General features: G+C 39.6%; 1 protein-coding gene and 1 long non-coding RNA gene across 3 annotated transcripts; both read left to right on the top strand.

Annotated features, from left to right (window-relative positions):
* Positions 1–15,138: 15,138 nt before the first annotated feature.
* Positions 15,139–18,489, top strand: LOC122053639. Its single transcript, XR_006132277.1, has 5 exons — positions 15,139–15,442; positions 15,606–15,649; positions 17,504–17,614; positions 17,692–17,864; positions 18,190–18,489. It is a non-coding gene; the product is annotated as an uncharacterized LOC122053639 (long non-coding RNA).
* A 21,207-nt stretch (positions 18,490–39,696) lies between these two features.
* Positions 39,697–45,117, top strand: LOC122051634 (putative disease resistance RPP13-like protein 1). 2 transcript variants are annotated; one of them, XM_042612852.1, is made up of 5 exons: positions 39,697–39,782; positions 41,502–41,560; positions 41,666–44,642; positions 44,745–44,791; positions 44,868–45,117. In XM_042612852.1, the coding sequence occupies exons 3-4, from the start codon at positions 41,835–41,837 to the stop codon at positions 44,751–44,753; spliced, it is 2,817 nt and encodes a 938-aa protein (XP_042468786.1). In that variant the 5' UTR covers positions 39,697–39,782; positions 41,502–41,560; positions 41,666–41,834; the 3' UTR covers positions 44,754–44,791; positions 44,868–45,117. The 2 variants fall into 2 exon arrangements, with proteins under 2 accessions (XP_042468786.1, XP_042468785.1); XM_042612851.1 differs by having other exon boundaries at positions 39,700–39,782; positions 41,502–44,642.
* The last annotated feature ends 26,972 nt before the right edge of the window (positions 45,118–72,089 follow it).

Genomic DNA, 72,089 nt, shown 5'->3' with positions numbered 1-72,089 from the left:
TCCCATATGACGGGAGCGACATCAATATTCTTGATAGAGTTAGACCACGAAGTGCATGGCCATGCCCAAGTGAGTCAACATGAGATGTTGAGCTCATTTGATCGAGTGAGTCTACTTGGAGTTCAAGATTTAGATTGATTAGAGGATGACACGGTCTATGCCTCACATTGATCAATCTAGATGTCTAAGATAGAAGGACAATGTCACATATTGTGAGGAGTCACAATTAGTAGTCACAGGGTGATGTTGGATCTCAACATTTCTTGTAACTTGGGTAGCAATGATGTATTGCTAGATGCCGCTCATTGCTTATGTTTCTAAAGGAGTTTAGAAACATTGCCAACGTTACAAGAACCTATTGGGTCACACACAAAGAACAAGTGGATGGAGATTAGGTTCATATGATGAACAAATTGGATTAGGTTCATATGATGCACCAAAGATTGGATTCAAATTAGACTTATTGAGTTAGACTCAATTAGATTCAATTGTTGAATGAGTCTAATTTAAATTTGATTCATTGAGTCAATTTATATTAATGAATTGAGATTCATTAAATTAAAATTGACTTGAATCAAAAAAGGTTGGATTTAACTCAACAAGAAAGACAATTGGTCAAGTTTGACTTGACCAAGTAGAAGTTGAAACATCAAGTTTGACTTGATGTATTGCCACATCATAAGGATGACTCATCCTTGCCACATCACCTCCACCTCATGAGACATGCCACCTCATGGGGGTTACACCTTCCTCTTGGCTTTAATGTGGTCGGCCACATTAATGGGGAGGTTACATTGTGTGGCCGGCCACACACTAATGAGGAGAGGTTTTTTCATTTGGGGTATTGATTGTGTGGTAATTGTATCTTCTTCTTCCTTGCTTCTTCCCTCTCTTGGCTAGTTGTTGCCGTGACTTTGATGGTGGAAGAAGGTGGGTGAGTGAGTTAATCCAAGAAGTCCAAGAAGAAAGGTAATATTTTTAGAGGAGTGTATTGTATTCTCTTCTTTGCTTTCCTTTCTTCTTCCATTCCCATCCGAGAGCCCTAGAGAGAGTGCTAGCACACTTGGGGTCTTTCTTCTCCATTCTTGAGTGCTAGAGAGTACTCCTTGTTCGTGTGGATATCACTAGAGAAGTATCTATCTTGATACTTTAGAGATCCGACACGTACCTTGGACAAGCGGGATTTTGCGAGGGCACGCATCGAAGGTAAAATGTTTTCTTTGTAGATCTACTGTAGATCAAAGTATTAAAACTCGTACTCGTGTTTTCCGAAAATTTTCCTTGCACGGATCTACGGCTTTGGGTGATTCGGGGTTTCCGCGACGCGAAAAGCGGTTTTCGCGGCCCGAAAACCCAACAGATATTAAATAATTTATTGAAGATGAGGTCTCTTTTACTTACTTTGGTGTCGGACGTTCCTTTGTGAAGCTCAATGAGCTTCTCCCACAGCTCCTTGGCACTGTTGAAGGGGCCGACCCGGTTAAGTTCTTCTTTTGATAGGCCACACTGGAGGGTGCAGATCGCCTTGGCATTAGCTTCCACCTTCTTAATCAGAGATGCGTCCCAGTCCTCTTATGATAGTGGCTTGTCGGCGCTATCAGTTGGTAGTTGGAGTCCGGTTTTGACGATTATCCAGACTTCAAAATGAGTCTGGAGATATGCCTCCATCCGACCCTTCCAGTACCCGAAGTCGTCTCCGGTGAATAGCGGGGGGCGAGCTGTACTGTAGCCTTCTTGAAGGGCTATTTTAGATCAACTATGAAGAAAATAAACAACAAGAAAATTCCAGGACTTGGTCCTGGATTAGTAGTGCGGGAAGAAAAAAATAAAACACGAACTCAGGTAGTGTTGCACCAACCTCGAGCAAGAAATCTAATTACGAAAAATAAATTGGAAAATGGTAAGAGTACCGATTCCAATCGACTCCTAAAACCAAAAAAAATGCCGCGAAAGATGCTTGATTGGTGGTTGCACTAGATCAAAGCTACCCCGCTTTGATACCAATTGTTGGATCGAAAGCGCTAGAGGGGGTGAATAGTGCTCATGACTTTCACAATCAATTTCAGAATCATAAAAGTAAATGCAGCTGAAAAGAAATAATACAAACACAAAAGACACGAGAAGTTACTTTGTTCGGAGCCTATCTCGACTCCTACTCGAAGGCCCGCGGTCGTTGACCGCTTTCAGTGGGCAACAACTATATAGTGCAAATCTTTACAAGTAGATGAGTACAAGTATGAGCTTAAAAAGAAAGATTATACCGACAAAATACAATATATTAAGAGTGGTCGCTGATTGTCGGAGCAGGGCGTTGTTGAAGCGTACGGAGCAGCACACTAGAGCACAAGAGATCTTCTGTTCGAGAGTTGTGTCTAAGTTGCACCTCGAGGCATCCTTTTATATCTTTGCAAAGTCTGATCCAAATCCCCAAGCTTCGGGATCAAGTTTGACCCGACACGGATCGGTCGACCGATCCCAAGGTTCGATCGACCGATCAGGCGATCCCTCCTATCTGATCCGCCTGATCTTCTCGCTCCGCTTCGATTCGGTCAAAATCCATCCGAGGTTCGGTCGACCGATAAAAGGTCCGGTCGACTGATAAGCTCTTCTGACTCAGCTCAGTCAGCCTGATCCAGTCGACACCCAACCTAGGTTCGGTCGACCGATCCCCTGGTCGAGCTCGGTCCAACCTCTGGAGATCTGATCTGCTGGCTTGGAGGTTCGGTCGACCGATCCCAAGGTTCGGTCGACCGATCCCGGTCACTTCTAACTCTGCACAAAATGTTAGTCTCCTGCAACACAAAGTTAGAACATAATAGATAATATATAAGCAAATAAACTGACAGCCTTCAGACTGTCCGGGTCTGACTTCAGATTTTCGACTGGAAACCCTAGGTCGACCCGACGCCTACTGTTCCCTCTATAGGGAACGCGTCCTCACCTACTCCACTCAGGAGATTTACCTGTTGCCAGTGCGATCCTCCAGATCGACTGGACTTTTGCTTGGCGCTTGTTGCCTCCGGACTTTCTGCTGGACGCCCGCTTCCCGACCTGTCCAGTCTTCCACCTGGTTCGCGACACCAGGACTTTCCACCTAGGGTTACCACCCCCTAGGACTTTTTCCTGAAGCACTCGACCTGCCAAGACTTTCCGTATAGGGTTACCACTCCCTATGACTTAGGGTTACCACCTTCTAGGGTTTTCCCTTGCCTAACCGCAGCTAGGACTTTCCTGAGACACTCAATCATACACATTAGATAACAATTAAACTTAACTTTGAATCCCTTTGTCATTATCAAAACTTGAGTTTGATCGTCGAATGCTTCCCACACCAACACCTAATACTCTTGGTTCATCATATGAACCTAATTTCCATCTAATTGCCCTTTGTGTGTGACCCTATAGGTTATTGTAATGTTGGCAATGCTCCTAAACCCATTTAGAAGCATAAGTGATGAGCGGTATCTAGCAACACATCATTACTACCCAAGTTGCAAGAATGTTGAGATCCAACATCACCTTTGTGACTACTAATTGTTACTCTCACAATATGTGACAATGTCCTTCTATCCTTGACATCTAGATTGATCAATTGAGGCATAGACCGTATCATCCTCTAATCAATCTATGTCTTGAACTCCAAGTAGACTCACTCTAAACAAATGAGCTCAATATCTCATATTGACTCATTTGGGCATGACCATGCACTTAGTGGTCTCACTCTATCAAGAATCATGATGTCACTCCTGTCATATAGGAGGGATAGATCCCATGTACATCACTCACATCCCTCCGCATAATTTGTTACATACCTAATAATCGCCTTTATAGTCCACCCAGTTATGGGTGACGTTTGACGAAGCTAAAGTATGCAACTCTTTATGTAGGGAACCATGGTGACTTCAGGTCCAAGGACTGATAGTCATACTAATTGTCACATGAGAAAGTATATGACACTCATATAACGATCCATGATACTTTCTCATGGCGGGTCATTCAGTATACATTCTCCAATGTATACCCATGTGTCAACTTGATATCTCTATATTCATAACTTGTGAGATCAAGTCATCGAGTTGACATACATGCTAATCTCATCACATTAACATTGTCCCTGAATGTTAATACTTGACTAAGAATGATTAAGAGTAGTGTTATCTATATCATCTCACTATCAATTCAACCAATTGATTGAAATAGATAAGAACCTTCTACTCAAGGACGTTATTATACTTAGTTATTTGGCACCAATACAAGTAAGTATAATAACTATAAAGAAATGTCTTTATTAATATATAGGAATATGATACATCGAGTCCATACAACAATCATCATATGATTAGCTCTAGGGCTCTAACTAACAATCTCCCACTAGCACTAGTGACAATCAGTGTAAGCTCTAAGGCCCAATTACCTAGTGTGACCATCATGCTTTCTCTGTGCCAAAGCCTTGGTCAAGGGATCAGCGACGTTAGCCTCTGTGGGTACTCTGCAAATCTTCACATCTCTATCAATGATCTCTCGAATGAGATGGAAGCGCCGTAGTATATGTTTGGTCTGCTGGTGTGAGCGAGGTTCGTTAGCCTGTGCAATTGCTCCATTGTTGTCACAATAGAGCTCTATAGGATCGGCTATGCTAGGAACCACCCCAAGCTCAGTAATGAACTTGCGGATCCAAATTACCTCCTTTGCTGCTTCTGATGCAGCAATATACTTGGCCTCTATTGTAGAATCAGCAACTGTGTCCTGCTTCGAACTCTTCCAGCTCACAACACCACCATTCAAGCAAAACACGAACCCAGATTGCGATCTATAATCATCTTGATCAGTTTGGAAGCTGGCATCACTGTAACCCTTTATAGCTAGCTCACTCTCGCCTCCAAATATCAAGAAATATTCTTTAGTCCTTCTCAAGTATTTAAGAATATTCTTGACCGCTATCCAATGACGTTCACCTGGATCTGACTGGTATTTGGTTGTTATGCTCAAAGCATATGAAACATCAGGATGAGTACATAGCATGGCGTACATGATAGATCCTATAGCTGAAACATAAGGGATCTTATCCACGCGGTCTCTCTCCTCTCTAGAAGAGGGACTTTGAGTCTTCGAAAGACTCACACAATGTGACATCGACAGAAATCCTTTCTTGGAATTCTGCATGGCAAACCGTAGTAATTTCTTGTCAATATATGTACTTTGACTTAGTCCAAGCAATCTCTTAGATCTATCTCTATAAATCTTTATGCCTAGAATACAGGCTTTTTCACCTAAGTCCTTCATTGAGAAATAATTCCCTAGCCAAGTCTTTATAGACTGCAGCAAATGGATGTCATTCCCAATGAGTAGTATGTCATCTACATACAATACAAAGAATACAACTGTGTTCCCAACAACCTTCTTGTAGACACAGGGTTCATCTTCATTCTTGATGAAACCAAACTATTTGATCGCATCATCGAATCGAAGATTCCAGCCCCGAGAAGCTTGCTTTAGTCCATAAATGGACTTATGCAGCTTGCATACTCTGCCAGTATGCAGTGGATCTACAAAATACTCAGGTTGTGTTATGTACACATTCTCGAGCAAGTTTCCATTCAGAAACGTGGTTTTCGCATCCATCTGCCAGATCTCATAATCGTGGTATGCTGCAATAGCAAGCATAATCCGGATGGACTTAAACATCGCTACTGGAGAAAAGGTTTCATCATAGTCAATACCATGAATTTGCTTGAAACCTTTAGCTACCAAGCAACCCTTATAGGTAATATGTCCATCCATGTCAGTCTTTCTCTTAAAGACCCACTTACACCCAATGGGTTTGACGCCTTCAGGTGGATCAACCAAAGTCCATACTTGGTTGGTGTACATGGATTCCATCTCAGATCTCATGGCCTCTAACCATGACTCAGAATCTAGTCTCATCACAACTTCCTGATAAGAGGTAGGCTCATTCTCAACGAGCATAATATCGACATGGCCAGGCAAGAGAAATGAGTATCTCTTAGGCTGACGACGTATCCTGTCAGATCTGCGAAGAGGTAGGTCTACTTGAACTGGTTGTTGTTCCTCAACTCCTTGTGGAACAATCTCATCATCCACAACATTTTGTGGTTCCAGTTCAAATTCCATCAAGGCTTCAGTGCTATGGTCCATATCTTGAACTTCTTCAAGATTGAACGTACTCCCACTAGTTTTTCTAGAAACTGTTGGAGGATCGGTGGCCGGCTTGAAGGGGGGTTGGATAGACGGCGCCTCCAAGTCACTCGCTTTCTACGTATTCGTTAGTGCGCAAGCGGAAATACAAATACTAAAGCAATGAATACGAAAGCTAAAGAAGGAAAAGAACTAGCAAACCAATACACGTCGATTTAACGTGGTTCGGAGATGATGCTCCTACTCCACGGCTGTCCGTAAGGTGGACGATCCCGATCCTTCGGTGGATTAGCCCCCGGAAACTCTGGCTATCTCAAGTCGCTCCTTGTAGGTGGAGAAACCTCACCACAACACACCAAGACCTCTTGGATTCCACAAACACTTGAGCACTTGTAGACTAATAATTAGACCTTAACCAAGTCTAATTTCGTCGCCTTGACCGGCCATACCAAGCTCCTTCTTATAGAGCTTGTGGAAATCAGCCTTGCTGATTTGCCCGTTACCAGTCGACTGGTCCATGCACCAGTCGACTGGTGCCAGCCCAACGGCACTCCAACGGCTATCTATTAGTCGACTGGTCCCATGACCAGTCGACTGATCCCAGCCATTTCGGGCACAGAATGCTTCTGTGCTCACCACCAGTCAACTGGTCCCAGTACCAGTCGACTGGTACAACCCTAAACTTAGGGTTTCCCATCCCGAGTACATTTCACTCGCACTCGGACCCTCACGACTCACTTGACTCTTCTTTGCAGCCTTGACCTCTTGCCTTCAAGCCTACTTCCTTTGGCTCTCGTCCCTCGGATACATCCAAGCCCGCGGCTCATCCCAATGCCATCCTTCGTGTATGCCTCGAAGTCGCTTCCCTCGGCCCTTGTCCTTGCTACCTTGTCCACGGTCCCTCGGATGCTCCATCCTTCACCGGACCCGAAGCCGTCAACCTGAGTCACATGTGTCACCTGCAGTCCTGCACAACTCAAGTACACATATCAAATAACAAGGGTAAACCTAACTCAAACCCTTTGCCCAAACACCAAAACACATGGTCCCGCGGACCATTGGGATTGCTCCGACAGAAACAAAGTCCCTTTCTAGAAATACCCCGGTCTTAGCCACAAACACTTTGTGTTGACTGGAAATGTAGAAGTAATATCCCTTCGTTTCCTTGGGATATCCTATAAAATAACACTTATCGGATTTAGGTCCCAGTTTGTCTGAGACTTGACGTCGAACGTAAGCCTCACAACCCCAAATCCTCATAAAAGACACTTGGACATCTCTCCCAGTCCATATCCTATATGGTGTCTTTATCATAGCCTAGGATGAAACACGATTAAGTGTGAAGGCTACTGTATCTAGAGCATATCCCAAAAGGATATAGGAAGATCTGTATAACTCATTATAGACCGAACCATATCTAATAGGGTATGATTCCTCCTTTCGGATACACCATTCCACTATGGTGTTCCAGGAGGAGTGAGTTGGGACAGAATCTCACACTCAGCTAGATAGTCACGAGACTCATGGCTAAGGTATTCACCACCTCGATCTGATCGAAGTATTTTAATACACTTGCCTAGCTGGTTTTGTACTTCATTCTTGAATTCTTTAAACTTTTCAAAGGATTGTGATTTATGTGTCATGAGATACACATAACTATATCTACTGAAGTCATCAGTAAATGTAATGAAGCACCTATAACCACCTCTGGCAGCGACATTGAAAGGGCCACATACATCACTATGTATAAGTCCTAACAAGTCAGTCGCTCTTTCGTTGTGTCCACTAAAGGGAGTCTTGGTCATCTTGCCCAGTAGGCATGACTCGCATTTCTCATATGATTCAAAATCAAATGAGTTCAGCAAACCATCTTTATGGAGCTGGGATAATCGATTCTCATTTATATGACCTAAGCGACAATGCCAGAGATAGGTTTGGTTCATTTCATTTGATTTGAACTTTTTGGTACTTATGTTATAGATGGGGTTCTCTAAGTCTAGAATGTAGAGTCCATTTTTTAGAGGTGCACTACAATAGAACATATCGTTTAAATAAACGAAACAACATTTGTTCTTTATTATAAACGAAAAGTCTTTCTTGTCTAAAAAAGAAACTGAAATGATGTTTTTTGTGAGAGAAGGCATATAACAACATTCATCTAATTCTACTACAAGCCCAAAGGGCAGAGATAGATAGTAAGTTCCTACAGCAACAGCAGCAACCCGTGCTCCATTGCCTACTCGTAGGTCCACCTCGCCCTTCGTCAATGCCCTGCTATTTCTCAGCACATGTACATTAGTACAAATGTGAAAAGCACATCCAGTATCTAATACTCACGATGAAGAAATAGAGATATTGACTTCTATAACTTGTATACCTGAAGTAGAAATCTTATTTCTCTTCTTCTTAAGATCTTCCAGGTATCCTTTGCAGTTCTTCTTCCAGTGCCCGGTCTGACCGCAGTGAAAGCAGGTAGTATCCTTGGCAACCCCTCCTTTAGGTTTCATTACCTTGCATTTACCCTTGGCTTACCCTTGATATAGTTGATGAAGATGTTCAACCATATTATAAGCAGTCATCAACTCGTGTTGCTTCTGAAGCTTAGAGTTCATGGTTGCGAGCATGAGGCATGACACATCTAATGCATCATCATGATGCTTCTTATAAGCATCTCGGTCTGCTCGTGTGGCAGTGGTAGGAGGTGCCTTCGGAATGGGTTGCTCCAGGACGTACAGTTTTCTTTCTGGTGTGAGAACGATTCTTAGATTCTTGTACTAGTCAAGGAAATTAACTCCATTGAGCTTGTCCTTGTCAAGGACAGAACGTAGGGAGAAGGTGTTCGTGTTTGTCGACATGACAATCTACAACATAAATAATGCAGAAAGTAAATATCATATTCCATTTATCATTTAATTAGGTCTTTAACTAAATGATGTTCCCACTGAATTATAGAGCCTTTATAGAATCAAGTCATGAATGTGGTTAAACCACACTACTAGATTCTTGCCAATTAGCTATAATCCTTGCGGGATAAGATCCACATCATACTACGCCTTGAGTTAGCTTTGGCTAAATCACTCAAGACTTAGTATGATCGGTAGATAACGAATTATCAATTACATCTCTATGCAACTCTTGTTTATAGGATCAAAAATCTCATTTATATTAAAACTTGAGTTAGCTTTGGCTAAATCACCCAAGATTTAGTATAAATGTGATTTTTATCCTATCGTCCAACCGTTGGAAAAATGTCTATAGTTTTACCCGATCCAATTGAGTTAACTAGTTATGCTCAATCTAATTGAGTTTGTACTCACCCAAGCTTTGATAGGCGGGACCAAGGTTGTCCCTCCGCACCCTACCAAGATAATATGTGTTGCACTGCTTTGGCAGATTCAACAACAACAAATGATCGAGGTAGTGATGGGTATCAAAACTTGGTAGGCATATCGAGTTGATTTGATTAAGATCTAATCTAATCGTGGATTCGTATCTTATATGCATCAAGGCACTAATTATCCTACATTATCATGCATCACATACACAAGCAATGATAGATAACTAATTATTTTGTGATGAGATCATGGCCCTACTACGATCTTTTCAAGCTAATGAAAAGATCGGATGGTCAACCTAGGATCAACGACTTCTTCAAGCGCCTCCCTTTGACCGCCATGTGTTGAAATCACCCTCCTCGTAACTTCTTCTTGAGTGGGCCTTCCACCGCTTCATTTTGCACATTACAAATGTGAAACTCGAGTTACATTCAAGTCTAAATTCTATTTACAACAAGAATATAAAAGAAAAGGTACAACGCGTAGGTCGCATATTAATACAACACGCACAACACAAAAATTGCGCGCAGGGCATATTATGAATTACAACACATTTTAACCAATCATATTGGGGTTTTGGGTCATGACCATCACAAAATCACATATAATTCTAAATTATGTATTTTATATAAATTTCTATAATTTTACTACTGATTTTATCGATTTTATGAGTCACAACTTCTCGGCGGTCCCGTTTAGCGGTTTTCAGGCGCGATCGAGGGACAATGCCCATTGCGGGGTTAGGAGCAGCGCCCCTTCTCGTGAAATAAATATCGCAAGTGTCCCATCTTGATCTAACAGCGCCTTAAGCCGCTGTTCCAAAATAATTCGGGCGAGACCTTGCCGTTTCGGAAGGTTTTTCTCGGTAGTCGAAGCCTACAAGTGTCCAAGCACTTGTTGCTTCTCTTCTACAAGAAAAATACTCACAAAATCTATAAAAATAGCAAACTTACATAAACTTACAGAAACTTTGTTGCTCTTCTCTACGAGTGACATAAGCTGAGAATGCTCGCAATTCTGAGGATTCTGTCAGTGCTAACTGGTCCCATAGTTCTGACAACAGAATAAAAATCTTGGATCCCCATATCTTGCTATCGAAGTGCACGTATATCTACTTCTAATTGATATTGTTTAGCAAAGTTAGATTGCGTGTATAATCTTACCAGATGATCCCAAACCTCTTTGGTTGTCTCGTACTTGGCTAACTGAGCACCAATGGAGTGTGAAATAGAATTATTGACTCATGTAATAATTTTCACATTATCGATCTCTCAAACATCCAACAACTTTACATAATCATCAATATTAATGTTCGTAGGTTGAACTCGCACACCTGAAACATATCCCCACATAAATTTTCCTTGCAAAAATTTTTTCATAACATATCCCCAATACGAATAATTCTTTCCATCCAATATGTTTTTAACATTGGTTGTGACTAACCTACAAAATCCTAAGAAGTTAATAGATGCTTATATGTAACCACTGATTGCAGAGCTGAAACAATTATGGGATGAATGTTTTCCTATATACGATGTTCATACTAATGAGATGTTTGTAATGAAGACAACTCTTACTTGGACTGTAAATGACTTTCAGACTTATGGTATGCTATCGGGTTGGAGTACCATTGGAATCTTAGAATGCCCAATATATATGGAGAGATCAAAGTTAATTAGATTGAAACACAGGAAGAAGTCGAGTTATTTTGATTGTTATAGATAATTTTTACCACTAAATCATAATTTCATAAAGAATAAAGATAGATTCATTAATAATAGAATTGAAAGAATACCTCTGCCATTGAGATTAATAGGTGAACAGATTTTGTTTATAGTGTTTAACTTTCCATCTGTTATTGAAGAGCTACATGGTACAATATATGAATATGAAAGTACATATAAATGAGCTAAATGGAGTATATGTTGAGAATTACCATATTGGTTTAGTCATTTGATTCATCATAATCTCAATGTAATGCATATTGAGAAGAATACTTTTGATAATTTAATAAATACAGTAATGGATATCAACGGAAAAATCAAAGATAATTTGAATGTAAGAAAAGATATGTGACTTCTTTGTAAAAGACTCACTCTTGATATCGATGATAGTAGTAGAGGACCAAAGCCAAAGACAATTTATATATTAAATAAAAATAAGAGATGTATTATTTTTAAATGGTTAAAATTATTGAAATTTTCAGATGGTTATGTCTCTAATCTCGAAAGATGTGTCAATATGAAGGAATGTCAATTGATTGGTTCGAAAAGTTATAACTGTTATATAATCATGCAAAGACTCATTCCAATTGCTTTTAAGGATCTCTTAGCAAACTTTGTATGGGGTGTCATTATGGAGTGAAGCATTTTCCTACATAATATTTGCTCAATAGTTTTGAGACATTCATACATGAAGACGTTAGAGAGAGGCATGCCAATAATTTTGTGTAATTTGAAAATGATATTTCCACCCTTATTTTTTGATTACATGGAACATCTTTTGGTTCACTTGCTATACGAGGCCAAATATAGAAACCTTTCCATTTTTTATGAATGTATCTGTAAGTATCGTGGGAGATTTGTGATGGGATCAACCAAATTAAGTTAGGTCGTGTTGTGTTTGATCCTTGTATCAAAGTGTGTAGGAACTTAGGAACACAAAGAAGTCGAGCGGAAGATACAGCTACCGAGAAGGATGACATGGGAAGCGAATTACTGGCTCGGTGCATCTGAGGGACGAGGCACATTAGAAAAGTACACCGGCGGACGGGAATGACACACGCAGCACATCCGAAGGACAAGAAGCCAGAGCGCAAGACTGTTCGAGGAGAAGGTCGGAGTTGGGTTCGAGTGAGCTCAACTCTGGATGGTAAGAGAATCACCCAAGCGATCGGAGCAGCAGTCGAACAAGTCAACACGAAGTTAACTTGTCCAAGCGCCCAGACTAGGGGTGTAATCGAGCTAAGTCGAGCCAAACTCTTGAATATTTGAGTTTGGCTTACTTATAATCGAGCCGAGCTCGAGCTTTATTTAACAAATATTCATGGCTCACGAGCTTATTCGAGCTTTTATCAAGCATAAACGAGCTTAATAAATATAAATTATAAATTTAAATATTCATTAAAAATTAAATTATATATTTAAAGAAAATTAGAATATTCTTATTAAAATTTATAATTTTATTCTAATAAATAAATTTAATATATTTGTCTATATGTTTCATATGTAGAGTATAAAAATCTATAAATTCAATATCAAAATTATTATTTTTTTATTTAAAAGTTGATTCATGAGCTTAACGAACATGTTTACGAGCTAACGAGCTGAATATTGTGAAGCTTGAGCTTGGTTTATTTATCTTAACGAGCCTCATTAAACGAGCTCAATCGAGCTTTTATCGAATCGAACTTCAAATAGCTCATAAACGACTTGGTTCATTTACACCCCTAGCCCTCGGACCAGTCCAAGCCACCAGACCAATCCAAGCCCCCATACCAGCTTGGGCCAACAGAGGCTTCCTTTCGGAGATGTTGCAATGGAGATAGAATTTGGATCCATGTCAGTAACGTTCTAGGCTCCCAGACCGGTCCAGGTGTCCGGGCATGGATAGGAGACTTATCACGAAGCCATTGTGGAGTCGTTGCAGAGCGGATAAATGCCATAGTAGAGGTGCCCGGACTTGGTCTAAGTGCTCGGAACCCGCCACATCATCAATAGCTATATTTTGACCAGTGAGCTATAAATAGAGCCCTGATCCTCTTCATTCAACACGACACTAGTTTACGAACTATGTACTTTCAATTCTTTCATTATGCTTTGTAATTCTACGCTATTATCGTTTGTAAGAGGCTACTCCGCCTTCATCGAAGAAGAACTTTTAGTGAGCTGATATTTGTCTTAGATTAATAACCTCCCTAGTTGTAAATAAATAAAAGTTCTGTGTCTCTTCTTTATTTTATATCATGTTTAACTATTACTTGTTCAACTAACTTGTGTTTGTCTTTGTTGACAAAAATAGCAAAAGAAATTGTTACTTGTGACTTGTAGGGCTATTCACTCCCCTAGTCGGCCATCAAGGGACCTTTAATATCCATTTGAAAGGTAACATTTTCACCTTCGATACTTCGACAATCTGAATGCATTAAAAGTTCTTGATTTTATTATATATTAATATCTAATATAATTTATTTTATTATCATCAGATATCTATATCATTTGAAGAAAAAAGTGAAAAATAAACTACTTGTTGAATCCTCTATTGTTAATGTATACATTATGAAGTTGTAACTTTTACATCATATTATTTTGTGCCTCAAGTGTGTGTATATATATATATATATATATAAGAAGAAGAATTTGTACCATGATTCAAATAATATTTAAGTAAACAATCTAAATTTGGTTTACACATATGCATACTTTTACCAATTGGCTTATTTGACTTTAGGTTCATGATAATCAAATTCACCTTGAACAAGATTTGTTAATGCTTTTGTCATGAGGTCCAAAAGTATTGGTTCGTACTTGGCCAACATATTTTATAAATGGATAAAATTTTCATACTCAAGAATATGAAATGGAGAAGACTATAATTGAATAATAGGGTCTGTGTTCATTCATCCAATGATGAAGGTGAAAGAATTGATTTTTATGATTTGCTGGATGAAATTATAGAGGTAGAATATCCTAAATGCAAGTTATTCTATTCATGTGTTGTTAGTTTGACCCTATTAAAGGGAGAAAGGTGCATCCACAATATATTTTGGTTGAAATAAATCATAAGAGATTGTATAAAAGATATGCACCATTTGTGTTGGCACAACAAGTGATTCAAGTATTCTATGCTTCATATCCTAGATTGGAACGTGACAAAATTAATTTGTAAAATGAAAGCTTGGGAAAAAAATTAAAGAATGTTTGGAAGACAGTGCATATCAACAAAAGGAAATTGTAAATATATTTAATTGAGGAATATGATTCCAATATTATGAGATCCAATAAGAGTATTGATAAACGTGGATTCAAGTAAAATTTATGAGAATGACCATGATGATGAGTAAGAGGAGGAGGTGGATGACGATATTACAACAAATATGATTTTTCATAATGTATCATCAATAACATACAATTAAGATACATCATTAATAATAATTTTTATAACACGCTTAATTAAATATGCTATGGATAGTATTATCCTTATACAAATAACGGCTTCTAAAAAATTGTATGCTATTAAAACTTAAATATTAATAGTGTATTTTTTTTGTGCGTTGTTAAAAGTATGCACAAATTTTAAGGATGACAATTTTAACAGCACGCAAAATGTACTTTCAAAAATATTACAATTAAAATTTTGACAGCGTGCTTTTTTTCATGCACCGTTCCACGCCGAATCCTACCCCGTCACCCTATTGAAAATCTTGAGAGAGATTCTCTAGTCCATAAATTATGGATCAAATGATCCATTAAATGAGGATTTTTAATTTGAATAGATTCTATTTTAAATAAATAGGTCCATTCAAATCAATAATCCTCGTCCATCTGATTCACAATTTACGGACCAAAAACCTTCGCCACTAAAACCTCCATCGCCGAAACCTTTGTCACTTGAAAACCTCCATCGCTGATACCTTCACCACCCCGCACAGGCCCTCTAGCCCTCTCTTCCCTCTTTTTGGCGCTCTCACACTTCGCAATCCCTGACCCCAGCTGTAACTCTAGTTTTGACTCGCCCCACGGGCTCTTCGTCGCCCACAAGCATCTCATCGTGACCACCTCTGCCGCTGGCCCCACCGCATCTTAGTTCCCATTCGGTCCTTTGCCGTCACATGATCTCCCCTCTCTCTTCCGCTCGAATCTCATCGTCGTTGAGTCTACTGTCGATCCTATGTGTGCAAAGAATGGTTTGATTTTTTGAGACCTTCTGAAGCCCTATGCATGCAGAGAAAGGTTTGATATTTTTTTCTATTTAACTTGTGTTTGTTTACTTGGTGTTTTTCTTCAAAAGGTTGTTGAGGAGAGTGATTCTGTTGAAACTCTATGTATGAAGTAGTTATTCAAATCTACCTGTATGTGAAATTTTTTAATGATTTCTAATATCCAACAATTTCAGCTTAATGCAGATAAAAGTCCTTTCAGTGAACATATGCAAATCAGGTATTTTCTTCTCTTCTTCTTCTTCTTCTTTTTTTGATATCTTCCACATTGCCTTCACTATTAATTGTTTTAGAAGATTGGGGTATACCTTTTCCAGTTAAATATGGGCATTACTTAATTGAAATATAAGAAAATAAATTGCACTTTTTTTGTGCTTAAAGGAGAAATTTATATTTTTTTTTGACATTAGTCTACAGATTACTTATTATTTCTTTTATAGTTAGCTTTATTTGTTCACCATTTTTCATATCTACAGTTTCATTTCTCTAATATTTCCCATCCTCTCTAAATGTATCTTCTTAACTACTTTACAAATCAAAAGATGTGGTGAAATGTCACGCAAACTAAGATTCATGAAAGATCAAATGGCAAAGGTTGGAATTGTGCATTCAGAAATTCCAACACAAATCCATATCGATTTTGATGAATTGGAGGTGACATTGTTGTTCAAGTGCTATTTGCATGTTGGCATATGCTTGTGATATATAAATGTTCTTGTACTGAACTTTAGCATTTATGGAAGATAAAACTAGGAGAGATTGAAGCTGAGCTAATTGAAGTTAATTCAAACAATGAAAAACTACAAAGAGCTTATAATGAACTAGTTGAGTACATGTTAGTTCTCAAAAAGGTATAATTTGTATATTGATTGCACAGTTCTAAGTAAATTTTGTAATTGTCATTTTGGTTTTGTTCATTGTAATAATATGAATTTTATCCTATTGCTTTTATTAATCCTGCATTCAAGTGTTTACCTACTATTCAGCATAATCATAATTATAAAGAAGTCTTTATCTTATGAAGACATTGGTGTGCCTTCTAAATCATGGAGCATGATGCTAAGTTGACTTATTGATGCAGCAAGCCTATTAGTTAAGGACTCGATTAACTATAGTAATTGCATCAATAGTACCATTACTGGATTGTTCTAAAATTTAGTCTTAAAATCTTAATTGGATAGATAACCTTTCAAGTTTGAGCTCATAAAGAATAAGATGACTTGGTAATCATGTAATACTTCAGATTGAATTTCAGTTATCATCAAACATTTTCTTTTCTAGAAATAATAATTGTTCAAGTGGTTCTTGAGTTCTTTTTTTAGATTGGACATGTAACTATAGAGGTGTGTGATAAGGACAATTAGTCAAACATAATTGTACATTGCAAATTAAAAGATGTTGGGTTGCCATATTTTGTCAAGGAAGGTTTGAGGCGTTCTCATTTTTGTTTTTTTTTTTTTTGTAGATTTTAGAATGTTCTTGTTAGTTAATATGCACATAAGACCTTTAGGAACTCCTATGCTTACTTTCATGAATAAAATGAAGATGCGACATCAACCTCTTTGTTTGGTATATGGTGCTTGAAGTTTGAAAATAAACTTTTCACATCCTATGTACTTGATAGCAGTCAAAGTCTTTCATTTTATATATATATATATATATAAAGAGAGAGAGAGAGTTGTTAGACTGCACATCTTTACCTGCACACTCATAGCGACCCTCACAAATTCGGGCACCCGGAGTCATCCCCGGACACCCCGATTCACTTTTGGGGATCTGGGCACCCGGAGGTGACTTCGGGCGCTCGGACCTATGAGGGTCGCCTATAAATGTGCAGGCTAACATTTTCACACACACACACATATAACTTTTGATTCTGCATTTGATAGTGTTTCTTTCTAATGATTTTTTAAGTTTCTCAGTCATGAAGCCCACCACTTAAAATGTGGTAGAGGCTATAATCTCAAGTGTAATAAATTATGGGGACTGCAACCACAAAACCATCCCATATTTGTGCTTATGTTTTTGATAACTTTATCAATCATGCATTATGAACTTTCTTCCTTGTTTTCAGGTTGGAGAATTTTTTCACTCGAAGCAGAGTAGTGCTACTGCTCAGCAGAGAGAAAATGAGTCACACCAAAACACTGATGGTTCTCTTGATAGTCCTTTGCTATTGGAACAAGTATTGCAACCATCATGTTCCTTCTATTTGTTGTTTTATCTGAATTTTCAATAACATTCTTGGTATCATTGTTCAAGAAATGTTGACAGAGCCATCATAGCAATTAAAACTTGGATTTGTTAGTGGACTTGTGCCCAAGGAGAAGGCAATCTCTTTTGAAAGAATTTTGTTTCGGGCTACTAGGGGCAACATGTATCTTAGTCAAGCTACTATTGATCAACCTCTGATTGACCCAATTTTAGGAGAAAAGGTGCATTTCTACTCACAGAGATTATGTGCGATTAGTTAGCAGTGATTTTCTGAATCAATCTTGAATTGTATAGAAAGGCCATTTTTTTTATAGATTCATTTGTATGTAAAACTTCCTCGATTCCTTTTAATTAGTCTTCTTGTTCATTTAGCTTTCTTTATTTTTTTTTCAAGGCGAAACTATTATCTTTTTTATGCATTACTTCATTTCTCTAAGTGTTCAACTTTTTGTAGTGTACTTTGGCTCCACTAAATGCTTTTGTTACTTTTGGATCATATAAGTCTACAATTGTTTCTATTAGTAGTTGTCATTTTGCTTGTTGTAGGTTCCTCTTGGTGCAATCCAAACATTGAAGAAGTGCGCTATTCATGTATTCATAGGACATAATATCAAAAACTATCAAGATAAAGAGAGACAGTGCAGATTTTCCTTAGCATGTGATAAATTTAAGTAGAGGGTAGAAAATCATGTGGCAAACTTTTTTAGTTAACTGCGAGAGTAGGTTCCTTTTCAGTTATTTCTAATGTTGTATTAACTTTGAATGGGAAAGACTTATCACTAGTGTTTCATTTGTAAAATTGACTCAAATGTTTATTATATGAATAAAAATTATGATGTCTAAAAATTATGACTCAAATGTGATTTTGTATTCATATTTTAATTCCTTTTCGACAAATTTTTATTTCTATTTTATGTGATGAATGAATTGTGATGATGTCTAAATTGTAAATTTGGATTATATATTTTAAATAAATATTAATAATAATCATATGATGTAGATACTTATATACGGTTAATATTACATTTTAACTGCAACACGTAGGATGTGCTACAAATGCTCTTAACCGCAATGCACATCGTGCGCTGCAAATGCTCTTAAGTGCAACTTGCACCGTGCGCTGCAAATGCTCTTAACTGTAGGGCACACCGTGCGCTGCAAATGCCCTTAACCGCAGTGTGTGATGCGCACCGCGAATGTTCTTAGCCACAACACATTGTGTGTGCTACGAATGCTCTTGACTACAGCATGCGGTGCACGGTGTCAATGTCTGATAATTTTTAACAGCTTACAGTTGTGCAGTGTATGATGCACACTATAGATAGCATAATTATGCGCTACAAAAAGTCATATTTGTTGTAGTGCGAGGCTGAGGATGAGAATGACCATAACAATGAGGACTTTGATTTTTAATTATGGATAAATTTTGTTATCTTAATATAACAAAAATTATGATATTTTATTTTCATATATGGTATTGCCTTTTTATGATTAAATTTAGTTTTAATTTACAAATTTAAAAAATTTGTAGCTCAATTAGTTATTGTATACTGTCTTATTCTTAAATTTATATATTTTATTTGTTGATACTTTGTATTTTTTTCTATAGGTCATTTGAGGTGACATTTTGTCATCACAGGTTTTACGCACTATCTCATCTCTTAGCAAAAAATGGTTAATTTTTCATGTTCTTCATTATGCATCAAATTTGTATTTATATTATGCTATTATTGAATTTTCAGAACATCTTTCAATAGGGTAATCGTAGACGGAGTTCTTATGGTAAATCTGATTGAACACCTAACACTATACCCCCCCCCCCCCCCCCCCCCATCAGGCAGAACCTTCCCATTCATCTTCGCTAGTACCTTCGTTGCTCCAGTTGTCAATACCCATGCAAGTTTCTTCTAGACACTCGTTTGCTGAGGTGCAGGACATTCGAGAGCCTATAGTCCCTTGCAGAGATTCGTAAGTATAAAAAAATATTTTATTTTATCAACTATTGTAATTATTTAACATTTTTATTTGCAATTTTATGATATGTTTGAGAATTTTGTATGTGTTATTCACAAGATTAATAAAATCGTAAATAACAATTGGTGAGAGGAGTCAATGACTTATACAAGTACTCTAGCACCAATAAAAGAGTTCCGATGGAGTGAGTTTAGGGTATAAATTATTTATTTTATATATCAAATACAAGTAAATAGATAATCGATTATTTTTTTTCTATTGCATCAGTCATTTACTTAGGACTCTAGTGATGAATTGGAAATAAGGAGGTTTTTCGAAAAAAAATGTTGCGATCACATACAGTATGTATTGAATCATGCTAAGACTACGGGAAAAAGCTACCTTGTATCACTAAGAAAAATTAGACTAGGATCTCCAATTTTTGGGCAACCGAGGAGAGCAAACAAAGGAGTCAATAGAACAGATGTCACGCCCCAGAGGAGTCCCCGTCCGAAGAAATTTCGGCAGCATCTCCCCTATACGGCGGACAATCTGAAACTTTCTACATATCTCCATACCTCAGCCACATGCGGCTGGAATAATAACAATAAATATAACACAACCACACAAACATCCACGCAGTTATATATAATCAAACAAAGCAGTAATACTCTGACTCGAAAACCACCCTACTCAACTACACTCGTAAAACTCAAATCCGACGAAACTCACCTCTTATGCCGACCCGGCAGGCATGTAGTAGAATAAGACCAAATAAAATCCATCGACATCACAATAATAAATACAACGTCCAAGTATCAAACAAATCAAGTCTAAACATAGACAAACGAGAAGAAAACTCAAAAGTCAATCAATCCTCAAGGTCTGCAAGGGATCTAGCACTACGTGCAGTGGGGACTAGCGACTGGAACTCCCTCCGGACAGCATCAACCTGAAAATAACAACAATAGAGGCGGGGTGAGTCCAACACTCAGCAGGTACAATTGATATGTAAAGTAAAGAAATAACACCTAACACTAATCATGCGTACAGTCTCCTGATATAAGAAAGATAAAAATATGCATCTGAAGTAAACAGGAGAGGAACTGTACTAACCAGGACCTGAGTATAAGGACAAACAGTCTGAGTGGTATAGGAAACATGTATGCATGTCAAACATAGGTATCCAAACAATATGCAGCATATAAATGCAGCAAGCACAAACACAAGCAATAAATGCATCATGCATATGATGCCAATGATACGTCCTGGTCACCCCTGACGCCAGTCGATCATCTCACACACAATAGTGAGGCCGAGTGGGTAGGGCTGTGACAACCGTGCACTCTGTCGTCACTACTCCTGATGAGTGACCGAGTGGACGGGATGCTGTCGGAGTACACCTATCCTCCTACCCCAAATCATAAATGGGGGAGCGCAATGCTCTCATCTCCCGGTACACGATGACGGGGAGGAATCCCTGCCGGATAACACGTTGTGTCCCACTACCCATGAGCGGACCAACGGTGCCTAAGAGAGTCCCTGCTGCAACACACTCAGCCTGAATCGACCACTAACCCATGAGTGGTTGTGTGTGCAGATCCATGTAACTGGCGATGTGCTCAACAATAATGGAGCGGACTATCGCACAGCATGCAATCATGCAAATGGTACATGGCACTAACCACAAAATATCCTGACCTAATCCACATGTATATAAAAGTGCATCATAGGTCAACGAATCAAAACAATCCAAAGGTACACAGAAGGTATAAAAAAAACCTAGGTCCTGAACATGGTGAAGCATGGTATATCACTACCCCCTATAAGCATGTATAAACAGGTAAAATATACATGAGATGCAAACCAATCAATCAATCAAGCATGAACCAAGATTTGGGTAGTGATTAACCGAAACAGATAAAAAACACAATTAATGCAACATGTTAATTTCATTACTAAGCATATCAAAGACAAAAAGTCAAAAGTACCCGCCTCCGAAAATAGAAAGGTCCAATCCGGTCCGAACACTACGTCGAGATACCCATCTCGCGTCAAGGTCCTGTGTCACCAATATAAACATAATTTATTTAGCTAACTCCAATGTATAGCTAAATAAAATCCTTAAGGCTAAACTAGGATAAAACCCAAATCCACTCAAGCCACATATCACGATTAAATAGAATTAGGGTACCCTAACAAGTCCACAACTAGAATGAAATCTAGTACATATACAAAATTACCTCTACAACTTGTCCAAATCTGGTCGGAAACGTTGCTACTGTAAATCAACAGTCGGAGCAAGGTTAAATTGCCAATCTCCCAAACCGATAAACCTAAATCACAATTCCAACACCTTCATTAATCAAATTAAACCCAAATTCAGTAAAAATTATATCATCTACACCTTACCTGAATTCACAGCAGGAATCACTGATCCACTGAAGGTTTGTTACTGCCAACAAGGGTTGCTTGCTGCTGGAAACCTTAAATTACACTACCGAATCACTGCTGGAATAACTTGTTGTTACCTCATCCGAACAACCTTACTCTGAAGAGGAGATGGAGCTTAGGCACGGGAGAACACCGGCAGTGGTACTCGGGTGCCGGCGAGATGGAGGGCTAGGGCACGGTGTGATCTCTGCGCGTCGACGTCCAGTGGCTACTGATCACTGCGATGGGGCCGAGAGCAAAGGTGTCCGGCGGTGGCTCGTCGGACCAGAGGAGAAGAGAGGGAGTCTCGGTGACCAGCTGTGGTGGCGGCGCGAGGTGGCTAAGGCAGAGGCGTCGGTGTGCGGCTCGGGAGGAAAAGGAGAGATGTCGGCGTCGGGTAGAGGAAGACCTCTGCTCGGCTGTGCCTGAGTGCCAGCGAGGAGACGCCGGCGATGAGGGGCGCACAGTGGCGTCGAGATCGCGGTGTGCGGCGGGGACGAATGACTGTCGGAGGTGCGGCGGTGAGATTGAGGCGTCGGTGGCGCACGGCTAGGGCACAGCAAGAGGAAGTGAGAAGAAACGAGAAGAAGAAGAGAGGGAACCGCTCGGCGCCGGTTAGGGCTCAAGAGAAGGCGCGGGTGAGGTTTAGGGCAAGGGTCGGCTCGCGAGGGAGAGGGGTTTTCGGCGAGGGAGATAAAGAAAAAGAATTTAAAAAGGAAAAGGAAAAATCAACTTTTCCTCACTTAAATGGGGTAGCCTAAACAGGCTTTTCCGGACCCCGTTTTTGTCCATGTTAACTCGTCCATACGAGCTCCGAAAAATTTCCGAAAAATCTCCAAAAATTCCGGAAAATTCCCTTATTAATATTCGCCTATTTTCCGGTATTTTACATTCTCCCCCACTAATAAAAATTTGGTCCCCAAATTTCGTTATCTACCATCAGCAAGTACTAACAACATATATAAAGTATATAAATGCTGAACGGTAAATTAAATCACATACCTTAAGTGAAAAGATGGGGATATCAAGCTCGGATAATATCCTCGAGCTCCCAAGTAGCCTTCTCGTCCGAATGATACTACCATCTAACCTTAACAAGCCGGATAGTCTTGTTCCACAACTGACTCTCCTTCCGGTCTAAAATCCGTATCGGAATCTCCCCATAAGTGAAGTTAGGCTGTACTGAAACTGAGATATCTGTCAGCACATGTGTCGATTCGGGTACGTATCTCCTCAGCATAGATATGTGGAATACATCGTGCACTCCTGCCAAGGACGGTGGTAGTGCCAACCGGTAAGCTACCGCTCCAATCCTTTCCGAGATCTAGAAAGGTCCAATGTATCGTGGAACTAGCTTACCTCTGAAGCCAAATCTCTTCACCCCTTTCGCGGGTGAAACTCGCAGAAATTCATGGTCGCAAATAGAGAACTCTAAGAGTCTCCGACTCCGGTCAACATAACTCTTCTGGCAGTCTTATACCTCTGCCATCCTTTGTCTAATAGTACGGACCAACTCTGCCTCATGCTAGACTCTATGAGGTCCCAACAACTGGCCTTCCCAACCTCATCCAGAGGGTGGGTGTCCGACAAGGCCTACCATACAACACTTCAACGGTGGCATTTGGATAGTCGAATGCAAACCGTTGTTGTAGGCGAACTCTACCAATGGCAAATGGTTCTCCCAACTGCTTCCAAAATCCAATACACATGACCTCAGCATGTCCTCTAGAGTCTGAATGGTCCGCTTTGACTATCCATCTGTCTGAGGATGGAAAACTATACTAAACAGAGCTGCGTGCCCAAGGCCTACTGCAGACTCTGTCAAAAACGAGACATGAACCGGGGTCTCTATCCGAAATAATAGTCAACAGAATACCACGTGATCTGATAATCTCCCGGCAAAACAGATCTACCAATCGATCCAGGAAATCAGTCTTCCGGATCACTAACGAGTACGCGGATTTGGTTAATTGATCAACGATTACCCAAATCACGTCATGGCCTCGTCGTGTCCTCGGCAAACCTACCACAAAGTCCATAGTAATGTGTTCTCATTTCCACTCAGGATTAGGAATCTGCTGAAGTAAGCCGGCAGGTCTCTTGTGCTCGGCCTTCATTTGCTGACAGACAAGACATCTAGCTACAAAATCCGCGATGTCTTCCTTCATATCGTTCCACCAATAGAAACACCTCAAATCTTGGTACACACGGGTACCGCCTGGGTTGACAGCAAATCATGAGCGATGAGCCTCCGGAAGTAACTCCTATAAGACCGAATGAGACTGAAGTACGCATAATCTGCCCCGAAAGTGTATAACACCCTCCTCGTCTCGTGTGAACTCGGTCTGCTACCCGGAAGCTATCTGACTGCAAATAAACTGCAAATACTGATCAGCAGCCTAGGGCTCTCGCATCCTCGTCCTGATCGAGGACTGAGCAACCATGGTAACCAGAATACCCTGCTCTGTCCATCACTGCTCCTCAAGACTCATTTCGGAGAATTCCTAAATCAAGTCTGTTACCACAACGCGGTGGCAAGCTAAAATCCCTCTTGACTTCCTACTGAGTGCATCGGCAACCATATTAGCTTTCCCAAAGTGGTAGATAATGAAACAATCGTAATCCTTCGAGAACTCCATCCATCTCCTCTCTCAGAGATTGAGTTCCTTCCGAGTGAACAGATACTTGAGACTCTTATGGTCAATGAGAATCTCAAATGTAACGCCATATAAATAATGACGCCAAATCTTCATGGCTAAAATAATGGCGACTTGCTCCAGATCATGTACAGGGTAGTTCTTCTCATGCTCCTTCAATCGACGAGAATCATAGGAGACTACCATATCGTGCTGCATCAAAACAGCGCTCAAAACCCTGAATAGATGCGTCGGTGTAGAGGACATATCCGTCCTCTCCAGAAGGTAAAACCAAAATCGGAATCGACACTAATCTCCGCTTCAGCTCCTGGAAGCTGATCTCATAATTCTCAGTCCAAGTGAACTTCACGCCTTTCCTGGTCAGGCGTGTAAGTAACATAGCAATCCGTGAGAAACCCTCAACGTATCTCCGGAAATATCGAGCCAAACAAAGGAAGTTGCGAGTCTCTTCTATAGACTCCGTCTACTCCCAACGGTAACAACCTCGTCCTCCTGTGGAACCACGGTATACTCCTACTGGTAACCGTGTGTCTCAAACATCTCACAGAAGACAACCAAAATACGCACTACTGATCTTCACATCTAGACGTTTCCACCGAAACATCTCTGGAACTATGCAAAGCTGATGTGCGTGACTCACCGTAACTCCGAAATAGATCATAACATCATCAACAAAGACAATGGAAACCGATCCAAACATCCTGGGAATACCAAAATCATCAAGTCTCTGAAAACATCTAAGGCTTCCCAAACCCTAGTGGTAAAATCATGACCCATAATGTCTGTATCACAGACATTTCTAACCATAAGATCCCTGACAATAAGTCTGAAATATAATCACCAACAATACAAATCACCAAGAATAGATCCACCCGTGTGAGAGCAACGCTCCATCAGAAACACCACATATGTGGGAGCAACGCTCTACCACAAGAAATCCTCAATATGTCGGAATAACACTCCACTACAATAATCCATAACATGTATCTGCAATTAATATGGGAGCAATGCTCCGCTACAAGCAATCTGAAATATGTATATGTGGGAGCTCCGCTCCACCACAAACGATCCATAAGTGTCCAAGGCACCTAACTATCCAACTAGAGGTTGCACGAGATCACTCAACCACATATCACTGTAGGCAGCCAAAGGTATAAACAACCTAGTAAACAAATCAAATCCATAGTCAACTCTATCATCATCCTAGTGGGTTGATCACCCACTAATAGAAGAATTAGTTGACAGGGTTATACAACCAATAACATAATGTAAACACTCAGCATTCTACATTCAACATAGGTAGAATCATCATGATGCTACCAACAATACACCTGGCACACTTGCTCACACAACATATGTATAATCGATATAATCCTCCAATTTGTACACACCAAACACACTCATAGCACAGGTATAAATCAGTGTGATACCTCCAACAATACCTATCGAACCCGTGTGCATATATCAACATAGGTATAATCGACAATACACCTCAAACAACCTCACATGGCATATATACACCTTATGCCAAGAGTATAATCAACGTAATACTTCCAACAAATCATAATCGGCACAAGTATACTCTCAAAACAATCATATAATAAACAAGATACCTCAAATATTACACCCAACACATCCGCACATATCATAACTCAGATTAGATCGATAAGATACATCCAATAAAACACTCAAACATATGTGCACATTCCACAACATAGTTTTTAATTGACAAATACCTCCAATAAACAATCAGACATGTATGTCTAACCACTCAGGTATAATCTACTAGAAACCCACAATAATCATATGTATAAAGGTGTACGACCCAAAAGATAAAGTCAGAATTCAAGAACATCAAGACACTCTCATTTTTTTTTTATCCTCAAAAATATCAGTCCACATAATATCAGATGAATAAGTCTCTACTCCCCATGAGAGCAAATTAATATTCCAAACATCAAATCATTATTTATCCACATAGTCCAATATCAGAGGAAGCATATATCATTTTTTTTTTATATCATCCTGTTAACTATCCATAACCAACCAGGTTTATTAAAATCTCATAGGCACATTCAACCGTAAAACTCTCCAGCACCCAATTTATAATCTGATCACCAACCATAATCATCAAACCTGTGAATATCATAAATGACACTCACTATGTCACCATCAATGACAACCCAAATATAAATCATCAAAATAGTTATCCACTAATAGATCATCAAACAACCACATAACATTTACTCTCATAAATTATTAAAAATCAACATATCACAATATCTGATCTCACAATATCCCTCAACCTCGAACCTTTCTCAACAATGATCAAACATGATAACTCTCCAATGCCCAATTTTCATCGTATCGGATACCCTATTATCCAAAAGATACGAGTATAAAAAACTCTACTGGCTAAGTCCACAGGAATATATAGGTATCATCCATTACCCAACTAACAATAGCAGAGGCTGATATGTGCCTCCATCTTCTAATAGTAGTAACAGAAGCTAAAACTACTGATGGTATGATATGAAAAATCACCAGAAACTATAATCCTTGATCTCTATTAGGGTCGACCAAGATCAGTGGCTAACCCATCACATGTAATATGGCTACAACAACCAGACAGGTAATAAAGATAAAGTGCTAATAGATGTCCTAACTATCATAAAATAAACATCATACCTATTTGCCGTCTAGAGATGTTCCATCGTTGTCCAGTCCCCAACTTCTGACCTCAAAATTCCGAACGAGAAAATCGCCGGAAATCCATATAAATCCGAAACGGAAGTCCGAAACATAACCATAACGGAAATCCGTACAAACCGAAATAGACATCCAAAAATCCAGAACACCAAAAGCAGGTATCCATAACCTGCTCTGATACCAATAAATTGGTATCAGATAAATCTCGAAAATCCATAATACAAAAATCCAACAAAAATCGCCAAACTTGGCGCTCTGATACCAAGTAAATAAATTGGTATCAGGTTATCCCAAACATCCAACATACGAAAACAAAAGATCGTATACCTATGCTCTGATACCACTAAATTGTCACGCCCCAGAGGAGTCCCCGTCCGAAGAAATTTCGGCAACATCTCCCCTGTACGGCGGACAATCTGAAACTTTCTACATATCTCCATACCTCAGCCACATGCGGCTGGAATAATAACAATAAATATAACACAACCACACAAACATCCATGCAGTTATATATAATCAAACAAAGCAATAATACTCTGACTCGAAAACCACCCTACTCAACTACACTCGTAAAACTCAAATCCGACGAAACTCACCTCTTATGCCGACTCGGCAGGCATGTAGTAGAATAAGACCAAATAAAATCCATCGACATCACAATAATAAATACAACGTCCAAGTATCAAACAAATCAAGTCTAAACATAGACAAACGAGAAGAAAACTCAAAAGTCAATCAATCCTCGAGGTCTGCAAGGGATCTAGCACTACGTGCAGTGGGGACTAGCGACTGGAACTCCCTTCGGACAGCATCAACCTGAAAATAATAACAATGGAGGCGGGGTGAGTCCAACACTCAGCAGGTACAATTGATATGCAAAGTAAAGAAATAACACCTAACACTAATCATGCGTACAGTCTCCTGATATAAGAAAGATAAAAATATGCATCTGAAGTAAACAGGAGAGGAACTGTACTAACCAGGACCTGAGTATAAGGATAAACAGTCTGAGTGGTATAGGAAACCTGTATGCATGTCAAACATAGGTATCCAAACAATATGCAGCATATAAATGCAGCAAGCACAAACACAAGCAATAAATGCATCATGCATATGATGCCAATGATGCGTCCTGGTCACCCCTGACGCCAGTCGATCATCTCACACACAATAGTGAGGCCGAGTGGGTAGGGCTGTGACAACCGTGCACTCTGTCGTCACTACTCCTGATGAGTGACCGAGTGGATGGGATGCTGTCGGAGTACACCTATCCTCCTACCCCAAATCATAAATGGGGGAGCGCAATACTCTCATCTCCCGGTACACGATGACGGGGAGGAATCCCTGCCGGATAACACGTTGTGTCCCACTACCCATGAGCGGACCAACGGTGCCTAACAGAGTCCCTGCTGCAACACACTCAGCCTGAATCGACTACTAACCCATGAGTGGTGGTGTGTGCAGATCCATGTAACTGGCGATGTGCTCAACAATAATGGAGCGGACTATCGCACAGCATACAATCATGCAAATTGTGCATGGCACTAACCACAAAATATCCTGACCTAATCCACATGTATATAAAAGTGCATCATAGGTCAACGAATCAAAACAATCCAAAGGTACACAGAAGGTATAAAAAAAACCTAGGTCCTGAACATGGTGAAGCATGGTATATCACTACCCCCTATAAGCATGTATAAACAGGTAAAATATACATGAGATGCAAACCAATCAATCAATCAAGCATGAACCAAGATTTGGGTAGTGATTAACCGAAACAGATAAAAAACACAATTAATGCAACATGTTAATTTCATTACTAAGCATATCAAAGACAAAAAGTCAAAAGTACCCGCCTCCGAAAATAGAAAGGTCCAATCCGGTCCGAACACGACGTCGAGATACCCGTCTCGCATCAAGGTCCTGTGTCACCAATATAAACATAATTTATTTAGCTAACTCCAATGTATAGCTAAATAAAATCCTTAAGGCTAAACTAGGATAAAACCCAAATCCACTCAAGCCACATATCACGATTAAATAGAATTAGGGTACCCTAACAAGTCCACAACTAGAATGAAATCTAGTACATATACAAAATTATCTCTACAACTTGTCCAAATCTGGTTGGAAACGTTGCTACTGTAAATCAACAGTTGGAGCAAGGTTAAATTGCCAATCTCCCAAACCGATAAACCTAAATCACAATTCCAACACCTTCATTAATCAAATTAAACCCAAATTCAGTAAAAATTATATCATCTACACCTTACCTGAATTCACAGCAGGAATCACTGATCCACTGAAGGTTTGTTACTGCCAACAAGGGTTGCTTGCTGCTGGAAACCTTAAATTACACTGCCGAATCACTGCTGGAATCACTTGTTGTTACCTCATCCGAACAACCTTACTCTGAAGAGGAGATGGAGCTTAGGCACGGGAGAACACCGGCAGTGGTACTCGGGTGCCGGCGAGATGGAGGGCTAGGGCACGGTGTGATCTCTGCGCGTCGACGTCCAGTGGCTACTGATCACTGCGATGGGGCCGAGAGCAAAGGTGTCCGGCGGTGGCTCGTCGGACCAGAGGAGAAGAGAGGGAGTCTCGGTGACCAGCTGTGGTGGCGGCGCGAGGTGGCTAAGGCAGAGGCGTCCATGTGCGGCTCGGGAGGAAAAGGAGAGATGTCGGCGTCGGGTAGAGGAAGACCTCTACTCGGATGTGCCTGAGTGCCAGCGAGGAGACGCCGGCGATGAGGGGCGCACAGTGGCGTCGAGATCGCGGTATGCGGCGGGGACGAATGACTGTCGGAGGCGCGGCGGTGAGATTGAGGCGTCGGCGGCGCACGGCTAGGGCACAGCAAGAGGAAGTGAGAAGAAACGAGAAGAAGAAGAGAGGGAACCGCTCGGCGCCGGTTAGGGCTCAGGAGATGGCGCGGGTGAGGTTTAGGGCAAGGGTCGGCTCGCGAGGGAGAGGGGTTTTCGGCGAGGGAGATAAAGAAAAAGAATTTAAAAAGGAAAAGGAAAAATCAACTTTTCCTCACTTAAATGGGCTAGCCTAAATAGGCTTTTCCGGACCCCGTTTTTGTCCCTGTTAACTCGTCCATACGAGCTCCGAAAAATTCCCGAAAAATCTCCAAAAATTCCGAAAAATTCCCTTATTAATATTCGCCTATTTTCCGGTATTTTACAACAGAACAAATCAATCTTATAATTCTGAAGACTCGTTTGCAACATATACGGGGGGGGGGGGGGCTCTATCAATATCGATGAGTATAGATACAGATGGGTAATGGAGAAGGAGTATGCATCATAGATACACTTTCACCCGTTGAGATCACCCAAGCGATCGAAGAAGGCGCTAGAGCAATCAGCGAAGCTAACTGATCTGGACAACCGGACCAGGTCCGAGCGCCCGAACCGTCCGAGCGCCCGAACCGTCCGGGCGCCCGAACCACTTTGGGGTTAGCCGGGGTGCCTCGACTTGTCGACGTTGTGGATCAACATCTACAAGGGTTCAAGCGCCCGAAGCTGGTCCGGGCGCCCAGAGCGGGATAAAACTTTATCCCAAGTCCGCTGCGTAGCTGTTTGCTAGAAGATGAGATTTGCTATGCTGGGGTCATTTTCAACCAGTGGACTTTAAATAGAGCTCTGATCCTCTTCGTTTGACACAACACATTTTGTACTTCGAGTTTCTATCTTTTATTTCTGAGCTTCATTTTTGTGTACGAGGCTTATTCGCTTCCGACATTTTGTTTGAGAAGGAGATCTTCATAGTAAGCTGACTTTCCTTGGAGTATCAATCCTCTGATTTCCAACCAAGTAAAATTATTATCTCGTACTCTTTTTTAATTTTGTTATATTAAATGTGTAATTATTTACAATCGATAGTTTGAGAAAGGTATATTTGTTGTTTTTATTGTGCAGGGCAATTTACCCCTCTTGCCAGTCGCACCAGGACTTACATATTGGTAATTTAATAATTCTCCCACTAATTTTTGACTATTTCATTATTTCTAACCGTACTTTTTTTATACCAAGGAAATGGAGGAGTTTGCATTCATAGATACTTTCACCTGCACATTTACAAAAAATATAAGACTTGGAGCGGGGATAGAGATAAATTTATTAAGACTTTGTATTTATCTGGGATCTTAATTTATAACTTGGATTTTATTAATTATATATCTATTCTAAATTTATATTATATGCGTCTATATTATATCTAATTAAGAGTATATGCGTGGTCAATTATTGTTATTGTAAATTTATTTTAATTTGTATCATTACAACACAAGATAAATATGATGAGTTAGAGCTAGCATAGAGAACTTCAGGTGCTAGTGATAATAATGAAGGATCTGAGCATCTGTTGGTAATAATTTAGATTTATGGCTAGAGGCAAGTAGAGTACTGAAAGGGAGAAGGATATTAGGAATGAATTCTTTGAGCATAACCCAAAGAGTTGCTCTTTTTCGTCGTAGATTTGAGATCATGAAATTTTGCGATGAATTAGTTTTCATTGCAAATTTGCAATGAATTTTGCGATAAAAAAATATTTGTTGCAAATTTTGTGACAAATATACGTTATTTTTGTTAGGACCAAAAGTAGCTAGAGGGGGGGGTGAATAGCTCGTCGCGTTCTCTCGATGCTTGGCGTTGCTTGGCGTTGCTTGTTTCTTCAAGAATATGCAGCGGAAAATACAGAAACAAATGCAACAACGCTAACACGGTTGGTTTACTTGGTATCCACCTCACAAGAGGTGACTAGTCCAAGGATCCACACCACGCACGCACCCTCCACTATGAAAGCACTCCTTTTCGGTAACTACCGAGGGCGGAGAAGCCCTACAAGACTCTCAGTACAAGAAGAAAGGAAAGGGAAACAAAATACAAGCGCAAAGCTTACAATGAGTACAGAAAACCCTAACCCTAGCTTCTCTTCTTGCCTTTGATCCGCCTCTTGACTTGGAGAGCTTCCAAGATCCTTCAAGAACTGGCGATCTGAGCTTTGTGAGCGCTGTGGAGGAGTAGGCGAGAGCTCTGGAGTGAATCGGTGAAGTTCTTACCGCAGCCATCGAACGCATGCAGCTATAAACGACGCCAATGGTCGGATCCCGATCGATTCGAATGTTCCCAATCGATCGGGGAGGCTTTGGATCGATCCACGGATCGATCCGGCGCTTATCGAAATGCGCTGGATCGATCCACGGATCGATCCGGCGCTTATCGCGCGCGACTGCGTCCCAATCGATCCAGCGATCGATTGGGACATCTGATCGATCCACGGATCGATCCGTGGATCTCTCAGATCGATCCGTCGATCGATCCAGAGATCTGAATCGATCCACGGATCGATCCGACGTGGTTTTGTCCAAAACCAAGTCCCAAACATCCCTAACCAACATTCGGTCAACCTTGACTGTTGGTATGTCATGCCTAGCATCTAGTCACTCCCTTGACCGCTAGGACTCCCTTACCAAGTGTCCGGTCAATCCTTTGACCCACTTGGACTTTTCTCTGTGCAAGTATCCGGTCAATCCCTTTGACCTACTTGGACTTTTCTTTCATGCCAAGTATCCGATCAATCCTTTGACCTACTTGGACTTCCCAGGATGTCCGATCATCCTTGATCCATCTGGATTTTCCCTGGCTTCACTCACGGGACTTTCACCTAGCTTCACTCACTAGGACTTTCATCCGCCTAGCTTCACTCACTAGGACTTTCACCGGCTTCACTCACCGGGTTTTCCATCCGCCTAGCTTCACTCACTAGGACTTTCACCGCCTCACTCACCAGGATTTCCATCCGCCTAGCTTCACTCACTAGGACTTTCACCGCTTCGCTCACGGATTTCCATCGCCTAGCTTCACTCACTAGGACTTCCTTCTGCCTGGCTTCACTCACTGGCTTCACTCACCAGGACTTTCATTTTGCCTAACATTCCAGTTAGGACTTCCCATCAAGTATCCATCAACCTTGACCTACTTGACTCTTCTTCAATCAATATCTTATTGTCAAACATCTAAACCCAAACCAAGACTCGGCTTGGTTACCAGTCAACCTTGACCCGAGGGATATGCACCAACAATCTCCCCTTTTGATGTTTGACAATACCACAATAACACTTACAATCCCATATGTAAGTTAGGCTAATCCCATAACCTCCTTCTTCATGCCACTAGGTAATGAAAGCATAAATTAAGCTCTTCATTCTCCCCTAAGAGGGCAAACTCCCTCTAGGTAATGAAAGCCTAACTTACTCCCTTTCATGAGTCCTTTCATTCTCCCCCTATGACCTTCCCATAGGTAATGAAGGACTAAGCTTAACCATACATTCTCCCCCTATTGGCACACATCAACCCATCGTTGGACACACATCAACCTATGCTCCAATTCTGGGCACACTTCAACAAATCCATTTGTTGAAGACTCTCCCCCTGAAGAGTTGCTCATCGTTGTTCACAACATCACTCGTTGTGATCAACACGATAATGAAGGTCCCATACCCTTCATTTATCCTTAACTTCTCCCTCAATGTAGACAACTACCCAACCTTGAGCATTATCTACTACTTGAGTGTCCACTTGAAATAATGAGGATATCCACTCCCCATTTCTCCCCATTTCAAGTGTAAATGCTCAACCTTGAGCAAGTTCACAACAGAAGGTTAACCACCTTCCAAGGTTCATGAAAAATAATTTTCATGTCTTTAAAGAGTCCCTCCCCCTAAAGACATGGTGGTAACTTCTGTCATTGCACCAACAATGACTTGGAATCCCTAAAACATTAGGAAACCCAAATTTGGAAGTTTTGAGGTTCAAATATTCAAAATTTGAAACAACCTCAACCTAAACTTCTACTTAGTCTTCGTTAACCAATCCATCCTTGTTTTCAACATGAAAACACCATTTGTATGTCTACAAATGTATTTAAGGGTTTGGAATGGTTACCTAGACTCAAAGAGGTTCAAAGATGTGAAATCAGGCCTTCGGCCAAAATCAGCAACTTGGATCGATTGGAGTTGGGTTCCAATCGATTGAACCTTTCGAATCGATCCACGGATCGATTCAGACTCCGGATCGATCGGCTGATCGATCCAGTGAGTCCCCGGCAATTGCCGTTGAATCGATCCATGGATCGATTCATGGAACTCCAATCGATCCATGGATCGATCGGAGCTCTGATAGTTGCTGAAATTCCATTTCAATCAACTTCAGAAACCCCTAGAAAATTCTACAAAAATCAAAAAATTATGAAATTTCGTGTAGACATTATTTAGGGCATACTTAATCAAGGAAAAATAGCTTTCTATGAAAATACATCATATTTTCAAAGATTGACACAAACTTGAAAACTTGCAAAAACTTTAGTGTTTTTCTTCAAGTTTGTGTCTAACTATTCAATGGTGATTACTATCAAAAGATAGCCTTCACCAAGGTTTTCCAAAAACATTTTAAAAATATTTTCAAAACCAATATCCCATCATGTTCCTTGGGCATAATGCACATGACTTGTACATTAGCTTTCCCAATGATGGGAAAACACATAACTATGTGTTTTGATGAATTTAAAACTCAAAGGAATGCACTAAATCAACATCTTGAGCTTTGTTCATCATCCTAACATCTCACTTGTATATAATATGCACTAAAACACATACAAGTCACCTTAGAGTTCTTTGTGAGATGTAAAATTTGGTTTTGCCCTATTCTAGGGATCATGCATATCTATCTAGGCATTTTAGAGATATTAGACATCCACCCAGGATGTCACTTGTCAATAAGTGTCGTTAAATGCCATTCGTCCTTAATTACAAGGAATTAAACTTAATGCATGATTATGTTATGGCATACATCAAAATAAAATAGCTTTCAAAAGAAAGATTTCTATAACTACATGATGTATGTATGGCATGACATGGTATTTTTGTATTTTTCATGATAAGTCATGAATGCAAAATCCAAATAAGATAAAATATGATGTCATGACATATTATGAGCAAACAATCATGGCATGGTTTAGCATAAATAAAATATACCTAGATTACCTATCTAAGTATCATTAATCTTAGCTAATCCTAAAACTTAAACCCTAGATTGCCCTAAAGTGCTTCAAGAAAATGCCAAAGCCTAAGTTTGCATTTCTTATTCCCTTGATTAATTTATGCCAATTAAAATAAACATGTCCTCAAATGTTGGCATATTCCATTTTTCCTCAAGAGTAGCACTTTTAAATTTAAGGCCCGGATTGCCTTAAATTGCCTAAGAACATACCACAAACCCAACTTGATAGTTCTTATTAATTTTCCAATATGTGTCATTTAAGATAAAATCAATACTTCTCCAATTTGGCACATTTACTCTTTCAAGGAGTAATCAATAATTCCATTTCATTTTCAAAGGTTAACAAAAACCTTGAAAATGCTCCTTGAGTGTCAATTTCCTCAAAGTTGGGTTAACTACCCTTCTAATCGGAGTTGACACTCTCTAACCCATCTATGGGGTAGAGAAGATGCTCCTAGGAACCCAACACCTATTGGTGCTCCTTGGATGCTCTAGGTACTCACTAGGGATAACTTCCCTAGATACCTTCCTAGTGACCTTGTTGGGCTTCTTAGAAGCCTTGGTCACATTTTCTAGGTCAACTCTAGGGATAACCTCCCTTGTGACCTTGTTTGTGACTTTCTTAGACTTCTTAGAAGTCTTAGTCACATTTATTGCAAAAATACTCTTAGGGATGACTTCCCTAGTGTTTTTGGCTTGACCACTAGACCTAGGGTTTGTTCCATAACTATATGGAACTCTATGGTAAGAGGGCACATCCTTCTTAGCCTTTGGTTTGTATCCCAAACCTCTATGGCCATTAGATGACCTTTGTGCTCCTAGACCTAGGTTATGCTCATTTTGCCCTAATAGGATATTTTCCATCCTTTTTAGAGTCTTTTCCATTTTATCAAGTCTTGACCTCAAGACTTGATTTTCTCTCACTAAGTCCTTAGTTTTTGGTTTTTCATTTGATCCATGAGCATTTTTGTTTCTAGGCTTGTATCTTACATCCTTAGAGTTATCGCCTAGGTTTTTACCTACATTCCTAGCCTTATGGATAGTAGTTTTGGCATGTAGGGCCACATGCTTTTCCTTAAAGCCCTCATGCTTCCTATTCTTATGGTAAATCGCATTAAAATGATAAAAGTTAGAACTATCATGCTTTTTACCATAATGTAAAGGGGTAGGCTCAATAAATGTTACCTTCTTCTTTACCTTGGAGGCTCCCCCTTGCCTAATGCCTCCTTGAGCCTTGACCATCTTCTTCCCCTTGGGGCATTGACTTCGGTAATGCCCTTTTTGTTGACACAAAAAGCACACAATGTGCTCCTTGCTCTTCTTTGTCCCGGGGGTGGTCTCCTTGGGCTTCTCCTTGCCCTTTTGTGCCACTTGGCCCTTCTTCTTGGCCAAGTTGGGACACTTGCTCTTATAGTGCCCATGTTCCCTACACTCAAAACATATTATATGATTTTTATTATTAATTGAAATATTTATACCTTTGCTTGTAGGGGTGACATCTTTTTCTTTGGATCCGGAGGTAGAAGCTTCCTCTTGATCGGACCTTGATTCTCCTCCATTTGATTTTTCTTGACTTGTGGAGGTAGAATCTACTTCCTCCTCTTCGTCTCTTGACCCGGATGTAGAAGCTTCTCCTTCCTCTTGATCCGGCGTCACCAAGGATTGCTCCCCCTCAATCCTAGAGGTGGAGGCTTCATCATCTTGAATATGAAACAAGGAGTATGCTTCCTCCTTGTTCCCTTCGTTGCATTCCCTTGAGGATGAAGCTTCTTGGATTTCCTCTTCTTGGGAGGTTGAGCATCTATCAACCTCGGAATCCTCCTTTTGGTCTTGCTCCATAGAGTCACCCTCTTTGGATTCTTCATGATCTTGTACAGTGGAGGGGATCTCTTCATGAAGCTTGGCCAATTTGCTCCAAAGCTCCTTGGCATCTTCGAATTCTCCAACTCGAGCCAAGATGTGGCTAGGCAATAAGTTGACCAGAAGCTTGGTCACTTTGTCATTTGCCTCGCCCCTTTGAATTTGCTCTGAGCTCCATCTGCTTTTCTTTAGAAGCTTGCCCTTGGAGTTTGTTGGAGCTTTGAAGCCTTCCATTAGAGCAAACCATTGCTCTATCTCCATCATAAGAAAATTTTCGATTCTTGATTTCCAAGAATCGAAACTCGTAGAAGTGTATAGTGGAGCCACCCTTGTATCAAAACCAAGTCCATCTTGGAATTGCATCTTGAAGTTGAGCTTCTTGAATTCTTTGACTTTGATGAATTTGCTCCAACTTCTTCACCCTCTAGCTTTTGTTGTTATGCTTGACCCTTCCGGCGATGATTCCGGTGAAGAGCGGCCTCGCTCTGATACCACTTGTTAGGACCAAAAGTAGCTAGAGGGGGGGGTGAATAGCTCGTCGCGTTCTCTCGGTGCTCGGCGTTGCTTGTTTCTTCAAGAATATGCAGCGGAAAATACAGAAACAAATGCAACAACGCTAACACGGTTGGTTTACTTGGTATCCACCTCACAAGAGGTGACTAGTCCAAGGATCCACACCACGCACGCACCCTCCACTATGAAAACACTCCTTTTCGGTAACTACCGAGGGCGGAGAAGCCCTACAAGACTCTCAGTACAAGAAGAAAGGAAAGGGAAACAAAATACAAGCGCAAAGCTTACAATGAGTACAGAAAACCCTAACCCTAGCTTCTCTTCTTGCCTTTGATCCGCCTCTTGACTTGGAGAGCTTCCAAGATCCTTCAAGAACTGGCGATCCGAGCTTCGTGAGCGCTGTGGAGGAGAGAGCTGGAGTGAATCGGTGAAGTTCTTACCGCAGCCATCGAACGCCTGCAGCTATAAACGACGCCAGCGGTCGGATCCCGATCGATTCGAATGTTCCCAATCGATCGGGAGGCTTTGGATCGATCCACGGATCGATCCAGAGCGCTGCGATAAGCGCTGGATCGATCCACGGATCGATCCGGCGCTTATCGCGCGAAGCAGCATCGTCCCGATCGATCGGCTGATCGATCGGGACATCTGGATCGATCCACGGAATCTGGATCGATCCACCGATCGATCCACTGATCGATCCACGGATCGATCCAGCACTTGGTTTTTGTCCAAAACCAAGTCCCAAACATCCCTAACCAACATTCGGTCAACCTTGACCTGTTGGTATGTCATGCCTAGCATCTAGTCACTCCCTTGACCTGCTAGGACTCCCTTACCAAGTGTCCGGTCAATCCCTTTGACCCACTTGGACTTTTCTCTGTGCCAAGTATCCGGTCAATCCCTTTGACCTACTTGGACTTTTCTTTCATGCCAAGTATCCAATCAATCTCTTGACCTATTTGGACTTCCACCAGATGTCCGATCATCCTTGATCCATCTGGATTTCCTTCCTGCCACTCACCAGGACTTTCACCTAGCTTCACTCACTAGGACTTTCATCTGCCTAGCTTCACTCACTAGGACTTTCACCTGGCTTCACTCACCAGGGTTTTCCATCTGCCTAGCTTCACTCACTAGGACTTTCACCTGGCTTCACTCACCAGGATTTCCATCTGCCTAGCTTCACTCACTAGGACTTTCACCTGGCTTCACTCACCAGGATTTCCATCTGCCTAGCTTCACTCACTAAGACTTCCTTCTGCCTGGCTTCACTCACCAGGACTTTTCTTCTGCCTGGCTTCACTCACCAGGACTTTCATTTTGCCTAACATTCCAGTTAGGACTTCCCAGTCAAGTATCCAGTCAACCTTGACCTACTTGACTCTTCTTCAATCAATATCTTATTGTCAAACATCTAAACCCAAACCAAGACTCAGCTTGGTTACCCAGGTCAACCTTGACCTGAGGGATATTGCACCAACAATTTTGTCGTAGAATTTGACAACAGCTTAATTGCGATGAAAAATTTTTCATTACAGATTTTGTCATAAATTAACTTTACAATGATTTTTTTTTAAAAAAAAAAATTATCGTAAAATTGATACTTGTTTTTTTTTTTTTGGTAGTGTTAGTTTTTGTAATTTCTTAAACGTTTATGGTTCTGAGGACACAAGTTTTTTTTTTTCTCTTTCGGTAGATTTGGAATAAATGCCTCAAATTTTGTATTATGAGCTGGAATCTGTTACCATCTATATCCGATCGAATCTGATTCTACATCAGTGGACGACTGACCTCTTTTTACAGCAGTCTCCCACCAAGAAAGCTCAGAATGATGCTGAACCAAAAACATACTTTTAAGCACATCTCTAATATATATATATATATATATATATCAATCAACATTAGAAGATGATGCAGCAGCTCTATGCTACAAACTTCAAGCAGTAAGGTATGTTAACTTCCTCTTCCTTTTACTGAACTTTCACTTATTTCTCGTATATATATATATGCCCGATCAGTTCAATATCTGGTATGCATAAACTTGGGCATTGGCAGATAACGAAGGCAAATAGCTTTGCTAGAAAAGTAGGGATCATATGCAAACTTCTTTTTCTTTTAATTCTGGAAGAATATGAGAGCAAATTCAATACCATTTAGCTATTCTGTCGACCCTCTTCTTCACGGCTTGGTAGCTCTACACATGAGCTTATAAATCGAAATGGAAAGAGGAGAAAAGAAGGGGTGAACCTTTGGGAAAGGAAATCACAGTTATTGGATAGAAACAAATAAAACAGAAAATTTTGATCTATATTCTCATGTTTATACATCTATAATTTTTATTTAAATTTAATAAAAAATAAATTATAAGATAGAATAATCCAACTAGAGAATCTCACGAAGAAGAAAGAGATTTAAATCTATAAAATAAAAAAATCGTGTTCGTAAAAAAATATAAATGTAAATTTCTAAATTTATCTTGGACTTTAATATTTTTTTAGATTTACTAGAGAATTATAGAACCGGACATAACTACTATATCAATTGCATTGTCAATTAGTCATTTATGTAGCCAATAAGATTTGTTTGACTTAAGAATCGTTTACATCCTTTGCATTGTATCTATGAATTATTCTGATGAAAAAGATACATCTTACATAAATTAAATTTTAATTATTGGATATGACCAAATAAAATAGAAAATTTTAATTTGTCAATTCAGTTAAGGTAAAAATCAAAAGACGCCCTTCAATTTTAAAAATAAGAAAAAAGATATGTAGACATTTGGATAAAAATTAAAATTTTCAACAAATATAATTGATAAAATCATTATTTAAAATTTCTAAATCATATTCATAAAAGCATACATTTTATTTAAATTTATAAAACAATACATTTTTAAAAAATATTAATAATATAAAAAATGCCACATCCATAAATTCATAGGAAAATTGTTTATAATTTTTCAAAAAATTTTAACAAAATAAATAAATAATTATAGCCAATTAAAGTAAACAAATAATTTAAATTTAAAGAAAAATAATTTGACAATCCATTGATAAAATTTTAATTTATAAAATAAAATTAATCATATCCTTAAATAAGTTTAAATGTCATAAAATAATTTATAATTTTATTTAACTAAAATATACTACAATGCATCCGTTAAATACATGTAAGTTAGAAAGAAAAAACTTTCATTTTTAAGGAGGAGCATATCAAAATCCTGGAGGAGAGGATCCCTATCCTTTTTTAAGGCCCTTTTGAGATTTTGTTTATTTAAAAAAGATAGATCTTTAAAAGTTATTTTTTGCTCATTATGATTTATTAGAGCAATTATAAAATTAAAAATAAATAGTATAATTGCATAGTCAGTTAGTCATTTATACCGTCAGTAATATTTAATTAATTAGTTATTGTTATGCAAGTTTGGCTAGCCACTATCCCAACTCTTATTGAATGCCAAAGATGTTTCTAAGATTTGAAAAATTTTCCTTTACATCTTTTGTATAATCTTATAATTTTTTTCTCATGAAAAAGATATATCCAATACGATTTTCCCCCCATAAATTCTTCTTCTGATATTTCTTTTGCATAAAAGTCATTTAAGATGTTTAATTTATCTTAACAAATATTTTTGTTATTTCCTGACAATTAATTTATGATATAGAGGTGCTCTCTTTTTCTCATAAGGGCAAATAAAAATTGATAAGAATGCAAGCATAGGCGGTAAGTATTCCGGTACAAATTCTAATATGGCCTTGAGCAGTTGATTCATTCATCTCAAGATATGGCAGTGGTCCTAGACTTTTTTGTTAAAAGATACCTTGGCAGATTATCTGATTTTCTCGATGGAGAGATAGGCAAAGTGCTAGAGGTTAAAGAAGAAATTAAGAAGCTTCATAGAAAATTATCAAGAATCAGTCCCTATATTCAAGATGCAGAAAAAAGAAGACATAGAGATCCTGTGATCAATAATTGGGTAAAGGAATTAAAAGATATCATGTATGATGCAGAAGACATACTTGATCTTTGCATGGTCGAAGGTGGAAGATTTTTGGAAGCTCAACCATTTGCTCCTTCAGGAGTATGCTCTTCGGTCAGTTTGCTTTCATCTTGCTTTCAGTGTTATAAGTTCCGCACAAACATTTGGAATCAAATAAAAAGAGTTAATGATAGACTTGATGAAATAAAAAGAGTTATACCCAGATTAGTAGAGCACAGAAATGAAGGCCTCCAAGATAACATAGTAAAAATGTCATCTTCTACCTCTCCTACACATGTGGCCGAGGATATTGTAAGTAAACAAATAATAGATGCTGCCCAAAACTTAATTTCAGAGATAGAGCATAACAAAAAAAAGTGTAGTGTGTTTGGAATTTCTGGGATGGGTGGAATAGGCAAGACCACTTTAGCACAAAAAATATTCAATGATGAAATGATGAAAAAGCAGTTTCCTAACAGAGTGTGGTTACATGTATCCAAGGATTACTCTCAGATTGAGCTACTCAAACAAATACTAAGAGGTGTAGGAGGACATGATGATGGAGTTCAAAGTAGAGCAGAAGTTGAAGGTAGAATTATTCCTCTTCTTTCAGAAAGTTTGCTTCTTGTGCTAGATGATATATGGAGTGCAAGTGCATGGGGAGATTTAATCAGAAATCCCATTTTAAACGGTTCCTGTAGGACTGCTATCATATTTACCACTAGGCATGAAGATGTGGCAAGAGAAATGAGAGCTGATTTTGTCCACCATGTCAAGAAAATGCACGATGACAGTGGTTGGGAATTCATTAGAAAGATTGTTTTTGGAGATGGGGAGGATATAATGATTTCTGAATTGAAAGAAATTGGTATGGAAATTGTCAAAAAATGTGATGGTCTTCCTCTAGCAATTAAAGTGATGGCTGGTGTTTTATTCCACAAGGAAAGGACTAAGAGGGAGTGGAAAAAAATTGTTGAAAGTGATTCATGGTTTATGAAAGAGACTGAAGATAAACTATTGAAGGCTTTATACTTGAGCTATGAGGATTTACCTTCTCACCTTAAACAATGTTTTCTTAGTTGTGCTTTCTACCGTAGCATATCATATCGGTGGGACATAATCCGATTGTGGGTGGCTGAAGGGTTCGTGATTGAACAATCAAATAGTTTGATGGAAGATATAGCAGAGAACTACTATGAGGAACTTATTGCAAGAAACCTTTTGCAAATTGACTCTAGATTTTTAGATGGTAGAGTATTTGTTATGCATGATGTTTTACGATCTTTTGGGGAAAAGCTAATGGAAGAAGAAGGGATTATCATTAATGATACACAATGCACAAGTACAACTTCTTTAACAAAGGTTCGCCGTTTGTCCATCTCAAATCAAGGTGATGTGTTATTGCTTCCCAATGTGATTATAGAGCAAAAGTGTTTAAGAGCTCTACACCTCTTAAATTGCTCTCAAATCAAGCGGATTGAGGATCATGTATTTGAAAGCTTAAAGCGTCTCAGAGTCTTAGATTTACATGACACATCCATAGTTAGTCTTCCAGATTCTCTTTTGAAATTGTTACATTTAAAATACTTGAATCTATGTGGAACAAAGATTAGAAAACTTCCTGAATCCATTGAGTGTCTTGCAAACCTGCAAACTTTGAACCTGTCAGAGTGTGAATCACTGCATGAACTTCCAAAGGGCATCACAAGGATGAGCAATTTGAGGTGCCTTCAAATTGTCAGTACTCCGCTCACCCATGTACCAAAGGGAGTTGGGAAGTTGAAAAATCTCAATACTTTTGATGGTTTTTTTGTTGGCCATTGTGACTCCATGAGCAAGATGGATGGAAGTTGTGACTTGGACGAGTTGCAATATTTGTGCAATCTAAGATATTTGTCAATATATAAATTGGAAAGGGCAAGAACGATAGGAAGCAGACATACTGTGCTTGCAAACAAACCATTTCTTAGGGGATTGAAACTTGTATGGACAATGAATATTGAAAACAATGAGGAGCAAATCACTGAGGGGGAGAGGATATGCAACCAACTCAGTCCTCCAGAGACCCTGAAAGATCTTTGGATCGACAATTTTCCTGGTCAACAGTTTCCAGCCTGGATGGTGTCAACTCATGATTCATTTGCTGACCTAACAACGTTGTGGCTTTGCAATTTTCCATCATGTATGGTACTCCCTCCATTGGGCCAACTACCCAATCTTAAACACCTACACATTGAAGGAGGAGAAGCAATCAGGAGTATTGGGCCTGAATTCCTCGGTTGCACAACACCTGCATTCCCAAAACTTGAGCATCTAAAATTCACAAGCATGCCCAATTGGGAATCCTGGGTATTGCGTGAGGCACAGGATGATGAGAAACCTAACGAGGATGTTCATGCAAGGAACCTCAATTTGTTTCCGAATCTGAAACAATGTTACTTCCTCCACTGTCCAAAGCTGAAAAGTAGCCTCCTTCCCCCAACGAGGTTTTTGAAAATTAAAATCTGTCCAAATTTGGAATATGTGGAGAAGGTTGGCATCCTGCAGTTGCGGAAATTGGAAGTCATTTTCCCATCAGAAATACAACAGCTTCCCCCATGGGTATCAGGCCTAATTAATGCGACTTTGCATAGTTTGCAGACATTGTACATGCGATGCAATTTAGTCCTGCTTGATAGTTGCCGTACGGGGAAGCAAAATTGGCATACTATTGAAGAAATTCCAAAAGTTATTATTCATAGCATCGATCCTGAAGCACGCTTATTGCTAAGTAAGGACGGATACAAATACCAAATAAAAGATGAGTTTGGAAGTTTCGTCGACCTTGTAAGTCCTCTGATTATTTGTTTTCTTAGTTTAGCTTGATGTATGCTTTTCAATATTGTTGGGAAAAAGAAAACTTATACAGCTATTTTATTTTATGGGCAGGATCAATGAGGTTTCCATGGCTAATTGTTTTCTCAATTATGATCAAGGTTAGTAACTAATTAATGGTGGATTTTATAATATCATCACAAATAAATGTACTTATTTCTTTATTTCTACTTGAAGGTCGCTTGATTGGAATTGGTATAATTTGACAAAGGCATGTATTTCCACTAGATCTTATTGGTGTTTGCAGATTCGCATCTCTTAGTCTAAAGCTACTCTTTTGATTGTACTTCGAATAAATATATACTTTGGATTGTATATTTAAACTTGTAAATTATTTATTTGCGTCTGCTTCTCATAAATGCTTTGGATGGTACATTGTGAATCTTAAGCTCCTTATTTGTTTTCTCAGTGTAAGTTGTTTGAATTATACTGTATATTATAAATTATTATTAGTGTTCTCTGGATCTACATCGAATTGCTGAGAAATGGAGATCGACTTAAGTCACTTGTTCAATGACAGCATATGTACGGTTCAATATGGCTTGAAAAGGACAATAATTTAATTTGGTCTGGTTCAGCTGCGATCCGATTCATGTTTGAGATTGCCATTATTGAATTTAATTCGTCAATTTATTTCACATATGCTTCGTTTCAGCCAAGAAGTATCCCTCCCTTCCCTCTTCGATCATCGACGAAGACGAAGAAGCCGCTTTCATCTTAAAGCAGAATCCTGACACGGCCTTATTACTGCAGTGGTAACAAACCCATTGCGTTAGCTCGAAATTGGATGCTTGTCATTAATCAAAGTGATCTGGACTTATCATGTACCCAATGGAGAGAGCTAGTAAAAGAAAGAGAGCACTGGAGTTGTTTAATGAGCAAATTTAATTCGAAGAATTTACATCATACTCGTTTTGCCCCTCGCTCACCAGCTCATGTGCTTGTCCGAAATAGGGAAAAAAACGACGACTTCTCGAGCCATCTCAAACCGAATCACTTTAGCGTATTCTCATCTAGGATAATATCAAAGAATCCATCTTCATCTCCAAAGATTTTTTATTTTTTCAGTAATATATGTGTTTTTGAAATTTATGTTATTGAATTGTCTTAAGCAATATCATTTAGCTACTTCATCAAGTTTTGTTTATGAAAACAAATTATTTCAGTACAATCATCGAATAGAATTATTATTTACCCTTGGTTGAATTTATACAATCATCTATTAGAACTATTGTTTATTCATATTCAGTTGTCAGACATGATTTATATTTAATTTTATTAATACTAACTAACTGAATTGCCTAAAACGTACTCAATGTAAATGGTGTATTTCTTCATCTATGTCAAACTTCATATCTATAATGTGATAAGGATATCTTGTTCCTCATATGCAAAAAGTTGTAAGACCAAGACCAAGACCGGCTAAATAGATCCTAGGCGGAATTTTTTTTTTTAAGCCTTTGACATTATTTTTAAAAAAAAAATCCTTCGTCCTTTTTCATTCAGACTTGGGATCACAACAACACCAAATCAGTCATTATCATTTATCAAGAATTAAATGAGAGCTTTTTTAAGCACAGAGCAAAAGAAAAAATAAATCATATTTTTCATCATAAAAAACAAATCATATTTTTCATCATCTAAACCATAACATTTGTAAATAATAGAATGGAGACAAAGATAAAATCGAACAATTTATGACCATAAATACATCTAAATAAAGTTAAAACTTAATATCTATCAAGGAAATGAAATAGTAAAGATACCTAACTCGGTATTGCTAAAAAATAAGAAAATCGTCTATCTCAATCAAACACAATATGGATGAATGTATCAATATTTAAATTTAATTAAGGAGTTAGTAGCAGCACCAACAAAATCAGCATGTTAGTGTTATATGTGGTTTATCTTCTCCAATCTTAACGAGCAAGAGAAGCATTTTTATTTTATATTGTATGGATAAGACAAAAAAATTTCTAATTGATATTCTTATTTATCAAATGAGATGGCATCACCAAGAGAAGGATAGGATTGAGAGATATTGAAAATTAATAGATAAGATCTTATAAAATAACATCCATGATTAAAACTAAATTTAATTTGTTAAAAAAATAAAGAGCCCCTTTATAACTCTATCCTAGAGCTATCAAACAGGCGAACCCGTGGCGGGGCGAGTCGGCCCGTGACGGATCAACCATTTGGCGAGGTGGGGCGGGGCGGGTCGACCCGTCAACTTGGTGGGTTGGGAAATTTTCATCCCAACCCAATCCAAGGCGGGTTGCGAGTTGCGGGTTTGCCGGGCCAACCCGCAGGCCCATCAAATTTTTTTAAAAAAATTACAAAAGTATTTTATATCTTCAATATTTTACTTCGGAAAAGTTTTATTAATCAATTGTATTCATAAACATATATTTTAAATATAAATGGACATAAACGAGACTTATGTTGGATGAACAGTACTATTTTTCTTTCAAAATTATAACAAAAAAAAATAAATAAAATTGACATAAAACTTAACTTACATATGTTTCTCAACCCGTAGGCCAACCCAAGCCCGTCGCGGGCCGACCCACGGGGTTCGTCGGCCTAGACGGGTTGGCCTGCGACGGACTTGGGTTGATAAAATTACAATCCAACCTGCTTAAATTGTTTAGCGGGGCGGACCAACCCGACGGGTCCAACGCAAATTGACGGCTCTACTATATCCATTGGAACCATAATGAGATTTTTACGAAATTCGAAGCTTTGATTAGAGATTGAGATCATGTAAATCTTTAATCATGTGAGCCCTATTATAAAAATATATTTAATATATTAAAAATAATGACCTCAATTTTTAGAGAATGAGATTATGTATTTTTTTATCACTTGGGTCCTATTCTTTTTCATACTCTTTAAAAAACACATAAAAATATATTTACTATATTAAAAATAATAGGCCCTAATAAAAATTAGGGCCCTAGGTACAACCTTAATGGCCTATTGTTGCGCAAAGAGGGGGACAACACATCTCTACCTCTAAAGCGGAAGAAAAGGAAGAGAGAAAGAGATCGCGCGGAGCAACAAGACAAAGATGCACAAAAAGGAGAACAAACATGAGAAAGTAGAAGAAGAGAAAGAAGAAGAGTTACCGTGGTTCGACAATGTACCTACTCCACAAAACGGTTGAAGTTTTATTAGAATTCTCTATACACAAGACAATCACATTCTATGATTCTTGTGTTGTTGTTGTTCAATGGGTTTAAAATGATCCCTATAAATAATGCAAAAACCCCCAGACCCGATAAAGCCACAACAGAATTCTATTATGAAAAATCATAACAGAATTCTGATTTTTCTTCCAAGACCTTTATCCAAATATGAGTCACCCGTCAACAATCTCTACCTTGGCGAATATTCACCCCTTCGAAGAACACGAGTATCTGAATAAAATTCCACCTGGATCTCTCGGTCTGGCATCCTTCCTCTAGCATTTAGAGATACGGATCAAGTTCAAGCAATGCTTAAACTTCTCTGTGGTCACTGGCTTTGTCAACATATCTGCAGCATTGTCTGCAGTGTGAACCTTCTCAAGTTAAATTTCCCCTGAAACAATCAGCTCTCTGATCTTGTGAAACCTCACATCAATGTGCTTGGTCCTTGCATGATACACCTGATTCTTTGCCAAATAGATAGCACTCTGACTATCGCATAACAACTTGACTCCACTTTGCTGAATACCCAGTTCTCTGACCAACCATGTAAGTCATAAAGCTTCCTTTGTTGCTTCAGCTGCTGCCATGTGTTGGTGCGGGAAGCATCCGACGATCGAACCCAAGTTTTGATAATGGCAAAGGATTCAAAGTTAAGTCTTGTTGTTATCTAACATGTTGAATGAGTGTTTCAGGAAAGTCTTAGCTGCGGTTAGGCAAAGGGAAAATCCTAGGTGGTGGTAACCCTAGGTCATAGGGGGTGGTAATCCTATGCGGAAAGTCTTGGCAGGTCGATGGCTTCAAGCAAAAGTCCTAGGGGGTGGTAACCCTAGGTGAAAAGTCCTGGTGTCGCGAACCAGGTGAAAGACTGGACTAGCCGGGAAGCGGATGTCCAGCAGAAAGTCTGGAAGCGTCGAGTGCTGAGCAAAAGTCCAGTCGATCTGGATGATCGCACTGGCAACAGGTAAATCTCCTGAGTGGAGTAGGTGAGGACGCGTTCCCCGTGGAGGGAACAGTAGGCGTCGGGTCGAGGGTTTCCGGACGGAAATCCGAAGTCAGACCCGGACAGTCCGGAGACTGTCATAACATTCTTTATCATATTCATGCTGTTGTTTTATGCTAACTTTGTGTTGCAGGATATTGTTTGGAACTAACATGTCTTGCAGGTACAGAATAATGAAGTTTTCCCTTGGATGAACAGTGTCCGAGGCGCCTCCATGGAGCTTGGAGGCGCCTCGGGTGCAAAAGCTGACCTGGCTGCGAAGCATCCATGGAGGCGCCTTGAAGGGAGTATAAGGCGCCTTGGAAGTCGCTTTGGGTAGGGTATAAGGCGCCTTAAGCAGATGAACTTCGACCAGTTCAAGCTTGATCCACGCGGAGGACTCGGCAGCATGGAGGCGCCTTGAACAGCCTTCAAGGCGCCTTGAACACCCTTTATAAGGGGGTCTCAACCAGCACTTCAAATATCAACTTTCAAGCGATTGCTTTGCATCTAGCTGCTAACGACACGATCCAGAAGTGCTGCAACAACCTCCCGACGACCCAGAGCTCTGTTTTCTTTTTCCTTAGTTGTCGGTATAAAGTTGTTATAATATTTTCATTGTAATTTGTAATTGTTATCGAGCTTATAGTTGTTGCCCACCGGAAGCGATCAAGGATCGCGGGCCTTCGAGTAGGAGTCGTCTTAGGCTCCGAACGAAGTAAATCCCTTTGTGTCTCTGTGTTTATTTATTTTATTCTGCTGCGTTTTAATTACTCCGATAGTTTTCCGATAATCGAACGAAATAGCCACGAGCGCTATTCACCCCCCCCCCCCTCTAGCGCTTCTCGATCCAACACCATGTACTCTGACTCCGTAGTAGACAATGCAACAATAGATTGTATCATAGATTTCTAACAGATAGATCCTCCTGCCACAGTGAACACATATCCTGTAGTAGACTTTCTGTCATCTAAATCTCCTGCATAATCTGCATCTTTGTACCCAACAACTAAAGGATCTTTCGGTTGTCTACTGAATATGATGTCATAATTAGTTGTATTTCTCAAGTATTTGAAAATCCACTTGCACCCTATAGTTTTTTCTCCTTCAGGAAGTTCCACTAGATCCCACGTTTAGTTCTTATGTAATGACTCCATCTCCTCCGCCATAGCACCCATCCACTTGTCCTTCTCAGAGCTATGTACCGCCTCCTAAAAAGATGTAGGGTCTTTGCTACTAGTGATAAGTGCATAAGATACCAAGTCTTCGAATCCGTATCTGGTGGGTGGCTTTACGACTCGTCTCGTTCTGCCACCAGCTATAGTGCGATGCTCCGTGTGCTCTGAGCTAGAATCATCGGAGTCATGAGTCACTAGCTCCACCTGCACAACATCTTTCTCCACGTTACTTTGTGGTGTTTCATTTCCTTCTTCCTGAGTACGTTGTAGCATGGCCTTCTCGTCAAACACCACATCTCTGTTGATCACCACCTTGTTTTCCTTAGGATCCCAAAGCTTGAAGCCTTTAACTCCTTTCTGATACCCCAGAAAAATGCACTGCTTTGACTTTGCATCAAGTTTTGATCTTTCCTTACTAGATATGTGCATATAAGTCATACATCCAAAAACTCAAAGATGGGAGTAATCTACTTGATGCCCTGTCCATACTTCCTCTGATACTTTGTCTTCTAGTGCTGCCCTTGGTGATCTATTAATGAGATAACATATCATGTTAACTGCTTCTGCCCAGAAATTCTTTGCAAGCCCTGCATTCAGCCTGAGACATCTTGCCTTTTCAATGATTGTCCTGTTCAATCTTTCTGCTATCCCGTTTTGCTGAGGTGTCCTGCGAACTGAGAAATGCCTCATTATCCCATGCTGCTCACAAAATTCCCGAAACTTTGAATCTGTGTACTCAGTCCCATTGTCTGACCTAAGACATTTGATCTTCTTTTCAGTCTGGTTCTCCACTTCAGTTTTCCACAGTTTAAACTTAGCAAAAGTTTTCGATTTGTGACGCTTATATACCCAGACCTTTCGTGAGTAATCATTAGTAAAACTCCCAAAATACAAATGTCCTCCACTTGATGCTACACTGGCTGGTCCTCAGAGATCCATATGTATGTAGTCCAGAATCCCCTCCGTCTTGAATTGCACTTTGCTTTGTTTCCCAAGAACACAAAATTTACAAAATTCAAGCTTGCACGTCTTGACACCCTTCAACAAATCTCTCTTGTGAAGTTCTAGCATCCCACGTTCACTCATATGCCATAGCCGCATATGCCACAAGACAGTATTGTCTGACTCAGATTCCACTGAGACGACTCCACTTACAACTGTAGTCCCTATCAACTTGTAAATGTTTCTTACTGTCTTTTGTCCTTTCATTACCGTCAGAGCTCCTTTGTTGACCTTCATCACTCCGCTCTCTGATTTGTAATTGCAACCAATACCATCCAGTGTGTCTAGTGAGATCAAGTTCTTCCTTAGCTCTGGTATATATCTGACATCACATAAAGTTCTGATCACATCATCAAACATCTTGATTCTGACGTTCCCTATGCCAATAACTTTGTATGACGCATCATTTCTCGTCAACATTGAACCAGAATCCACTGTTCTATAGGTGTCAAACCATTCCTTGTTTGGAGTCATGTGATATGAACACGCAGAGTCTAAGATCCATGCATCAGTCAGCTGCTCTGAACTCGACATAACTGATAGCATATCTCCATCACCGTTCTCTGAATTTTCCTCTTCAATTATGTTTGCAGACTTTGCTGAACTACCTTTGTTCTCTGCAACATGTTTCTTTATCTCTGGACAATCTCTCTTGATTCGCTGGCGAATAGTGCTGGCCGAAACTCCAAAGACAAGCTAAACATTAAATCTTCACATCCCAATACATAGAATGGAAAACCAATCACTGCTAATCAATTTCGGGCATTCGCCTTACCTCAATCTAATACCAGCATACTCCTCTCCATCTCTGGCTCTTCTGGTGATGGTCGGACGACTCCAAGCAAGTGACTAGCTGCGCCTTGAAGACGAGAGAAGAAGCAAAGGGTGGTTGGACCCTTGAGACAACGCCCCTTCTTACTCCTTGGCCGGCGGCAGCGTCGAGACGAATCGACAGCGTCGGCTGGAGGAAGATTTGTGCTACACAGCGAGATCGATTCAAGCTAGGGCACGGTGAGGATGATGGCGTCGGGCGTAGATGCAAGGCGTAACATCGGGCAAACGCTAGGGCACACTGACAAAAAGGAAAGGAAGTAGGGCCCTTGGCGTCGGCACCTAGGGCAGAAACAAGGGGCACACTGGGTCGGATCTGGTGGCCGGCACTGCTCTGTGCGACGGCGGTTCTCGGCTCCCGGCGAGCTAGGGCAATGACAGAAGAGGAAACTCCTCATATCAAGGAGTTAGGGCGCAGAGGAGGGGGCCGGCGGTGGCTTCAACGTCGCCGGCGCGTTCCTGATCTCAGCGGTAGAAATGGCTTGCGATCCAAACTAGGGCAGATGCAATTGGTCGCTGCCAGCATTCGGGAAAAGATAGGAAGAGAGGAGGAGAAGAAATCGCCTCGGCGCCGGTTAGGGCACGGAGGAAACGACGCCATGAGGAGAAGAAGGGGATCGGGGACGGCTCGGCACTGTTGGCGGAAGAAATAAGAAATAGAAAAGGAAAAATGAAGAGGAAAATCAAGCATTTCCTCGTTAAAACGGGGTAGTCCAAACAGGCTTTCCCGAGGTCCAGTTTTCATCCCCGTAAACTCGTCCATACGAGCTCCGAAAAATTCCCAGAAAATTTCTAAAAATTCCAGAAAAATTTCCTTATCATTATTAGCCTTTTTTTTCCGGTATTTTACACTGAGTGGCAGTGGGGGAATAAATCCCCTATCCCTGTATCCCACCCGGTCTGTCCCATGTTAGCTCGGGTGCTGCGATTTACCTCCCTCACAATGGTCGTGGGTCCGGTCGGTGGGGGCCCTGAGGGCGAGGGTTTCGCCTTTTGCTGCAATATTTTCTTTCTCATTATATTTTTTCTCTTATCATATTTTCTCTCTCACCATTTTATTACACACTTTCTCTCTCCTTAATTTCTCCTATCACACTCTCTTTCCTCTTTTTTTCTCATTACACTTTCTCTCTCATTATACTTTCTTTCTCCTTAATTTCTTCCATCGCACTCTCTTCCTTCTTTTTTTCTCATCATACTTTCTCTCTCCTCAATCTCTCCCGTCATACTCTCTTTTCTCTTTTTTTCTTATCATACTTTAGCTCTCATCACACTTTCTTTCTCCTCAATCTCTCTTGTCACATCCCTCCTTTTTTTTCTCAACACACTTTCTCTCTCATCATACTTTCTCTCTCTTCAATCTCTCCCATCACACTCACTGTTCTCTTTTTTTCTCATCACACTTTCTCTCTCACCATACTTTCTCTCTCATCACACTCTCTCTCCTTATTTTTTCTCATTATATTTTCTATCTCTTCATCCTCTCCCATCATACTTTCTCTCACATCATATTTTCTCTCTCATCTTCTCTCATCATGCTCTCTCCTATCACACTCTCTTTTCTCATTTTCTTTCACCACACTTTCTCGCTCTTCATTCTTTCTCATCACACTTTCTCTCTCAGCATTCTTTCGCATCATATTTTTCTCTCACATTTATCTTTCTCTCACATTTAATTTTTTCTCTTATTTTTCTTTAAGGGTAAAAAAGAAAATTTTGATTTATTCCGATAGAAAATATGCAACTAACCAAACATTGCTTTTAAGAGTGATATCCATGTTCATACCCATTCTCATTCCACAATACAATGATTCTCATTCCGATTCCTATTCCTATGAAAGAACCAAACTCCCCCTTACTACTTATCCTAGTTGTTTGTGGCCTACAATTTCTATTTTGTCGCTTTGCTTGCTGAAATAGGCTTCTCTTAATAGAGGTAGCAAATTGATGAGTCACACGATAAAACTTTGGGAAACGAGTTATTTTAAGTTGAATAAGCTATGAGGCAACTATTTCTAAAAATCAATTTAGTTTGATGCCTAGAATATCAACTATAATTATTTAATTAATAAGATAACTCATACAAAGATAGATAAGAAGCTTTTTATTGATATAGAAAAAGTTTATGATAGAGTTCTAGTTTGGGAGAAGGAATATCTAGTAACTATAATTATATTGATGTGATAAATAATATATATGAAAATTTTGTTACTAGTGTCAGAGCTATTGTTAGTGTGGCAAATCACTATTCTATAACTATAGGTTTATGTCAATAGTTAATTCTAAGCTTCTATCTTTTCACATTAGTACTAGACAAACTAACCAATAACATTGAAGATATGTGTTATTCGAGGAGATATTGTGTGAATGGATGAGAGTGTAAGTGTAACTAGATTAAATTCAAAGCTTAAATTGTGGAAAAAGTGATTCTTTTTGTAACTAATGGTTTTAAAATAATAAGAATAAATTTGAATATTTAAAATGCAGTTTTAGTTCAAGAAAAGAATTGTTGGAATAGTTAAAATGACACGAAATCCTTCTAAGAGCTTTAGGTAATTTGGGAACATTATTATATATTGATTAAGATATAATTAATAGTGTAAAGAATTGAAATGGCAAGAGCTTCTGGAATTTTATGTTAGTGTTGTGTCCCCTTTGGTTGAAAGGAAATTTTAATAGAACTGTAAGGTTTATGTTAAATTTAGCAAATATCTTGAAAGAATTCTACTATTTTTTGAAATAATTTTGATGTCTAGAAGTATGTTAAATAATATAACATTCAATTTAATAAAATAATTTATATGGAGTATGATGATGTTGATTTGTAAAAAAAAAATTTAGACGGTGTTTCATTGATGAGGACCATGAGGTTGTACAAATTATTGTTTACTTTATTTGTTAAGATTCAAAATGAAATGAGCAATAGAATTTTTTTTCAAATTTTTTTACTTAGAAAATTTATTGTCACCAGTGGAAGATGATTTTGACATAAGATAATTTCTTATTTCTATTTTATTATTAATCTAAGTAATTTGACCACTCATCTAAGTCATTGTTAGGTGTTTAGTCAAACTTCACCATCATCTTTTCCGTTGTTGATAAAGTTTTATTCTTTTATGCCATCATAGACATTGAGATTCCACTTTGTTCAATCTTTTTATTTCTATCATATAATGATAAATTCAATTTTCTTTTCTTCTTTTATTATTATTTTCATTTAATTCCAATAGATTAGGTTTAATTTATTTCTCATTGGTTTAGCTTGCTTTTAAGGTTGTTATATTCTAAATTGTATAAAATAAGATTCAAGTTTGTGCTGATCAAATTCTCATCTATTATTCTTTTTATTTTGATTCACTTGTAATAATTATGTCATTTTACATGTGAATCATAATGTTTCTTGTGATACAGATATTGATCCATATGATTTTGACTACTATGCTTGTCATACTTTATGGATTAGAGTTTGAGCTATTTAGAAACACACACAAAAATTTATGTAGAAGAAATCAGAGTATTAAGATAGTGCTACCAAGAAGGATAAAATAAAAACTACTAATATTCAGGAGCAATTTGGCGTAGCTTCAGTAGATGATAAACTAAGAGAAAATATATTGAGATGCTATTGGTATATTAAAAACAGTTGTTAAATTGTATAGCTAGAAGAGTTGATCTATCAAAGTTGAATGTGTAAGAGGTAGAGAGCGACCAAACAAAACATTAGCCAATGTAATAGAAAACAATATATAATAATTTGAATATTAGTAGTGATACTATCTCACATAGAGCTCATGGATAAAATTCGTATATGTGTCCCCTTTTCCTATGCAAAGGGCCGCTGTGCAAGGGCAAAATGTCCCCCGTGATTTACATGCCTGCATCTTGCCATGAGACTGGTGATACTGGGTCATATGGGGTGAGCGATATCACCTTTTGCTCCAATATATGTGCCCTCTTTTAGTTAGGGAAAATGCAGGACAAAAGCAGCTTGATGATGATTATTATGATGATGATGTAGATAATGAATTTGATTTTAAAAAATTACATGAATTACTACAGTTGCAATTTGTTTTTGTGTTAAATAGTCTCAGTTATGTTTCTTGCTAATGCAGTGTCTGAAGTTCCTGTGGATGTCTATCTTCTTGAGGACTGTCCTCATGATTGGTTGTTCCCTCATTGTTCTGCAGTGGTGAGCATAAGTTTGTTTCACTTGATAGATCTCCTTATATTTCCTAAATGACACACTCAGACTACTTCTAGTATTTAGTATAGAAATAAATATTTACCTTTTATTTTAAAGGGATTATTTGTTTTTTTTTTAAATTATTGCAACAGGTTAAGCTTATTGATGCTTGTTATAGAAGCCTTGTTCATTTGTTTAAGTTTGTAATATGCTTGAAAATTTGGCAATCGTCTAGTTTTTTTTTTTTTCGTTTTTTTTAGGGATAAACGGATTTGTTTGTAGCATATGTTACTTGAAGAGATATTTATATGATAAAAAGCCAATGAGTACTTAATGCTTTGAATTACTTTTCTTTTTAATAAAATTTCCACATGAGGCATAGAATTGTAGGATCAAACCCTTAACATTATCTCATGAAGTCTAATGCCTCAACTACCAAGTTGTAAGTGTATTGCAAGAGTTTGAAGAACTGAAGAAGCACATCCTGTTATGTTGCTTCTACAATTATTTTGGCCAGTTGCCTTTCAAAAGTAATTTTGTTTATTGCAGGATCACCCTGTCGCTAGTCGTTTGTCATTTAATGAAATTGTAGTCGAATGCTAACTTATTCTGAAAATCTATACTCAGGTACACCATGGTGGAGCTGGAACAACAGCTGCAGGATTAAGAGGTGGGGCAATTATTTTAAGAATTTAACTTTCTAGAATTTTTGAAATTTACTAATGTAGCTACTAATCTGGATTCTGTCATATGTAGAAGCCCTTTGTTTATTTCTAAAGGTTATAACAGTGTTTAACAGGTTAGAAAAGAAACTGGAGAATAAAGAAAAAGATGGCTGTTGTGCAATGTATTGTTGAACTGATATAACCCAGCAATTATAAATGTTGAACGCCTTTCAAATGCTATAAAGTTTATGCTTGATCCTGAGGTAACTGGAATTCTTGATTCAGTTTAAATGCACATGACCTAACAACATGTGAGAAGTCTTTCAACAAATTCAACCTCAAACTAAATCCTCCAAGAATCGCACTGTTTTGGGATGTTTCAGGATATATCTGTCTTTGAGTAAGTTTTATGCTTTCACATCATTAGAATGTCCAGCCCTTGTCTGCAGTATGACTGTTGCTTATTGAAAAAGGCCACTTACAAGGAAACTAAGGATAGGATTTACCCAGTGTCCATGGAAAATTTTCATGGACGGTATCTAGTCGGTGAGTTAGATATTTAAATTATAAAAAAATACAAAAATCTTTTACTCAGTTATAAAATATTTTTTTAAAAAAATAATAATAAATTAAAGTTTAAATTTTAAATGAGATGGAATATTTAATTTTTAAGATAGATAAGTTGTGCTTCGGATTCATCCGATAGTTAAGTCAGGAAAACTATCGCTAAAATTAGTTAAAATGGATATCTTGTGCTCTATTATCTCCTGGATTTATTTAATCGATGAATTAGAAGGGAAGCTCAATGTTTTACAATTTATATAAAAAAATATTTTGTGCTCCACGGTGCTTTGAAATTATTCAGTAGGCTCGAATTAAAAGATAAGAGTATTTATCTTTAAAAAGTTGGATAAAATCCAGACACCTTTCTAGAATATTAAAAAAAAACCGAAGTCTATCTACTCATCTGTGTATACTGACTGAAAGGGCAGCAAGGAAGAGCTGTTTGGCCTACCATTTCAACACAATGAAATGATCTGAGTTGTGAGATAGCACATCACACTGCTCTCTCCTTGCTTCCTTTTTCCTATTCATGATCTTGAGGTTATGTACAAGAGAATAAATTATAGATCAATTTATAATCAGCCAATCAAATAATAGAAGGTAGAAAGTTTTTTCGACAATTTATCAAAAGGCGTACTATGTTTAATGTATTTACCAAAAGACGCATCACGATTTTATATTTACCAAAAGGCGCAGTTTACTAAAATCAATTCCCAGATTACCCCTTTGGCTAACCTGGCAACCGCCTTTTTTAAACACAATTTTCCAAGCATCCAAGACGAAATTAGAATTGAAAAATAATTTGTGGTTCGGATGCACGTCTTCTCACCGTCTCTCTCCCTCCATCCCTCTGCGTGATGTTATAAACTTGAAAGAAATATGAAGTCTGCGCTTGCCATTATTGCTCGTGCTAGTTGGCGGGATTGCAATAGACCAGTTAGATTTATGGCATAATGGTGTAAGAGTTGCTAGAGGAGACCAAGGACGAATTAAATTAAGAACGTCAGCCGAGAAGGACAAACTTCTTGCAAGAGGGAAATTAGTAGAAGCACACATTTAAAGATTTAGACATGTATGTATTAATTTTTTTACTGTAAATTAGGGTAGTGATGGTAAATAAAAATGACAGTATTGGTGGGAAGGGTGACGACAAAAAGTGTTGTTATGGTTTATTTTGGTTGTGTGGAGAATAATATTCAACAACACCTGAATTATGATGTAATAGAAGACTTAATCGATTTAAGTCATGTTAGTATGATAGTTAAGTTTGGCTAAAAAATATTTATTTATGGTTTAGGATTTAGTCAGTGGTGGTCCTAGTTTACAAGAAGTATCTGCTTCAAAAGGGACCTGATATCTATGATATCAGGCCCACCTTGGGCCTGATATCGATAACGTGCTATGTGGTTAAAACTTTGCTTTTACATCAGACCCTTCCTAGTTTGAGCAAAATTACAATTTAACTACAGCAACATCAGACCCTTCCTAGTTTGAGCAAAATTACAATTTAACTACAGCAATAGATTTTGTAGTTGCAAATTTACTAAAATAGTTTGTAATTTATTTATCAGGGATGATCATATAACTGAAGAAATTCTCTCTGAGATATAGAATACTCTTGATGCAAATTCTAGCATTGGACATGTAGCTAATGTAGGAGAAGTATCCAGAACAAATATTTCATCATCTTCGCAGTATAGTTGTGTGCCTAACACAAATAGAAATACAAACAGTAATTTCACATTTGATCTAAATGAAGAAGCTAGTATTCAAGAAGATGAGGTTCTGAACCCGTGTGCAACACTTGTTGATTACTATGAGCCTACTTGGAGTGAGGAGGAAGGGTATTATAACCGAAATGGAGAGGAAATATAATGCAATACAGATGTACAAGAATTCTTTGCTGATGATATGTAGATTAAACAATATAAAATATCTCAAGAGCAGTACAGTGACTTAGAGGAGGAGTTCCCAATAGCTGATGATCCATATATTCTAAATTCTCGATTGCTTCAAAGGCCAATTGAAGAGGCAACAAATCAGCATGAATTTTTTGTAGGATAGATATTTCTGTCTCGACAAGAGTTCAAGAATGAACTTGTGAAGCATGACATGGTTAAACATATGAGATATAACCCAGTTGACACTTGGAAAAATAAAGTAAAAGTCGTCTTCTTCAATCAATCGTGTAAGTGGAGAGTAGTTGCCCGGGGGGATGTAGAGTACATTGTTACAAAATATATAAAGGAACACCAATGTGGCACCATTAGGGAAAGTGCTGATCATCAAGCATGCTCTTCATCCTTTGTAGCTTCTTTTGTTGAAGAGCAATTTCTTGCTAATGAACAATACAAGCCAAGTATGATTATAGCAGATATAAAAGTCAGGTTCGGAGTGACCATATCCTACAGAAAAGCATACATAGCTCGAGAGAAAGCGATGAAGAAAGTTGTTGGAGATTATGACCAAGCATATAGATATCTTCCACTATATCTGCGTGAGTTAAGAGTCAGGGATCTTGAAACCTATGTGGCACTACACAGGAATGGGGATAATCAGTTCCAACGCTATTTTTGGGGTTTTGGAGCTTGTAGAAGAGTATTCAGGTCTTATCTTCGCAAATTAATTGGAATTGATGCCACACACCTAAGAGGCAAATATCCGGGTGTGTTGTTGATGGCTACATCAATAGATGCTAATGACAATGTCCTCTCAGTAGCCTTTGGAATCGCTGAAGTTGAATATGGGTCTGCATGAGAGTGGTTTCTGGATCATACGAAGAGATTCTTTAATGTTGATCCAGAGTCAATGAGTATAGTATCAGATAGCCATCGTGGCATTATAGCAGCAGTTAGGAAAGTCAACCCTACTGCCCATCATGCTTTTTGTTGCCACGACATATATTGCAATATGGTAATAGATACTGGCAGTAGGTCAGGTTTAGGGTTGTTTTGGGTAGCAGCTCGAGCAAACACAACACTACAATATGATCTCATAATGCAGTCCATGCTTGAAAAACATCCAGATGCTCATAAGTGGCTTCAGAACATTGACCCTAAAAGATGGGCTAATGCACACTTTAGTGACAGAAGGTATGTTAGGATCCTTCGTGCTCGGCTAGAGAGGGGGGGTGTGAATAGCCGCCCCAAATTCTCGCGTTTCTTCCTACGATTATGGTTAGCGCAGCGGAAATAAACAATATAAACGAAAGCGGAAAGATCAAACCTCAAACTCGTCGATGTAACGAGGTTCGGAGATGAAACTCCTACTCCTCGGCGTGTCCGTAAGGTGGACGAGCCCTATCAATCCGTCGGTGGATGAGTCCCCGGAAAACCGGCTAAATCAAACACTCCTTCTGGGTGGAGAAACCTCGCCACAAAGTCTCTTGCAACAGCAAGATAAGTGTACAAGAAATACAACAAGAAGCAAGAACAATAAGAATGTAAAAACACACACTATCTTGCCTTCGACTGGTTTCCGTTGACGAAGCAGCAACTTCACGGAACGATAGCAGCAGCTGACCAGCCGGGGAAGCTCACACGAAGCTTCACGAAGTAGAGAGCTCAGCAAAGCTCAAGCACAGCAAGAAGCAGGGGCAAAGAGAAGAAGAAGAAGACCAACAGTAGCTTCTCAACCTCTTTTATAACCTGCGAAGAAGACAGAAGAGCGTTGCGTCAGCTAGAACCTCGATCGATGCGTGGACCGATCGTGAAGAGGCCTTTGTTGTCACGATTGGTCCGCCGATCAGAACTTCTGATCGATGTCCGGGACCGATCGGGGAGAAGCTTTTGTTCCGTCACGATCGGTCCATGGACCGATCAGAACCTCCTGATCGGTCCATAGACCGATCAGGGAACTTCCTGATCGGTCTGGGGACCGATCAGGCTTTGTGCTGATCGGTCCCCTGACCGATCAGCCCCTCTCGCGCCTCGCTCCTGTTCGGCTTCTGATCGACTCCTGATCGGTCACCAGACCTATCAGTTATCACACAGTATGCTACTGATGTGTTACTGATCGGTCACCAGACCGATCAGAATATTCGCGGTATCACTGGATCGATCACCAGATCGATCCAGCTCATGGTTTTCGCCCAAACCAAGTTCAAACCAACATCCGGTCAATCTTGACCTGTTGGTACATCATGCTTAGCATCCGGTCAGTCCCTTGACCTGCTAAGACTCTCCACCAAGTGTCCGGTCAATCCCTTTGACCCACTTGGACTTTCCTCTTCGTGCCAAGTATCTGATCACTCCCTTGATCTACTTGGACTTCCCAACACCAGATGTCCGATCACCCTTGATCCATCTGGATTTTCCCTTGCCTGGCTTCACTCACCAGGACTTTCACCTAGCTTCACTCACTAGGGTTTTCACCGCTTCACTCACCGGGATTTCCACCTGGCTTCACTCACCGGACTTCAACCGCCTGGCTTCACTCACTGGACTTTCCCAATGCCCGGCTTCACTCACCAGGACTTCCACTTTCACCTAGCTTCACTCACTAGGATTTTCACTGGCTTCACTCACCAGATTTCCACCTGGCTTCACTCACCGGACTTCTCCATTGCTGGCTTCACTCACGGACTTTCATCTGCCTGGCTTCACCAGGACTTCTCTCTGCCTGGCTTCACTCACCGGACTTTCCAACGCCTAACATCCAGTTAGGACTTTCCCCTGCACGGCTTCACTCACCGGGACTTCTCCATTGCCCGGCTTCACTCACCGGACTTTCAACACGCCTAACATCCAGTTAGGACTTTCCCCTGCCTCACTCACTAGGACTTTCCCTCGTGCCAAGCTCCTGCTTGGACTTCTCCGTGCCAAGTCTCCATACTTGGACTTTTCAGCAAGTCTCCATACTTGGACTTTTCCGTGCCAAGTCTCCATACTTGGACTTTTCATGATCAGCTCCTGCTTGGACCTTTCCAGTGCCAAGTCTCCATACTTGGACTTTTCAGGTCAACCAGGTCAACCTTGACCTACGGTTACACCAATAATCTCCCAAACATCTATTCTTGTCCCATAACAAGAATAGAACTCTCTCACAAGAGTCAAACATCAACATGCAACTCAACTAGGTCAATCTTGACCTAAAGTTGCATCAACAATCTTCCCAAGTCAAACATCAAAATACAACTCGAGTCAAGTCAACTCGAGTCGGGTCAACCTTGACCTAAGGTTGCACCAACAATCTCCCCCTTTTTGATGTTTGACAAAATCATAATCAAGTTAGGTTAACCCGATAACCTAACTTAGGTTTTCCAACCATCTTCCAATGTCCAATGTTCTTTCCTTGAACATTCTCTGGACATTTTCCCCTTAGGTTAACCCGATAACCTAACTTGGGTTCTCCAATAGTTCTCCCCCTTTTTGACACACATCAAAAAGAATTCCAATGTTCTTCCTTGAACATTCCTTGACATTCTTTCCCTAGCTTAGGTTAACCCGATAACCTAACTTGGGTTCTCCAATAATTCTCCAATAAACACTCTCCCCTTTTTGACACACATCAAAAAGAAAAAAGGAGAGTATCAAGGTCAAGAATTTCTTCCTAATGAAAGTCCCATACCTTTCATTGAAACTCTTAATTTCCCCCTTGATACTAAACTCAACAATCAATTTAGTGATAATCCCATATCACTAATTCTCAAAAGTCTTAAGGAGTATAAACTCCCCCTAAAGGTCAACTCCCCCTTGACCATTGCACCAACAATGTCTTTGGGAGTTCCAAACCTTTAGAAATCTACAAAAACCCAACTTCCAGCTGAAATTTCAGACCAACAGCTGAAATCAGAAACTGGCACGCTCTGATCGGTCCCCAGACCGATCAGAAACCCCATGGATCGGTCCCCAGACCGATCAGGCCTTCACCAGATCGCACCCGTGCTACTGGAACCTACTGGATCGGTCTGCAGACCGATCCATGCTTCACTGGATCGGTCCCCAGACCGATCCAGACTCTGATAGGCAGATTTCTGAAATTTCCTTCCCGAAATTCAGAAACTCCTAGAAAATTCCAGAAAATTCGAAAAAATGTGAAATTCTGAGGATACATTCCTCATAACATATACTACCATGGAAAAATAGTTTTCTATGAAAGTAGTTTCCATTTTTCAATCTTGATACAAAGTTCAAAAACTTTGAAAAAGTTCAAGTTTAACTCAACTTTGTATCACAATGTTCAATGATGAATGCTATCACTAGGAAAGCTTCATCAAGGTTTTTCAAATCAATTTTAAAATGCTTTTAAAACCATTTGAATTTAGGACCATAATCTTAGGGCTATATGCACATGACTTGTACACAAGCTTTCCCTATGATCCTCCATATCTTGAATTAGGCTCATCTAGGTACAAGAACTATGCACCTTGATCCTAATTCATGATCCTAATATCTCACACACATCTAAAGTGTATCAAGCACATCCATGTCAATTTTGATGTGAGATATGGGTTTAGGTATCTTAGGCTAAGGTCTCATGCATTTTCTAAACACAAATTTGATCTCAATATCAAAATATGTTTTCATCCTTAAATCAATTCAATTGATTATTAATGCAAGAGATGATGACATGGCATAAAATGGTATCATAAATGAGAACATGTGCCAATGTCATGATGTCATGGCATAAAGTTTGAAACTAAACTAACACATGACATATAAACTAGCCTAAGTATTATCATGACATTTCAAATGATAATAAAATAAATATGATGTCATGGCATGGCATATGGCAACCAATCATGGCAAGTTAGCTCAAATAAAATACCTAAATCCGTATCTAAGTATCCTTAGCCTTAGCTAACTTAAAATCTAACCCTAGATTGCCCAAAGTGCTCCAAGAAAATGTCAAAACCCAAATTGGCATTTCTTGATCTCTTGTTTGATTTATACCATTTAAAATTCTACAAGAGTAGCACTTCTAATTTAAGGCCCGGATTGCCTTGATTACCTAAGAGAATATCAAAATCCCAATTTGATATTTCTCTAGGTTTTTCAAAATTGTGTCAATTTAAAGTAAGATTAATATATTCTCACTTTGGCACAACTTACTCTTCCAAGGAGTGAATGATAAAGATTATTCCATTTCATTTTCAAAGGTTCCCAAAAACCTTGAAAATGCTCCTTGAGTGTCAATTTCCTCAAAGTTGGGTTAACTACCCTTCTTATTGGAGTTGACACTCTCTAACCCATCTATGGGGTAGAGAAAATGCTCCTAGGAACCCAATACCTACTTGAGCTCATTGGGTTCACTAAAAATTCACTAGGGATGACTTCCCTAGCAACCCTCCTAATGACCCTCTTAGGCTTTAAAGCCTTGGTCATTTGGGTCTCATCAAGGTCAACTATAGGGGTGACTCCCCTTGTGACCTTGGTAATGGTCTTCCTAGCCCTAGGTCTTGTTCCATAATCAAATGGAACATTATGATATGTGGGCTTGACCATTTGGGGCTTAGGTTTGTGACTCAAACCTTTCTTGTCCTTGGACTTGGGTTTTTGACTCTTAAACCCTAGAGATGGCTTCTCCATGTTTTTAAGAGCCTTTTCTAAATTATCAAGTCTTGACCTCAAGACTTGATTTTCCCTCTCTAATACCTCAAGTTTTAATTTGTCATTTTCTCTTGAGATATTCCTAGGCATGTGTCTAGTCTTCTTGGGATTTCTACCTAGGTTTTCCTTAACTTTAGAAGCGTTAATCCTAGGGTTGGTATTTCTAGTGTTATCCTTACCTAGGCTAACATGTTTAGCTCCTAAGCACATGTATTGGTTCCTAAAGTTAACATGCTTATCATTATTAACAATTGCAACAAAACTACTAGCATGAGTTTTATTAGAATTGCAATAATGAACCTTAGAGATTACCTTAGGGTTTGCCTTAGCTCCCCCTATCGATGTGCTCGGTCTCTTGCCCTTGTGAGATTGCCTCCCCCTCGGACAATGGCTCCTATAGTGTCCCCTTTGCTTGCATTGGAAGCACACGATGTGCTCCTTGCCTTTGCGTGTTGGGACTCCGGCTTCCTTGACCTTTGGTGCCGGTGGAGTCTTTCTTACCCTCTTTGGACACTTACTCTTGTAATGTCCATGTTTCCTACACTCAAAACACATTATGTGTAATTTGCTTGAAATCACAGTGTTTGAGTTACCTAGAGTTGTGAATGGAGATGAGCTTTCTTCTTCAACCCTTCCGGAGGTGGAAACTTCTTCTTCTTGCTCCGAACTTGAACAAGAGGAATTCTCCTCCTCTTCTTCCTTGGATGTTGAGTAGCCCTCAACTCCCAATTCGCTCCCTCCATGATGTGAGCTACTTGGCTCACTAGGCTCCTCTTCATGGCTTGAAGTGGAGCTCTCCTCATGGTACTTGGCCAAGTTATCCCATAATTCCTTGGCATTGTTGTACTTACCTATCTTACACAAAATATTAGTAGGTAATGAAAATTCAATTGTTTTAGTTACCTCATTGTTGATTGTAGATTGGTGGACTTGTTCCTTCGTCCACTTGTTCTTCTCTAGAGGCTCTCCTTCTTTATCCATTGGAGGAGTAAACCCTTCTTGTACACAAAACCAGTTCCACATATTAGTCCTAAGAAAATACATCATCCTTACCTTCCAATATGCGAAGTTGTCATTGTAGAAGGGTGGAATGGTGATGTCTTCTCCGAATTGATCCATCTCTAGCCCGTGCTCCCCCGGGTGTTGATCCGTCGAAGAGCGGCCTCGCTCTGATACCACTTGTTAGGATCCTTCGTGCTCGGCTAGAGAGGGGGGGTGTGAATAGCCGCCCCAAATTCTCGCGTTTCTTCCTACGATTATGGTTAGCGCAGCGGAAATAAACAATATAAACGAAAGCGGAAAGATCAAACCTCAAACTCGTCGATGTAACGAGGTTCGGAGATGAAACTCCTACTCCTCGGCGTGTCCGTAAGGTGGACGAGCCCTATCAATCCGTCGGTGGATGAGTCCCCGGAAAACCGGCTAAATCAAACACTCCTTCTGGGTGGAGAAACCTCGCCACAAAGTCTCTTGCAACAGCAAGATAAGTGTACAAGAAATACAACAAGAAGCAAGAACAATAAGAATGTAAAAACACACACTATCTTGCCTTCGACTGGTTTCCGTTGACGAAGCAGCAACTTCACGGAACGATAGCAGCAGCTGACCAGCCGGGGAAGCTCACACGAAGCTTCACGAAGTAGAGAGCTCAGCAAAGCTCAAGCACAGCAAGAAGCAGGGCCAAAGAGAAGAAGAAGAAGAAGAACAACAGTAGCTTCTCAACCTCTTTTATAACCTGCGAAGAAGACAGAAGAAACTAGCGCAGCGCTAGAACTCGATCGGCGTGGACCGATCGGAAGAGGCCTTTGGTCACGATTGGTCCACGCATCGATCAGAACTTCTGATCGGGGGACCGATCGGAAGAAGCTTTGCTTGTTCCGTCGATCGGTCCATGGACCGATCAGGAACCTCTGATCGGTCCATAGACCGATCAGAACTCTGATCGGTCCGGGACCGATCAGCTTTTTGATCGGTCCCCGACCGATCGCCCCTCGCGCCTCGCTCTGTTCGATCGACTCACGATCGGTCACCGACCTATCGTTATCACACGATATGCTATCGATGTATTCGATCGGTCACCGCACCGATCGAATATTCACAGATCACCGGATCGATCACCGATCGATTCACTCATGGTTTTCGCCCAAACCAAGTTCAAACCAACATCCGGTCAATCTTGACTGTTGGTACATCATGCTTAGCATCCGGTCGGTCCCTTGACCTGCTAAGACTCTCCACCAAGTGTCCGGTCAATCCTTTGACCCACTTGGACTTTCTCTTCGTGCAAGTATCCGATCACCCTTGATCTACTTGGACTTCCCAACACCGATGTCCGATCACCCTTGATCCATCTGGATTTTCCTGGCTTCACTCACGGGACTTTCACCTAGCTTCACTCACTAGGGTTTTCACCGGCTTCACTCACCAGATTTCCAAGCTTCACTCACCAGACTTCCAACCGCCTGGCTTCACTCACCAGACTTTCCAATGCCCGGCTTCACTCACTGGACTTCCACTTTCACCTAGCTTCACTCACTAGGATTTTCACCGCTTCACTCACCAGGATTCAGCTTCACTCACCGGACTTCTCCACTGGCTTCACTCACCGGACTTTCCGCCTGGCTTCACTCACGGGACTTCTCCACTGCGGCTTCACTCACAGGACTTTCCACCTGCCAACATCCAGTTAGGACTTTCCCGCTGCCTGACTCCTCACTTCTCCGGCTTCACTCACCAGGACTTTCCACACTGCCTAACATCCCAGTTAGGACTTTCCCACTGCCTGGCTTCACTCACCAGGACTTTCCCTCGTGCCAAGCTCCCTGCTTGGACTTCTCCGTGCCAAGTCTCCATACTTGGACTTTTCCAGTGCCAAGTCTCCATACTTGGACTTTTCCCGTGCCAAGTCTCCATACTTGGACTTTTCGCATGCCAAGCTCCCTGCTTGGACCTTTCCAGTGCCAAGTCTCCATACTTGGACTTTTCAGGTCAACCAGGTCAACCTTGACCTACGGTTACACCAATAATCTCCCAAACATCTATTCTTGTCCCATAACAAGAATAGAACTCTCTCACAAGAGTCAAACATCAACATGCAACTCAACTAGGTCAATCTTGACCTAAAGTTGCATCAACAATCTTCCCAAGTCAAACATCAAAATACAACTCGAGTCAAGTCAACTCGAGTCGGGTCAACCTTGACCTAAGGTTGCACCAACAAGGTACACAATGCTAACCACCAATTGTGTAGAGAGTTTAAATGCTTTGTTCAAGGAGACGCATGAACTTCCGATAAATAGGTTAATTGATAATATCAGAAGAAAGGTAGCTCAATGGTTCTTTAACCGTAAGGAGGAAGCGTCGAAATGGTATGTTGCGTTGACACCTCATGCTACCAAAGAAATGGAATCAAGGAGGGAGAAAGCTAGACGATATAAAGTCCACCCCTACTCTCAATCCGAAATGGAAGTAGAGACATGGGGTGCTTCATACATTGTTGATTTGGAGAGAAAATATTGTAACTGTGGGGAGTTTCAAATTTCAGGATTGCCTTGCTCACATGCAATTGTCGTCATAATTCACCGGAACATGGATACACTCCCATATTGTGAGAATTATTTTCATTCACAGAATTGGAAAACAACATACATGGATCGTATTTACCCATGTCGAAGCAAGGAATTTTGGCCTAGGGGAGTCAACAACATTATAATGCTATGTCCCCGTAGCCTTGTGCAGCCTGGTAGGCGAAAGAAGGCAAGGATCGAGTCGAAACATAATGGGAAGGTAAAAATCAAATGCAGCAGGTGCAAACAACTGGGCCATAATCGGAGGACCTGTAGAATGCCGCCAGCCCCTGGTTCTTGACTGAATTGTAAATTAGAGGAGTTGAGCCATATGATTTGTATGAAGTACATATATAGGATTGTAAGAAAAACAATTGTGGAAAGTGATGTTTCTGTTATATAGGTTTATGGAGTATTTATTTTGTGTTACAGTGTTATTGTAGGTATGAGAAGTGTAAATCATCACCTGCAAGGCAGAAATAATACTTCACACCATATCTCCATTGTGTAAAATAAAAATGTGATACATTTCAATTCAACAGGAAGGGGTTAGTAAGTTCAAAGTCACGTAAATATGTTGTGAAATATAAATGAGTTAAAACTCGCACAAAGGGATTGTAGTAATCCTTGCAAAATAAGATAGGACAGCAGTTCTCGGTCATTGGAAAATAAAAGAGGTGCATTGTTCCGTGGCAACTGGCACGGAGCTATACCTTCTTAGACAAGGGGTATAAATACATTTTGACATCATATATACCATCTCCCCAGTAAGAACTTCAGAGGGAATGTTATTTCAGGTAAATCCAAATAGGGGAGGATCATTAGTGGGTTTCGGTCAAAACCCACTGATGGACCTAGACACCTCTGATTCGACTCATTTCAGTTCTAGTGGTATTATGGAGTTGTAAAGACTCCAAATCTGCTGGCAAATCCTAATTTAAAGCTCTATAGGTGTTGGGAAAAAAATAAAATATAATCAGCCTCCGTTGGACCTGATATGCTTGAATATCAGCCCCAACGTGGGCTTGGTATCGTATCGTTTCATAAAGCTTGATTCTATCTCCCCTTAATATAAACTCCAAACATTCTAACAGGGGCCTGATCAAAAAAATTAATTAAGATCAATTTTAAAAGTCCCCTTCCATAGGGTTGAAAAGAAAAGATGTGCACTGTTCCGTGCCAACTGGCACGGAGCTATACCTTCTTAGACATGGGGTATAAATACGTTTTAACACCAGATATACCTTCTCCCCAGTCAGACCTTCACAGGGAACGTGATTCAGGTAAATCCAAGTAGGGGAGGGCCATCAGTGGGTTTTGGTCAAAACCCACTGATGGACCTACACACCTCTGATTTGGTCCATTTCAGTTCGAGTGGTATTCTGGAGTTGCAAGGACTCCAAATCTACTGGAAAATCCTTATTTAAAGCTCTATAGGTGTTAAGAAAAAAATAAAATATAATCAGCCTCCGTTGGGTCTGATATGCCTGAATATTAGGCCCAACGTGGGTCTGATATGAGTGCATATCAGACCTAACGTGGGCCTGGTATCGTATCATTTCATAAAGCTTGATTCTATCTCCCCCTAATATAAACTTCAAACATTCTAACAGGAGCCTAATCAAAAAAATTAAATAATATCAATTTTAAAAGTCCCCTTCCATAGGGTTAAAAAGAAAAGATGTGCACTGTTCCGTGCCAACTGGCACGGAGCAATACCTTCTTATAAATGGGGTATAAATACGTTTTGACACCAAATATACCTTCTCCCCAGTCAGACCTTCACAGGGAACGTGATTTCAGGTAAATCCAAGTAGGGGAGGGCCATCAGTGGGTTTTAGTCAAACCCCACTGATGGACCTAGACACCTCTGATTCGACCCATTTCAGTTCGAGTGGTAATCTGGAGTTGCAAGGACTCCAAATCTGCTGGCAAATCCTTATTTAAAGCTCTATAGGTGCTGGGAAAAAAATAAAATATAACCAGCCTCCGTTGGGCCTGATATGCCTGAATATCATGCCCAACTTGGGTCTGATATGAGTGCATATCAGGCCCAACGTGGGTCTGGTATCGTATCGTTTCATAAAGCTTGATTCTATCTCCCCCTAATATAAACTCCAAACATTCTAACAGGGGCCTGATCAAAAAAATTAAATAATTCTAACAGGGGTATGATCAAAACATTCTAACAAAGGATAAACTGGCACTGGAATATTAATTATATTGCATAGTGATTAGTCAAATATAAGTCACAATATCCTGTGACATCCAAATTGCGATGCTGGTGCTTATCAGTGAAAAGAGAGATAATGTATATAAGTTGTACTGCACACCATATCTATCTTCTCAAAACTAAAAACATGGTAACGGTTGGGATTGTTTAGAAAATCAAATAGGATCGGACCAACACTCGGTTTCAAGAGCACAAGGTAGGCTTTGAAATTTGAATTAGGCATGTAAATATGGAACACCAAAGTAACTAAGTTACGAGAAAAAAAAATTGGTTCTTAGTCCTGAAACTGTTAGAGTGTATACTAAAAGCCTAGCTTTTGGTATAAACATTTATCTAGAAATAAGAATCACATTGGTCAAATGTCTACATTTGTGATAAATGAAGTTGTTCAATTAATTTATATTGTAGATAACATGGTGTGTGGTGTCACACACAGAGGATCATGTTATCAGTACCTTATAAATTATAAACAGTAGCTCACGACCAAAATGGAAAGGAACAAACCATTAGAAGGTCGTAGTGTAATTAGGTATCAGTTTATCTTGACTGTATAATTACACTAGTACACTTAGAGTGTATTGAGTAGGACCATTTGAGGTCGTTTCTTTTATCGATTTTATAAAGAAACAAAGACCTCGGTTATTATGGAAGTGTGTGCTCTTAATCCTAATATAATAACAAGCACATATATTTGATATTTATTTCTTTAATTTATCAATGGGTGAGATTTAGTTCGATGAATCAATAAGCCCGATAAGTTGGGAAATGGTATCACTTATAGTGTGTGTTGTTGATTATAGAAGGAAACTGTGTCCTAGAGATACTAGGTTGATAATGTCCTCAAGAGGAGCTCATAAGGATTGTCATGTTAAACCCTGCAGGTGGACCTAGTCCGACATGATGATAAGGTTGAGTGGTACTACTCTTGGACTAAGATATTAATTAAGTGAGTTGTCAGTAACTTACTTAATTAGTGGACATTTGTTATCTTAAACACAGGGAGACTGACACACTCATAATAAGAAGGAGCCCAAAATGTAATTTGGGATTGGTGCGGTAGTTCAATAATAGTTCTCTAGTGGAATGAATTATTATTGATAAAATTAAGTTGTGTGTTCGGGGCGAACACGGGATGCTTAATTTTATCGGAAGACCAAAACCAATTCCTCCTCTCGGTCCCTATCGTAGCCTCTAGTATATAGAGATTTATACCCACCGTGTACCCACCTTCTTACCCATCCAATGGGCCGGCCAAGCTAGCTTGGAACCCAAGCTAGGGCCGGCCAAGACCAAGTGGATGAGTAAGTGGCTGGCCAAAGCTTGGGTCCCAAGCTTAGGTGGCCGACCACTAGAATATTAAAAGGGATTTTTATTAAAATTATTTCTTATGTGGATATCATGTTTTTAAAAGAAAGTTTAAAAATTAAAATTTCCTTTTATAACTTTCTACAAAA

The sequence above is a fragment of the Zingiber officinale genome, chromosome 3A (assembly GCF_018446385.1).
Source record: "Zingiber officinale cultivar Zhangliang chromosome 3A, Zo_v1.1, whole genome shotgun sequence".
Taxonomy (NCBI): domain Eukaryota; kingdom Viridiplantae; phylum Streptophyta; class Magnoliopsida; order Zingiberales; family Zingiberaceae; genus Zingiber; species Zingiber officinale.
Note: the sequence above shows the minus strand (reverse complement) of the source record. Positions and strands in the feature narration are given on the sequence as shown.

What these genes read in the sequence shown, in the direction of transcription:
- LOC122051634 (XM_042612851.1), top strand. Translation starts at nt 41,622, where the DNA reads ATGGCAGTGGTCCTAGACTTTTTTGTTAAAAGATACCTTGGCAGATTA.